The sequence below is a fragment of the Salminus brasiliensis genome, chromosome 1 (assembly GCF_030463535.1).
Source record: "Salminus brasiliensis chromosome 1, fSalBra1.hap2, whole genome shotgun sequence".
NCBI lineage: Eukaryota > Metazoa > Chordata > Actinopteri > Characiformes > Bryconidae > Salminus > Salminus brasiliensis.
The window spans coordinates 84,034,555-84,087,854 of record NC_132878.1 but is presented as its reverse complement, the minus strand read 5'-3'; the positions used below and the strand labels follow the sequence as shown (position 1 = coordinate 84,087,854).

Genomic DNA, 53,300 nt, shown 5'->3' with positions numbered 1-53,300 from the left:
TTTTTCACTAAAGTATTAAGATATAATTACATATACTATAGAACAGTGATTTCCCACTTGTGAATGGTAGTGTATGTGTGCATGTATCAGTGTGTATATGTGATTGGAAGTTTTTGTATGTCATTGTGTGTATGTGTGCTGGATTATAGTGTGTGTGTGTGTGTGTGTGTGTGTGTGTGTGTCTGGGGGGGGTGGTTGGAGGGGGGGTATAGGTATATTACCCTGTCAGCTTCACTCATAGGTGGCGCAGGGCTGAGGCAGTATAATGATATGAGTGTTGTCAGCACAGGCAGCCTGAGCCACTAGGACAGGGGGGAAAGGAGAAAATTGTTACAGAGATTGAAGCTCCGATCAGACAGCTTTGACAGGAATAAAGTCTAGTTGAGCTGAGGATGGCTGCTACTGGCCTAGTGTCTTGATAGAGAGGTAGTAAGAGTCCCGGTGAGAAGCATGGACGCACATGTGTGTGTTTATGTGCTAATGTGTGCTGTTGTTGTTATTGTTATTATTATTATTTTTATTATTAATACTATTATTTAAAGGCCCATATCAGTTTTCATCCAGTTAAAATGTGGAAACTAAAATGCAAAAATAGATTATGACATGGACTTCAGGGTAATAAATATAACACAATAAAAAAATTTACCAAAAACAGTGTCATACAGGTCATACAATGGATGCTAGCTTTGTATTTTGTGATCGTATCAAGAGCAAAAAAATGCATGCAATTTATTTGAAACCCACATTCCATTACCACTTAAAGCAGTGTTATGCAAGAATTTTTATTATTTGCTGTAATTCACTTTTGCATCACTGCTGTAAATACAGATCACGCTTTGCACAGATATGACTCGGTTTACGCAGCGCTATGCAGTTCTCATCCGAGGTCTCGTGCAGCTGCACCAATGTTACATAGGCTGCACAAACATTCTTGCATAACGCTGCTTTAAGTGGTGAGGAATGTGGGTTTCAAATAAATTGCATGCATTCTGGGACAGTTCTGGGACTGGAGTGGCAATACCAGAGAGACCATTCTCTGCACTGCAAGTCAGTGGAGCATCAGTATAATTTTGAAGCTGCCATTTTAAGGTTAAATTCATACATATTGTATGTGATTATTTATCTCTTTAATATTTTCAAAAAGTGTCCACAATTGATTAGATTGAATAGTTATCATACAAATTCGACCTCCTTTCTGAGGAGCACAGCGGCCGGTCACCACATGATGATGTCATCAGTGGTCTCCAGGAAGTGCACGTCTATTTGATATGCATCAGTGGTTCCTCTCTTTAAGTGGATAATTCAAATAGGAAATAAACAGATGGAGGGACCACCTAAATGAATACGGCTGTATTTAAAGCCTCAGTTCAGCCTGTGCCTTTAGCCTTTAGGGCAAGAGGGAGAATGAGAGCAAGAGAGAGAGAGAGAGAGAGAGAAAGAGAGAGAGAGAGAGAGAGAGAGAGAGAGAGAGAGAGAGAGAGAGAGAGAGAGAGAAAGAGAGAGATTACAACCATACATACACAATCTGTCCAAATGGTAATTCATTCAACCACTTTAAGTTGCACCCATTGCTGACACAGATGTGCAAATGCACACACACACAAAAACACAGGAAACATTAACTTAAGAGGGGTATAAATCCCCCCAGCAGAGCTGTAGAGCAGCGGAACTGTGTTCTCGGGAATGACGGTGCTCCATCCAATACTTTTGGGATAAGTGGGAGAGATGGCAATGGTGGGTGGTGAATATCCTGCATCCTGACCTTACAAACACTTAACACTGAATGCAATCCAATTCTCACTGCAATGCTTCAAAATCCAGCTGAAAGCCTCTTGTTGAATACCTTTGATTTGGGAAGAAATAATGAATGATTGTGTGTCCCAGTACATCTGTCCATGTAGTGTACAATGGGAGGAGGTTACTGAAACTGCATATTGCTTTTGGATGCTCTATACGTAAGCCCTAATGTGTAGGTCTACATCTCTAGTGAACATCTGCTAATGTGCAAATCGCATCAGCCACCCTCTAGTCTTTCTTCTATGGTCTGTTTCTGACAACAGGGACGCTCTTGGTTAGAGGCCACTCTCAACCAAGAAGTGACACTGATATGTGTACGAAACCCCAGCAGAACCACTTTGCTTCATGCACTCATACCACCATCATGTAGGCCTTTGCTACCATACCACTACCATAGCAGCACTACCACTGCTGGGCTGGTCAACAGCAGCCCTGTGGTCCGAAACTGACAAATGATGAATGGCATAAAAGGAGGCTGGTAAACTACGTAGCAACAGATGGACTACACCCTTAAAAATGAAGGTGCTACAAAAGGTTCTTCGAGCGATGCCGTAGAAGAACTACTTTTGGTTCCATAAAGAAGCATTTTCATAAAAGAGGTATGTGTGTAAAGCACCTTTACATCTTTAAATCCAGCAGACAGTATAGAACATGTCCACATGTATAACACGTGTAGTTCACAAAAATACTGTTTCGTTTCTTTTCACTTTCCTCCTTAGTAGGTTATCTTGTGGTCTCTGCAACATGCACTAACTGTTCTTTATTTCTGTATTTCTGGCATTCTGATTATCTGCTCTGCTGAGGTTGCTTTATGTTATTGAGTTAACCACCTGGGCCCATAGCCAGTGCTACAGTGGGGTCTGTTTCATGCCTGTAGCAGAGGAACAGACTCAGACTCCAGAGCTCAGCCGGAACAAGACCCCCTCTCACATGCTTCCGATTTTTCCAGAGATATTCCATCGCTTGCATATTTAAATCCAGCGCCACAAAATCATCATAAACAAAGAGAATTTCCAGTTTTTCACATGACAAAACTCTCTCCCGTCCCTCTTGACTCTTGATGCAAGCTAGTATTCTACTTCTTACATTTTTGAGTACCTCACAGATAATTTATTAAGAATTCAGAGTATTTGTGAGTATCCGTTGTGAGTCTGGTGTTATTAGCCCATCATATTCTTAGTAAGTAGACACAAAATGATGTTCACTAACAGATTCTAATAGAATCTTCATAAAGGATCCTTAGTGGTGTAGAACCAGAGAGGAACCTCTTGTGGAGGTTGTTTTGACTTTAAAGGGGCATTCCGGCCGAAGTTCAGTTTGACAGAATTAACAGTTTTCCATGCTTTCAATAGTCAGTGCTCTCTCACTGCAATACCCAGAATGCATTATGCAAATATGTCATGCAATCCAGAGAATCCATACTCAACCAATCCTGACTGCTAGTCCAGCTCATACACAGCCTTAGTGTAAACCAGGGTTGCACAGCTCAAACATACCTACCTTGACTGGTAATTACCTTATGGGTTGAATCAGGAGTGTTTGAGTGGGGCAACCAACAAACTATGCTAAAGACCTCCAGGACTTGTGCATCTTCCCCATCTGTCTAGTCATTTCAAAGAAATTCGACCTTATAGTAGTAACTAGCTACCTGGCCTAACCACGCACACAGCTTGTCTAGTCCATGTATTACCAGTAGAATAGGACTCTCTGGAGCAGACAAACATGAACTAATAACAGGTGTGGGCTAGAGGGGTATGAAGCCCCCCCAGCACTGAGCTGCAGATAAGTCGATCTGTGTTCTAGGGAATAATGGTGCTACATCCAATACTTTTGGGATGAATTGGGGAGTTAGGGATGAGGTAGGGTGGTGATTAATTAGCATTCTGAAGCAGTAGCAGTGGTTACTCAATGGTTAGAGCACTGGGCTATTGATAGCAGGGTTGTAGGTTCAATACCCACCCAAGAGTTAGGCCTCTTATTTTGCATCCCAGTGATATAATCAGAAGAGGGTTTACACAGTCTTTTAACTGCTGCAGATCTGATTGATGACCATTAAAAATGTTCTTCTGTATTTATTATGTCTGTAGTTTGTGACCTCAAAGCATATATTGGCAGAGCTGACTAACCTATGGTTCCACAGCTAGCCACCAGTGTTTTGCTCCCTTAGCCTGACCGAGCTGACCTAAACACTGCTTGAACTGAGTTCCAGAATAAAACCATATTTCTATACCAAATTCTCTACCTGAATACACAAAAGAATTCACACTAACCCCTGTCACTTCCCAGTAGAGCTCCCACTCCATATAGTCCATGAAGACCTTCAGTGGAATCACTCCAAAGAAGCCTTTAGTGTTTGATTTCAAAGGGTGTGGAGTTTGTCTCGTTAAAAGCAAATTATCCAAAGAAACAATCGATGTAGGCTATGAAACATCACATTAACCTGACCAGTGCTCAGTCCACACATACACAGGCTCATCTCCACTAGCCCTAATAAGAAGGGTGGGAAGACGTGTGAACCTGGGTTTAGACAGTTATATGTCAAACACAGTGAAGAACACAGGGCACGCAGATGTGTAATTTGCACATGTCTGTGTATGTGTGTGTGTGTCGTTCAGACGTTGACTTTGATAGACCCAAATGAATGGGGTGTTGTTAGTTCTGGGTCATTACCCTGTTAAACTGGGGTGTCACTGGCAGATAAAGGGGGCGGGGAGGGTGGAGTGGTGGTCCCTCATCCTCACTGTGGTCCAGATCCTCAGAGGCCAGCTGTATGACCTTCTCCTCTCCAAACACAAGATCAACAGACATAGCTGAGATGCAGGGTCTTTCTTTGTTTGTTATTACAAATTTCAATTATTCATTAACTTCTGTGAAGCTTATATGAAAGTAATAAGTTAATATGTAAGTAATATAAGAATAAGGAATTGAAGTATGGGCCCACAAACAGACCCTTAGGGATTAAAGCAGCTTTATGCAAGAATTGGCATTTCCTGCTGCTGGGCTCCCCGTACAGTCAGGAAGTGGAATTCATGCTTTAAACCACCCCATAGGACACACTTTACACATGTATTTCTGGACAAGATATACAGAACCATAACTGAAAGTAAAAGAAGCATGTGCACTGAAGTGGTAGATTAATATTACCAGATTTTACACAAATCTGACTTTTGCAATTGCTGTCCTGTCTGCTTCACCAGAGTTCCATAGTGCAGTTAGCAGCATGCAATAGGGGCGCTATTCTCACTATTACATGTCAGTGAAGCATCACAATGATTTTGAAGCTGTACAGGTACAAGTGCTACCTAATGTTGCTCTTAAGCCTTAAGGTAATACCCCAGCGTTGAATTCAATTGTAAGTGAGTTTTGAATCAGCGAGTTTTTTGTTCTTTTCTAAGTATCAGGAAACAAGTTGAAATGATTGTCCATGGTAATTTAGGGCATATTAAAGATGTGGCAGATAGAAATGCGGTTCTGAGCTATTCCTTTAAAGTGGGCACACTTATTACTGGACATCAGTGCAGGGCTACACTGTTTTGTGGCTGTGTTGTGACTAATGAATCTCATCCTGTCTGAAAGCACTGCTGGGGCTGGAAAACGAAGGGCTCCGACATGAGAGGGGCCGCTTGTCTGTGGAGGCCAAATTCCCTTCCTGCTCCTCCTCCTCCTCCCGTCTCTCTCTCTCTGTTCTATCTCTCTGTCTCTTTCTCTTTGCCTCTCTCGTTTATTGCCAGTGTTGCTCTCGGTTCGTCCCCCTCTCTTTGCAGCCCCTTCAGCATGCTGGTCTTCAAAGGAACACAGAATAAATCAGTCGCGCTCAACATTAACACAGCCAAATTATTCATGAGCCCTGCATGTGCGTGAGTGTGTGTGAGCGAGAATGTACGAGTGTCTACGTGCAGGGACATAAAACCCAACTCCACACCATTGTAAGCTAAAGCACAGCAGAAAAACCCACCGCACGCTCTGCTCTCTTCCTGTGCCGTTCCCGACTCCGAGCCATTTTAATATTCATTGCTTTCCTCCGGCCCTCCTTCTGCGCCAAGACTCACAATACAATTACAGATGTGTTAAACTTGTCGTACATCTGGTCTGGGGAAAAGTGATTCCGTCCCATTTTTTTGCAATCAGCGAAACAAAGGCTGTCGGCTGCAGTCGGAAATGCGATTAGCCGCTGCTGGCCGGCTTTGGGGGCAGTAACAGGAGCCCCGTTAACGTTGTCATAGTGATGCTTGGGGAAAGGTATTGGCTGTCTGTGGCCAGCAAGGCCCGAGTTTATTCCCTCTTAATGGGCTTCGGGCTGAGCTCCCACCGGAGAGTTTGGTTGACAATCTGACAAAGTTATCTGAAGATAAATACGTTCTAGGGGGAGGGCGGGAGCGGGTGAGCGAGCACGCAAGAGAGAGAGAGAAAGGTAGAGAGATAGGCAGGTACCAATACGGACACATGGTACTATCACATCATCACTCACACACACACACACACACACACACATTCTTTACCTGATCCCTTTATTAACTTTGCCTGGGCGTTGGCAGGCCTGCTCCTTTCCTCAGGTTGGAGAGCACATGTGTCTCCCTAATATTAGCTAAGCTTTTGATTTGGATTGCGGACGTATATTTCTTGCTCTGTTGGCTGTAAGATACACCCCAGACACCAAGTGTGGTTCTGTAGTATGACCACTCATGACAGACTTAATGGACACCAATGAGTAGTTGCATCAGCGCCCAAGCGCCCCTTTAACTATTACATTTACGGCACTTAACTGACATATACTGACTCATACTTAATACACACCTTTAATACAGATATGTACGGTAAATGTAGAGTTTAGGACTCTTATTGGTGTGGTGTGGTGTTCTTCTCACTTAGCCAGGTAATCAAACTGTAGTGTGCCATGCGATGCGTTGTGCAGATGCACTGTGATCCGATCATTCAAACCACCCTCGGGGGGTGATACATATTCCACATATCCTGGTGCATGTTCCACATATCCCGGTGCATCCCCATCAGCTTCAAAAGTAGACTTAAGTTGGCCTAAATGTTACACAGGGAAGAGCACAACATAACCTGATGCTTTTTGTTTTTGCATTGTGATTCAGTGGTCAAAGGACTGGGTTAGTGATCACAGGGTTGTAGGTTTGATAGCCAGCTCTGCAAAGCTGCTACTGTTGTACCCTTAAGCAAGGCACCCAATCTTCTCTGCTCCAAGGGTGTCATTGGCATGGCTGAACCTAGTTTTCAAAGCTGGGATATTCAAAGACATAATCCTGCATTTAAGCATGAACTTTGCTTCCAGCACTAACAGTTAATGAACAATCTAGCTGAACAAACTTTAGCCTTGCTGGCTGGCTAACACTGTGAGTTATTTATATGCTTTCAAATGGTGATATATTACAGCCATCAAGAGGGTGAATAAAATAATATAGGTATGAATTCTGTGACTTATACACACAACTCACTGGTTTATTTTGTTTCCCAAAAAGACTCATAAAGGTAAGCAACTGGGTGTAAGGCTATAAGCTAACTGGCAACAAACTCTTCATCTTACTACCAGTACATCAGACTGGGAGAACACAATGAGAGGACAGTAACACTCTCCTGTAAGAATAGTGAATAATTACAGTGTTTCTGTTTCAGTGTTAAAATCATGCAGTAATATGTGTTTTGGTAGACAGTTGTAGTGAAATGCTGCCGTAAAAGCCACCAAAAGCAGGGCTTTTTCCTGTAAAAGGAAAATCAGCATTCTGTGTAAAAATAACAGGAGTGTAGCATTCTGAGGTAAAATAACAGGGGTTTAAATAGGCTTGTTACATCACATATGAGCATAGTTTGCCCCAACGAAAGTCACATACATAGCATTTGTACATTGTACCTATCCCATAAAAATATGAATATTCAAATTACATTACAAAAACTCTCCTTGTAAGAAAATAATCCATCTTGAACAGACACCAACCCTTTTCAATTTCCAAATAATCCCCTCCATTCCCTAAACGCTAACGCTGCTGCTGAATATCTGTATGTTTCATATGTGCTTGGTAACGGAGACGCTCCTATGCTGTGATGCTGTCAGCTCACGTTACGGCTGCGGCCGGTCCCTCTGTGCTCCGCCGCCGAGCAAATGAGGCCTTTAAATGTCAGGCTAGCAGCAGCTGATCAGCTTAATTAGGAGCTGAGAGAGAGGACAGAGAGAGAGAGAGAGAGATGAGTGAGGGGCCCTCGTCACGATGAAAACAACTGAGAAGAAGTGACAAAGATTGGGTGCGGGTGCACACGGACTGGCATGTGTACGCTCACACACAAACAAGTATTCCCACAGCAATGGCATATTTTTAGGGACTTCTGTAGTACTATGTCTTGAGTCTGTACTTTTTTTAATTAAATATTTTTTACAAATATTAAAAAATCCTTAGATATTCATGTTTTAGCATTATAGACACACTTGGACCATGGATAGAGTTAAATGCATGGCCACACTACACACAGTTCTAAGCTTTGCTGTATCCTATTCATTTAAAAGAACAGAAAAACACATTGCATACAGGGTGTCATTTTGTACCAGTTTTATCTAAAAAGTTCAGTAATTCATAAAATTCCAGAAAAGCAATGGTTCTCTGTAGGCTAAGTATTAGGCAGCCACATTCTTACAGTATGATAAGAAAAACACTCCTTTGTGCATAAATAATGCAAACAAAATGCAGAATGCACACTGCCATATGCATGGAAACTGAAGTATTGACACAGTTGGTCCTCTTATTTACATTTACATTTAAGGAATTTAGCAGACGCTCTTATCCAGAGCGACTTACAAAAGTGCTTTGCTATTTACCCAAAAAAAACCTCAGCTAGTCTGAACAGACTAAAAATTCAAATATACCTCTAAGCTTAGACACTACTAAACACAAGTCAATAAGGTGACCACTCTGCTATTCCCTCAAGTACTCTCGGAAGAGGTGGGTCTTCAGTCTGAGTTTGAAGACAGTGAGCAACTCTGCTGTTCGGACACCCAGAGGAAGTTCAACTTTGTAGGCCAGTGTCAAGGTTCTGAATCTGATGCGGGCAGCTACAGGAAGCCATTTTAATCAATATTGATACCAATTTTTTTATTTTTACAGGCTGTTTTTGTTGTACCTATACCTTTAAAACCAGGATATGCACATGATATCTGTTCAGACTGGCTCCTCTGCATTGTGCCTCATTCAAAAAACAGTCCAGATGAAACACTACTTATCACTTCAGGGTCAAAGGGTGTGGCTAAACTGCTGTAGGCTGAATAGGTGGATGTGTATGTAAATGTGTGTAAGTGTATTTGGTGACATCATGAACACAGGGTATCTAAAATGGACTGTTTTGCAGCTTAATTTCCACATATGTACTGTATGGACTGGGATTTGAAGCGTTACCAGTGTTGACAGCATTTTTTTTACATCATGGGCTCTTTGAGCAGTAATCTGAACACTCACACATGTATGTGAAGGTGCCGCCGATCCCCAATTTGGTCCTCTGGTGAAACAGTGGTGGGAGTCTCAGAAGCGAAGCGAATCAGGGCGCATGCGTGTGTTTTGTGTGCAAGGTGCACAAATCGATTTCTCTCACAGAGACACAGACAGTGCGTTAATGGTGCCCCGTTCTGACTGGAACATATAGTGGCGTGATTATTCATTACAGGCCTATTTCATGGTGCTCATCATCACTCCGCGGGCTTGTCTTTTAGACTGGAATCGCCCGAGGAAAACAGTGCACAGAGAAAACAGCGCGTGAGCCGCAAGTCTCCTCTGCGGTTGAGCCAAATCACTGCGACTTCCCCTGGTGGGCTGCCCATGGAAACAAATGAAAAATATGCTAAAGGGGGAAACTTAGCATTCGGACTTGAGGAACAATAATCTAATGTCTTAATGTAAATCTGCCTTCTTGAAGAAGCAGCCAATCACATGATTAATCTGTAGAGCATTCATTAACATGCGGGGGTAGATAGCAGGCCGGGTTCTGCTTGGTGTATTTCTTGGACACCCTGGACTTGGTGATCAAAAACACAGCAGCGGGGCCTGTTCTGAACATGTGGGGGTCCTAAGCGACATCCATCTTGGGTCTTATTACTTCTTATGCAAGAATGAGAATACTCAATTCATGTTGGTAAGCTTAAAGGGAACCCTGACTACTATTAGGATGTGTAAGCTTTAATACTATACTGTTACAATATGTTGCTAAAATAAACACAATAAAAGAACATATTTATATACTGATCCGCAATAACATTAGCACCACTGATGGATTTAGTGAAAAATTGATCATCTTTATCTACCGTGGCATCTGTTATCTGTTGAAGGTCATAAACGCAGGAAAAATGGACAAGCGTAAGGATCTGAGACACTTTGACAGTGGCCAAATTGTAGGGTGTCCCCAGTATGCAGTGGTCAGCACCTACCAAAATGTGGTCCAAGAAAGAACAACTGGTGAACCAGCAACAGTGTCATGGGTACCTATGCTCATGGATGCGACCCGGAAGTCCCGCCTCACAACTTAAAGGATTTGCTGCTAACTTCTTGGTGCCAGATACCACAGTTCTCCTTCAGAGGTCTTGTGGCGTCCATGCCTCGAATGGGCAGATCTTTTGTGGCGGCACAAAGGGGACCTACACAATAGTAGACCGGTGGTACTATTGTTATGGCTGATTAGTGTGTATCACTGTCCTGCAAAAAGCATATACCTCAAATTTTTCACTTTCTGACTTTTAAATTAGATACTTTTATATACTATTACGTTTACAGTGTTTACCTTTAACTATTGACTAAGCCAAACACAACAAACAGACTATACCATACATAATTATACATATACTGTTTTATTTATATACTGTATATATGTAATTATATATATATATATATATATATATATATATATATATATATATATATATATATATATATATATAAACAAACTTGTTTTTGTAAGCTTGTTAAAGTGGCTGTTTTGTGTGGGAGGAGGGTGTGTGGGGGGGAGTTGCCAATAATATCTACATAAGGGATTTTCTATACAGAACAGTAGTACTCAACAAAGACAAAAAAGGACCCTGTGTGGCCTTAAGCGACCTATACCCAGAAACGGCCTTGCACAGCAATGTTAAGAGCAGCTTTAGTGCACATCTCACTCTCCTATATCGTGTTATTCTGTCCCTTCGTGGTTGCTTTTTTGTGGCCCAATATAAGGTTCACATATTTAGATGCACTGATATGAAGTTGGTCAGGGATGCGTGTCCTTCTTCTCTCTCTCTTTCTTTCTTTTTGTGCCTGTGTGTGTGTGTGTGTGTGTGTGTGTGTGTGTGTGTGTGTGCGTGTGTGTATTCATCATGGCCAGAGCCTCAGCTGTCCCACAGCTAAAATTGCCAATAAAGCTGAACTCATATAGATCATCTCAGCAGGGAAAGTATGGACTTGTCACCTAGACCATCTCTCCTTCTCTCCAGTCACAGACACACACACACACATACTCATGAAAGTGCTCTTTTTAACAGAGTAGAACTGGGCAGAAAGGACTATCGCGAATTCAGTCAAGTGGCAAAGGCGGCCGATCCTTTCTGAGGCAGAGATAAAGACAGATAAAAGAGGACTGCACTATTTGCATTACTGAAGCATGTTGGTGCATAATTCAGAGATTTAGAAAATATATTCAAGAGGAAGGCCGCGATGGCAATTACATCTGTATTAATCACAGTGTGAAAGATTGCAGGCGAGGTCATTAACCTGATCTATTCTCTAAAGATCCTCCCTGGGTAGCATGTTGCTGGTCCTCATCGCTTGGAGTCCATTACAGATTGCATGCCAGTACATCATCATCATCCACTCGGCTAATCTGAAAGAGCATAAACGGCTTGACAGAAATGTTATATTTTAATCATTTTTCCATTACTGTACTTTTGGTCAGAGGCAAATGGATGATAGGCATTTCCCTGCTCCTTTTGTGACTTGTTTCTCTCATTAATTCTTGATTTAAACGGAGGTTGTGGGGCCACACAACAGCTTGGCATTGCATTTTTGTTTTTTTGTACAAAAAAAAAGCAGAGGAAAGAAAAGAAAAGGAAAAGGGCCCATCCATAAAGAGCAGCTGATGATGAGAGGAGATTGGAAGAGCCACAGTGCACCCTGCTGGTTGAATGGGCTGTGAGGGTAGACTGCTGGCAATGAAGAATCTCATAAAGCTTTTTACATCTGGTGAGTGAGAAGGTTGTTTGTGAGTGTGTGTGTTGGAACAAAACCTCTTGTATAAACATTGTTTACTTTTTATGTGGGTTAATGTAATAAAATGTACTGAGTACTTAAATTAATTTCTATTGGTCTGATTGGTTTGAAATGTTTACATTTGTAAAGGTAGCTGACTTTTTCCCCCCAAAATTACAATGAAAATGATTGCAGTCACACATAAATCTTTAATCTCCAGAGTGGCAACTTGAGGAAAAAAGGAGAAGGAAAAAAGCACTTTGACACTATGTAAAAAAACACAACTGCCAGATTTATATGTCAAAAAGTGAAAAACAGCAAATATGAATATACACAGTTGGTGTGACAGCGACAACATGTATGATTACAAATTCTGTTACCAGCTTCTGTTACACTCTGAGAACAGTAACATTTGATATTACCCCATTTTGCTTAATTGACAGCACACTTTCAAGCTACATGGGCTTCTCAAGTGTGTGCAAAAGTCTGATGATGAATCGATCAGATCAACCTGAGAGGCGTCTGTACACAAGCTTCAGTGGAAGAAAAAAAATATTTGCAAAGCATTTTGGTTGATTTCCAGGTTTAAATAAAGTATGCAATTCTAGATTTCTCAGTACACATAGCATTGCTGTTACGTGAAAACCTTGCATCTCCAAAATGTCAGCTTTAGAAGAGAAGGAAAAACTTTTCTTAACTTTCAATGAAAGTTAATTAATTAAGTCAAGTCATTTTGGAGCAATATCTATTGGTCCATTATATTATATATATATTTGTGACACACTGTATGTATGACTCCTTGTCCTGGCAATGTCTAAAAACAAGCATGTGTGTACTGGACCTCACTGTACAAGCTGAATGAACCTAGTGGGCATTGCAAAAGTATGACTGTAATAGTTTCCTCCAAGAATTTGTCTAAGTCACGGACAACCTGCATAGCCAATGGGCAAATCCAGCGAAAAGTGTCTGACTTTTCATAACGTATAATGATCACCATCTTCCTCATAGTTATTTCTCTTATGAGGAGACAGCGCCGCTCTGGGCCAAAAATTCACAGTGTAATTAAGAGTCTTAAGTGAGCGCTGCTGGGTGAGAGTTGCTCTCCAGTATTGCTGAGCTGGTCCTGTGGCCTCTAGCATGACCCTCAGCTTTTAGCTGGCAAGGATAAAGGAAGTGTCCTTTCGCTGTGCTTCAAATCTCTCTCTCTCTCCTTTTCTCTAGCTCTCGCTCTCTCTATAGCTGTCTCTCCAGGGTTTTGGCCCTCCAACTGGGTGGTCATGCTAATATTGTGTCACAAAAGAGAAGCAAAAGACAAGAAATGTCACAGAATTGCCATCGTTTTCCATGTCACTTGCCATTTTAGCCCCCACCCCCCCACCCCCCATCCCCGAACACCACTGGCTCATTTACATGTGTTTGTATATGTGTGTGTGTGAGTGGTGAGGAAGAAGCTACAGCAGTTTGCCAAACAGTGCTCTCATTTGCTTAGATGGGGCAGGTTCGTTGCCCCATGTTGCCTCATGAGCTGTTAGCCTGGAGCTGCTCCAGACTGCAGCCTGATGTGCCACACCTTTCCCCAGAGATAAAACCACTCTGATACTGAACAGAATCCAACTCAAGTAATTAGCTGATAATAAATACCAACAACAATAAAAAAACACCTGTGTTCAATATCTAAACACAATGTAATACTTATATTAAATATTCCAGATAGGACTGTGATGTAAATAAATGAAAGCTTTTTTATTACTTGTCATTTTACAGTCATTTTACAGTTACAACACCAAGCCAAATCCATAATAAGATAAAGAAATTCAGTACCTAAAACAGAAAGTAGGCGTTGATGACCTACTTTCTGTACCTGGTTTAAAGCAGCATTATGCAAGAATGGGCATTTCTTGCTTCTGGGCTCGGAAAGTGTCATTTGTGCTTTAATCCAATCCTGAAGGACATGCTTTACACATGCATTTCTGGACGAGCTACAGGAAACAGACAACTTACAACAAGAGAAGCATGTGGACTTAAGTAATATTATAGAATTTGCCCAAATTGGATATGCAAAATTACACAATTCTCATGAGTGTAGTCCTGCCGGCTTCATCAACGCTATAAGTGCAATTAGCAGTGTGCCAAGCCTAGAGTAGCAACGACAGCAGTGCCACTCTTCATATTTTGGGTCAGTGGAGCTTCAACTTTATTTTGAAGCTGTTATTTTAAGGTAAAAATGTTACATAATGCTGCTTTATCCCCTTATTTCTAATTAGTAATTACATGCTAAGCAATGCAAACTAGCCAAGTTGGTTCCAAGGAGTTTAAGTGGCTAAGGTGGCACTGAGAAATTAAGCGAAGGTAGGCCTAATGTGAGTTATCAAAGGGAAATGATATTATTTGTAACATGATTCTCTAAATTCATATACAGGCAGCTTTTAAAGACTCAACTTTTTGAAATGTGTGAAGAGTCATTTCCTATTTTTTGATGAAGAGGAAAATAAAGACATGGTGGCTCATAAAGCAAAAAAAAAAAACACTTATACTGTACTGTATCCTCTGCATTCAACCCCCCGCCCCCCCCCCCCCCACACACACACACACACACACCAACACATTTTTACTCTGTTTACTGTGCCTTGCATTAGATTTATCGAGATTATAAAGGACACCTAAAATAACTGCTCCAGTCAGTTTTAAAAATGCTAACTGATATCCTGTAAAGTACCTTTTACAAATTCAAATGTATTATTTGTCTCCAGATCTTGCATAACCCTTCAACCCATGCCGATTAGTATTTGGAACCACTTTTTGTTACAGTAACAAGGTTAAGTCTGTTGAGATAAGTTACCAGCTTAGTTTTCAGTTTTTTACTGGCAGATTGTTCAGGTTTGTTTGATTTTCAACCAGTGGTACAGATTCTTGATTGAATTGAGATTGAGTCATTGTAGAACGTTCATCTTTTTGTTGTTCAATCTTGTGTGTGTGGCTTTGGCTTTGTTGGGGATTCTTCAAATATTTTCTCCAGAAATGTCAAATTCTGACACATTTTATAAGCATTTTGCACCATGTAATTTGTTTAAATTTGTACAAACTTGCACCACATATAGCAGCTTCCATTTTCTTACATTTGATCCAGCAGTGCTCACTGGGATATCCACACAGCACCACTCATTTTGTGGCATTTCTCTTATATTGTGTATGTTTACCCTTTTCCTCTAGTTTAGAATGTTTTTGTTTTGGTCTTTTTTTGATCGGGTGGGCTATCAGACATATTGCTGATTTCCTTGCTCTAACAGACCCACAAAACCTGGCAATTAACAGGTGAGTTGAATTAGGTGTGCAGGATTTCGGCCCTCTGGCACCGGTAATGCCAATAAATAAATACCAGTAATATTTGGACATATTCCTATTTACTTAGTAAATAAACATTAAAACCTGTTAACCCAAAATGTACAGTCAAGGGGCAGTTGCCTGAGCATGATCCTACTGGTCTCTATTGCTGTTCATATGTATTCATGTGCGTTTACTGCTTAAGTTAATTTAAAAGGTTAACAAATTGAATACACCTTTTTATCAGAAGTTTCTCTCAGTGGGCTCAGGATACCTCACTTATATTCCCCTAGCAGTGGTGTGTGCCTCCTCAAAGGGACGTCAGGAGACAGACAGAGGTGAGCTGCATTCACCAATGCACCACTGCTCCTTCTGACATGCGCCTCCCGCTGCGTCAGGCGTCAGGCCTGCTTCTCTCCCTCTGTCACCCAGCCGTCCCCCGGCCCGTCCCAGGAGGCTCTGGATCAAGCGAGACACGGCTGCACCGATCGCTCCTGACAGGCTGCACGTCTGTTCTCACGGCCGGTCGGACGCTGCCTGCCATCGCTGTAGGTTTAAATATGGGGTTGCTGCTTTCACAGGTTATGAGAGGCAGCAGGGAAGACAGCTAGGAGCAAGCCACGCAGCCCGGCTAGATAAAATCAGGGTAACGGGAAGGAAAGACAGAGAGAGAGAGAGAGAGAGAGAGAGAGAGAGAGAGAGAGAGAGAGAGAGAGATCACGAACAAGGCCATTGTGGACGCCTAAGAACCTCCGGCATTATCGGTGACCCCTCAGTATATTTTTTTGCTAATGTGACCCCATATTGTGTATCGGCATCAGCAAAAACTCCCACAGGCTATGGAGTAGGGATCTCTGTCCTGCAAGGCCGTTTATACATACAGGAAGTGGCAGCTCCAAGGCATTTCTGCTGTTTCTGCGTTCTCTCTCGCTGCAGGCATGCATTTATATTACTCCTACTGGCTTAAAAGTGTGTGACGGGGGCCTCCGCGCACAAACAAAAAAGCGGAGAAAGGCGAAGGCCGAATTAGGCTTACCTTGTTCTCCGCCACCTAATCACTTCTGATGCTTGGCGTATCTGTACTCGTCATTAATTTGTTATCGGGAACAGACGTTTCGTGCTTTTGTTCAGAGAAATAACCTTGATGTCTTCTGAAATGACAAAGGAGAAAGCCTTAACATGGAGACGCAGTAAATGTAGCAGCTCAAAAAAAAAAAAAAAAGGTGTAGAGCGGGGAGTGCGTCATGGAAACCAAAGCAGCTTTAACAGGACCGGGAAGGAAAAAGACAGCAGAAATGTGTGGCTGCATCAACCCTAAATTAGATATAACCCTAACCTTGGTGATACACACTCACATACTCATTCATGCAATTATTGCATCAGCCAATCATATGGCAGCACTGCAGTGCATAATATCATCCAGATAAGAACCAGCCACTTCAGAATGTGGAAACATATGATTTTGTGATTTTTTAGCAGGTGGATGGGCTACAACAGTGACAGGCCACATTGAGTTCACTCCTGTCTGCCAAGACCAGAAAGCTGAGGCTGCAGTGAGCACAAGGTCACTGAAACTGGACAGCTGAGAACTGGAAAAACTTAGCCTGGTCTGATAAATACTAATTTCTGTTGAGGCACGCAAATGTAGGATCAGAATGTGGTACCAACAGCTTAAATCAATGGACCCAACCTGCCTTGAGTCAACAGTACAGCAGTGGTGTAATGGTGTGGGGAATGTTTTCTTGGAACATTTTAGGTATTTTAATACCTTAAATAAAATTAATCACAGCCTATATGAGTATTGTTGCTGAGCATGTGCATCCCTCCAAGGCCACAAATCACCCATCCTTTAACAACGACTTCCAGCATGATAATGCACCATGACACAAAGCCAAAGTCGTCTCAAACTGGATTCATGAGCAACACGTTCAATGTTCTTCAGTCGCCTTCCCAGTCACAGAAGCTGAATCCAACCGAACACCTTTGGGATGTGGTGGAATGGGAGATTAGCCATGTGAACGAGCTCCTAAAAAAATGCAGGCCTTGCGTGATGCAATTATGTCAACATCGACCAGAATCTTAAAGGAACGTCTCCACCTTCTTCTGGAATCCATGACACGAAGAATTGAGACTGTTTTGAGAGCATAATAAGTCCCAGTCCAGCATTAGTTTTAGTCTTGCTAATAAACTGCTTGGTGAGTGTATATATAGATATACCTACATCCGTCACTCACCATCTCTCTTCCTCTTTGTCTCTCTTTCTGTATGTTTCATCCAGTCTGTTCAGCTCTCTCTCTCTCCCTCCCTCTCTCTCTCCCTCCCTCCCCCCCCCCCTTGCTGTCTCTGAGAAGAGCAGACAGTTCAACTTTGATCTCTACATATGAGTGACAAATTGTGATTTGACTGCCGTGAGGACGAAATGAAGAGACACATGGCACTCCTGTCCTTCAGTCTCTTCTGAGGATGTCACCCACACCTGGCCCACATAGAGTTAATAAGCCCATTTGACTGACAGCTGACATTTCATTATGAGCAAGTCATCTGGCGATTCTTTAAATCCAGACAGACACGGCGAACAGAGGCAGAGAGGCAAAGTCACTGAAAGACAGACAGAAGGAGTGAAGCAGGGGGATCTCAGGAAGCTCCAGACCTCCACTTTGTCAGCTTGATTTAGTTTTTCGACTATTTCAGTGAAATCTGAGGAATAAAAATGAATGTATAACTGTAAAATTCAGTGATAGGGTTGATTGTTGTCATGATTTTAGGTGAATATTTCATCTTCCTTCTATTACAGAGGATTAAACATGAATGCAAACATGAAGGCTAACTACTACTAATCCAACTCATCAAATCAGGCAATCCCTGATATTAAACAACGAGGCTGAAGATTGCTTCTTATTCGTTGGTTTCCTCATGGAGTTTTCCAACATAAAGTTCTAACAAGAAGCTGGCAATAATAAAAGGCCAACTTCACCGTCATCAGAAAATGACGCCATCTATTATTCCTGCCAAAAGCTCAAGCCTGCTCAAGACCCTTTTCTTCTGGTTTTATCTGGTTTTGGATGGTCTAAGTTGGTCCTAGGTGATTGAAAGGCTGGCCATCTAGGCAAAAACACGTGCTGGTAAACCAGCTGGTCAAGCTGGCTGATCAGCCTAGCTCTTGAGCAGTATGGCAAATGTTTTCATTTGAGTTTGATGGACTTGCTGGTTTATCAGCATGACCAACTTGGCCAAGCTGTTTATACTGGTTGACTAGTTTGGCAAAGCTGATTGACCAGTTTGGTCATGCTGGTCAACCAGCATGGTCATGCTTGTTATGTTGGTCATACTGGTTGACAAGCTTGGTCAGGTTGGTCATGCTGGTACACCAGCTAAACCCTTGAACTCAAACGTGAACATACCCTATGCTAGTCAAAACCTAAGCTGAAAGCCATCGTGGCCCGGAGGTTACGAGTTTGAATCCCGAGCCATGCCGCTTTGCAGTCAGTGGCTGGAGTCCGAGACAGGTGGGTAGATGCCGCTCTCTTCCTTCATCATTCTGAAGTGATGTTGGTTGGAACAGGCATCTGTTAGCTGGCTCCGGTGCTAGGCTAGACTAGTCTTGCTGACCATGATTTTGTTTAGTTATGCTGTGTTCTATTTGAACAGGGATGTCAGAATTTCCATGTTCTAAGTAGGAAATTTCAACTGGAACGCTCCAAAAGTCGGATTTCCTACTCCTACTGAAAGTTGGTAGAGCCTCACCAACCCGAGTTTGAAATCCAAGATGGACGCACCGTACATCAACAGCACTAAAAGCAGTGGTATTATACAGTTATCATTTCTACTGTTATCACTTCTATCTATTTGTGTCTCATTAAATCAGTCATATTCACAATAATGTCCAACTTCCATCTATAGACATGTTTCCATGGTGTAAAAATATTGCACAATGTTTTTGTTATCAACTGTTATCGTTAACAGTGCTAACCTGGGACATATTGGTTAGATTCCCCATTAAACACCAGTAAAGGATATTAAAACCAGTCTACCACACAAGTCGTCTCGGGTGTGATGACATTCCCAACTCCAACATCTGCCTTTCGAGATGGAAATGGTTCGCACCATTAGTTACAGACGAACTACAGTGTAGTCCTGCGTAGACTAGCCTAAAACACTTAAATAGTGTTCATCACTGAACTCAAAACAGTCATCCCATTTTGGTAATTTAGGAAATGTTAAGTACACAGATGTGGTAAATCAAGATTTATTACTGTCAAACATTTTTCCTTTGTTTTAGCTTCTCATTTTCTCATTACTGCAGAGACATTAAAACTGGCCCAAGAATTTCTGTGGCTGTGTCAATTTTACATGCTGCTACTGCCATACTCTACATCTGTCTTCATTCACATCCTTTGTGGTCATTTCTGTGCCAATTACTGTTAAAGGCCATTGCACAGTGGTTACACCATATACAAGCAACTCACATTATTTTATTATATTTGTAGTTGTGTTTTCTAGACCCTATATTTAATGTCTGCACAAGAACATGGCCTAGATTTCCCAGTTAGCACTGCTAGGAATAGATCGCCCAGTACCTGTTTTATCTGAAGAATACATGGCAATGTCTGATTAAATGGATGTAGAGATGGCTTTTTAGAGATGGATGTATACCATCCGGTTAACTCCTGAAGTGGTTTAAACAATCTTTAAATGCGACTTGGGTGCATGTAAACCTGCATTACATCGCAGCTTTACAGGAGAGGATAAAATGCTTCCTAACTTTCAGTGAAAGTCAAAAAAAGTGCCTTTGGTGAGCTTCAGGGTGTTGTCTGATAGTGACCATTTGTATGTTGGTAAGCTCTATCCAGATATAATCATGACACAACCAGAAAACAGGGTCTCTGCATCTACAGCCTCTTTCATCTACTTCAGTACTACTTAAAATAGCTAGTACATCACTATACTGCTATTGAAATGGTGTCACATGGGACACATTATTGACACATATGTTCTATTTGCATATGTTTGTGTAGGTTTTGTGCAGGCTTGCTCTCATGCATCGTATTGTCAAAGCTAATTCGTAATTCCTGTCCTGTATGTAGTTGCCAGTAAGGTGCTACTCACTTACTGAACATGTATTTATTTATTTATTGTTTTAATTGACACTCCAGGATATTCCATTAGATTTTTACCTTATTGAACCCAGAGGGCCCATTAAGTAACGAGGACACTGATGGACACAGGGCATATAAAGAGACAGATAAGTAATACAGTAAACTTTGGGAATTAATACACAATTAATAAAACAATACAATACAATTGAGTGTTTCTTTAAAGTGAATCAGGGTAATAGCAATTTGTATACTACCTTTAAACAATTTATATAATAGACATCTGAGCAGTGTTTAAAATGATCAAGATGTAAAGTCAATCAATATTTAAAATTGGAAAGTTTTTATACCAAATACAGTATATATGCAGCTCTTGACCAGCACAGAGCAAGTCCTGCAAACCAGTAAAAAATCTGCTACCAGCAAGTCATGCATGATTGTAGGAAAACTTTAATGCCTGCATGATTGATATCTACTTAATTTGTGAATAGGTGTCAGAGAAGGTATTCACTGACACCTATTATTATTATGATTATTATTATTATTATTATGATTATGATTATTATTATTATTATTATTATTATTATTATTAACTATAAACACTATTCATTTTATTAATATGTTTTATACCTTATTGCTATTATAGTATTATTACTATTATTATTGTTGTTATTATTATTATAATCATTTTTGTTATTATTATTATGATTAATAATAACAACAATAATAACACAATTCATATTATTAATATGATTATAACTTATTATTATTATTTATATAATTTTTTGTTGTTATTTACATGTTTCTTTATTAATAATAATAATAATAATAATAAAGAAACATGTAAATAAAAACAACCATTTATATAAATAATAATAATAAGTTATAATCATATTAATAATATGAATTGTGTTATTATTATTATTATTATTATTATTGTTATTATTATTATTATTATTATTATTATTAATAACTATAAACACTTTTCATTTTATTAATATGTTTATACCTTATTGCTATTACAGTATTATCACTATTATTATTGTTGTTATTATTACTATCATCATTTTTGTTATTATTATTATTATTATTAACAATAACAATAACAATAACAATATTTTACTCCACTATTTAATATTCTTTCTTTTGTTTCATGCAATCAGTGGCTCATTTGCGTCATACGTTAAGGTGGGCGTTGTCAGCGTCACCCCTTTGTCGGCGCTGATGTGGGCGTGGTTAAGACCTCTCCACCAATCACCGGCTGCGCTCATGCGGCTTTTCTGTTTCAACATGGCGTTGAGAGAGCTGTCCTCGCTGGAGAAATGTCTGGGTTTGAAAAAGCCAAACAAATACAGTACTCAGGGAGAGCGGAAGGTGAATTTGGACATTCGTCCAGCTTATGTGTGTCGTATCAGTGTGGGGGTCTTACGGTTTAGGGGTAAATGCTTGTAGGTTCGTGGTAAAGTCAGAGTTAAGCAGCACATGCTTCCAGCCAGCAGCTACATGCTGTTAGCTTTAGCTACAGGCTGTCTGACTCACTGATTACTGAAAGACAGCCTGAATAATGTGTTACTAACATCACTGTTTGTTCTCCATCTACAGCCAGAGGTGCTTTCTGTGAGTTGGGAGTTTACTGGGATAAAATTAGTATCATTAGGAGATGTGGTGTGCGATGAATGAATGAATGAATGACTAACGTTAGCTAGCTTATATTACCAGCTTGTGGCACTGGGTTGATGAGAGACCTGCCTTAAATAGGCACAGATTTTATTTATGTAACAAATAACACATTTTGATGAGATTTTTGTGTCTTAATGAAACTGGGACTGTGTTTTCTCCTTCACTGTACAATAGTCTTAACGTAATATTACATCAGCTGGGTCCTAGTGCTATATGAATGGCCAGACAGACAGATGATATGTACATAGCTTTATTAGTCCTACAGGGAAAGTCACACATTACAGCAGCAAAAGACATAGAAACTGCAATAAAATAGCAGATAAAAATCAAAAGTGTACTTATACACAGATATAAAAATATAGTAAAATAATTCAACAATAAAAAAAGTTTTTATGGCCTTGCATTGTTCAAATACAATTTACAATAACAATTTCTTGCTCATCCAGCATTTATTGTTGAAATGTATTTATAGAGACTTCCCTTGGCTACAGTTACAGTCCCTGTTCTTCTGGGAAGTCTTTGCACTAGATGTTGGAGCCCTGTTTGCATGAGAATTTGCTTGCTTTCAGGCTCAAGAGCATTAGTAAGGTGAAGTACTGATGTTAGATGATTAGTGCTGGATCTTAAATGCAGATCTAGCTCATCCTTTAGGTATTAATGAATTGAGCTCCATCGCTCCTGAGAATGCGTTAAAGCAGTTAAAGTCATCATTGCAGTGGTAACAAATCTGTGAGTGTTTTGTTAAAAGGGCTGGGCAATATGGTAAAAATACTATTATGATATTTGAAGACATTTTCATGATGCATGTAGTCACAGACAAAGTAGATCAGTAGCGACGGATTCTTAAAAACTGCTATTCAGACACTCTCCTGTGCTGAGTACAGTGATTGTTATTTTGCTGCACTTCTTCTAATTAAACCAGTCGAATTACACTGATTGTAATGAAATCATTGAAGTTGATCAGTGTTTCTTAAGCACTTACAGTATTGTGTATCACGATCACATAATTATCACAATGTGATAAAAATATTGTGATATTGCTCAGCTGTAGGTGTTAAGCTTTAGTATTGCAATGTGGAAATTGAGCTCCTGGTCACTTGCTTGAGGAACTGAATATCTGCTTATAGTGAAAAGTACAGACACAGTACAGTATGTTTGAAATTACAATGAAAATTGAGAAGAAATTGAAATTAATATTATTTGCTATATCAAGATGTGAATAGTGTACTTCTAACTTGAATAGTGCTAACAATAATTGCAATGCGTTCTATTAATAGTAGTGATTACTATGGGTATATTAATGATTCTAATAGTTATTACAGTTATATTAATGGTAGTAGTATTTTTTTAAACATTTCTTTGTAATCCCGTATGCAGTTGGTAGGGCATTGGTCTTGTCACATTTTTTAAATAAAAGAAATGTGTGATTAGGCTCTTTCTGTCTCTTTTAGGTCCCTGTTCTCCAGAACAACAGTGGCCCAGCTTTGGTCGGTCTGGTGACCATTGCCTCCCATCTGGTCCGAGATGCCAAGAGGACAGAGCTGTTGGGGGACACTGCTGAGCAGAGAGCGATGGTCCAGCAGTGGCTGGAGTATAGAGTAACCCGTCTGGATAACTGCTCTAAAGATGAGGTCAAAGTCATACTCAAGGTAATGACAAGGATACATCATCATTACAGTGCTCACACTGCATGCTTATGGTTTGTTACCTGCTGCTATGTAGATGTAGCTATGTGCACTCTATCAAGTGATCACATATGAGGCTCACACGCTACATAAGATCAACGGACAGTGAGAGAAATGTTCAAAACGTCTTTTACCAATTCGTTACCGTCGTCCGATCACTGATGCAGATTTCCAGGCAAACTTGGTAATGCATAATCATGCAGGACTTTTTAATTTTCTGTGCACTGCCTCTTAACATTAAATGTACTTGAATTTTTTAAATCAACCACATTTAAGCTGTTGGAGCATTAGTTGCGAGGGCTCATGTATTCCCATGCAGAACTGCACTGTGTAGCTCTGCTGTGTTCTGATACTTACTGTACTGGGCTGAGTGAGGTATTTGTTAGTGGTGTTAAGTCTTTACTGTGCTTTCTACATGAGGCATGTCACTTCTACAAATGTTACAAATGTGTGAGTCAGATGGGAAAAAACGCAGGGTGCCGTGACTCCACGCAAAGCTTCAGCAACTTTCAGTGCAAAATATGCATCATATGATCTGACCAACTGTAAATTAACGGCCGATCACATGTTGGGGCTGAAATTCGGCTGATACATAGCAGATCAATCTTTCCCTCCTGGCTCTATACATTGTGAGTGACAGCCTCGGTCAGTATTCAGTGTCTTATCTCTTAAACCCCTCTTACTCTACAAGATGCAGCTTGTTGTGTCACTAAACTATTCACTGAGTCAGCTTGTCACTGAGCTTGGATGTTGTGTTGCCAATCTCAAGCATTTGTCTGTCTTGGAAAAAAGTATAGTGCTGGAGTGAAAAACAGGAAAGGGCATCCCCAAAAGATGGAAGCTCTCAGGGGCCTGTAACCAAAGTCTTAATCAGCTTGTTCACAATCATTGTTAAAAGCCAGTTCCTGCAGATTTCTAAGCTTTATGAAATACCATCCATGATTCCTCAAACCGTGTGCCCTAACAATCAACAACATATGATGACATAATTGATGCCGACAAAGCAGAAGAAGGCAATAAGAGATAGCTATTTCTTTACTTTGTACTGTCATTAAGAAGTGGCAGTTAACAGGAGTGGTGGAGGTCGAGGAGAGGTCTGGTAGACCAAGAACCCCTGTTTGACTGCAAAAAACCCTTAGGACGCCAGCGCCACCTGTAAAATATGACCCTTGTGGAAGAGTCATTAGATAGAAAAAAAAAACATTTCCTTTGTCTTTACCACAAAATTACAGTTCATAAGTTGTCAAAATACCATCCAAACAAGCCTGATCCTCTTTGGAAAGATGTCCTGTAGATTGGTTAAGTTTAAATAGAACTGTTTGGGTTTCCAAACCTTTGCATGCCGCTGTAGGCTTGCATTTAACTGACATTTTGTGTCGCTGTACACGCTGATTAACAGCCACTGATGTAAGCCATTTAAACAGGGGAAAAAGGAACACTCTTTGTGCTGTCCCATAATTTCCTGAGCTTGTGATATTATTTGTGTGTTTACACATTTTTGAGCACCCGCTGAATAATAAATATATCATCTATTGATATCCGAAACCTTCCAGTTATGTAGGCCTTAAGCTTCAAAACATTGCCCGTAGCAACACAACAGTTAGGTTCTTTGTCTTTTCTAAAACTACTTTGTCCGATTTCTCAAATATTAAGAGAAGTCTTGTTAGTCTTGTTGCGTGGAGAATCAAGGATGCACACAGTTGTGAGGGAATCTCCGCTTCTTTGTTTGGGTATGTATGGTAAATGCTCCCTACAGATCAGATTCATTCTGTATAATTTCTCGCTGAAAGTCTGTCAGTTGATAACAACTCATACTTAATAGGACACATCACGTACTTCTGTTAAAATGGCATTGATTAATTGCATCATACAGTATGCAACGTTTATAATAAAAAAAAATCATGCTTAATTACTGTGCATGCTACATTTGTGCATATTTACTGTAATTGATCTGTTATGTGTATAGATTTAGCAGAATATTTTTACTCTTGTGTAAAGGTAAAAAAATCTTTGATTTGGATCTTTGCTCTTCAGGAAATCTTTTTTAAATAGGTTTTTATAATCATGCTCAAAAGCTCAACTGGTGTTTTCTATCAAAGCCATTAGCTTTCAGTAATCTGTTTCAGGAAAAAAATATATACTTGTATAGTATGTTTTGTCATAATGTTGGAATTATTAGAATCAATGCTAGAATTATATTATATATTAGATTATACTTGTATAATAAAAATGTCCAGTCTTGCGGCCCCAAGTCAAGGCACTGCCACCATTATCTGAGGATCGGTAGTTTGAATCCTGGATCACACTGACTGCCATCAGCAGCCGGAGCCAGAGAGAGCACAATTATGAATTTAGTTAAAAGGAAGTAAATGACTGTTGGGATTACTGTTGTGATTACTCAATTAAAATGTGTTAGTCATTTGTTAATAATGATGACCTTTTGTCCTTGAGGATTCGGCTTAACGATTGAGAGATCATTATGAAGCCATGTTCAGAACGTTCTCCACAAGGGGGTGCTATTAGCACTAAGTCACTTTTGACGCTAGAGCTCAAAAGTGTGTTCTTTCAAGATGTAAACCTATTTTATAAGTTATATTAGCTGCTTTACTGAACACAGACAAGTTCATATTCTAACACAAGTGAAGGCTACCAAATTTTATTCAGTATCGTTGTGTCATTTCAGTGTTTGGTGCCAGTTTGTGGCAGTTCATAGCCTCAGCTAAATCAGCTACACTAGTTAGCTGGTTGTTCACTTGCTGTTAGTTTCATCCCTTCATCTACACTGACCAGCTGAGGCTAGGTGGCCAAGGATGGGCTCAGCTTCCTCACACTGTATCGTTTAGATGTTAAGACTACAGCATGACACATTAACTTGTATTTAGCTGTCTGCTTTAGTGTTAAAGTTGATTGTCTCTTAATATCTCTTGCCTTTCAAAAAAACACAAAAAAAAACAGGCAGGTCGGCTACATTTACATTACATTTACGGCATTTAGCAGACGCTCTTATCCAGAGCGACTTACAAAGTGCTTTGCTATTTACCCAAGAAAAACTTTAGCTAGTTAGAATAGACTAATAATTCAAAGGATACCTCTAAGCTTAGACATTACTAAACACAAGACAATAAGGTGACCATAGTACTCTCGGAAGAGGTGGGTCTTCAGTCTGCGTTTGAAGACGGCGAGCGACTCGGCCGTTCGGACACCCAGGGGAAGCTCGTTCCACCACTTTGGTGCCAGGACAGAAAAAAGCCTGGACGCTTGTCTTCTGTGGATTTTGAGGGATGGCGGGTCGAGCCGAGCCGTACTTGAAGCTCGAAGGGCTCTAGGTGCGGATCGGCTTTTGACCATTGCCATTAAGTATGAAGGAGCTGGTGCGTTTTTGGCTTTGTAGGCCAGCGTCAGGGTTTTGAATCTGATGCGGGCAGCGACAGGAAGCCAGTGAAGAGAACGCAGCAGTGGAGAGACATGGCTGAATTTAGGGACATTGAAGACGACCCGTGCCGCTGCATTCTGGATGAGTTAGGGGTGCAGCCTATAGCAGCATGGATGTGAAATGTGTTGCTTTTTTGTTTTTAAAATAGTAGAAGTGAACAAATTGACTTATTATATTGTTGCTTTTTGTTATTGTGATATTGGCGGTGCTTAAAAATACAAATTAACTGCATGGTTCATTGAAAAGAGCTTAATGCGGTTGAATTGAACGGAGTACAGCAATTTTGAATAAAAATCAAGAGTATTTGTATGACAATTTATTAAATTTTTTCCACAATAAATATTGCATATTGTGAAATGATTTTTATATTTAGTTATTATTTTGATTGTGTTTTCAATAGTGCAATGCTTATTACTGTTTTAATTTACTACTCATTTTATTTATTTATTTTTTATTTCATTTTAATTTTGATCTCTTTACAGTTTTTATTTGCTGCTTAATACATACACAAGCATAGTAAATGCACTGGTCAGGGAAAACTAAATAAATAAATTGGTTTATTGTTTCATCCCTACTGTTTTCTATTGATCCCTGTGCTGAGAGCTCTGTGTTGTTTACATATTTTAGCAGTGGGATCCAACTTTAAAATAATCAAATTTATATTAGACAGTGAATAATTAGTGGTTTGTAAATAATAGTTCTTAAAATTAAATTTAAGACTCAAGCTTAATGTGTTTAATACACTTGTTTTTACACGTGTGTGTTTAATGAGTAAAGGGTTGTAAAAAAAAGCAACCTCAGTTTCTCACTTAATAGTTTAAATAATCACAAGATTACTTTATATATAATTAATTTAATGAATAATTTCTAATAATTTGTGATTGATTACTTTTTAGACCTCTATTAATGACAATTAGTTCAGAATCTGTTTTCCTCATATAATCTTCCTGAGGATGTTACGGCTATATAGAGGTAAACATCTCTAAACAGACTCTTGATTGTAGTGTCACTCATCAGGGTTTAATTGACATGCTGAGAGTAAGGGAAGGGGCAGTTTGTCCTGAGAATCAGTTCAGAATGGATGAAGCCCTTAAAAAGCCTGCGTGCGGGACAGCGTGCGGCGATGTTTATGACACAGACACTTGGCAGGACGGACTCCTCTCGGCACAAAGTGTCACCGCCGGCAGCCGGACTCCCTCGCCTCACTGACATCTGGCTGGTCCAGAATGGAGCTGTGGTGATCGGCGCTTAATAGTGTCAGTTTAAACAGTAACGAAGGGCCAGTGCTGTGCCCTGGGCTGCTCACTGTCTGAGCAGTTCAGCAGGACTCAGAGACAGCAGATCACAACACGGAGAACAGAGCAGGCAGGGGGGGGGGCTACAGCCAAGAGCCAGGATGTAGGAATAGCAAAAATGATGTTGCCAGAGAAAACGGCGGATAGTTTTATCAAAGATGAAGACTCTGCTAGCCTTCAGTGGAGTTTTATTTGCTGTACTTCACAGCAGGCATCTCTGATCTTTACAGTCTTACAGTGATTTAATAACGATTCTTTAGGGTGTTATTTTGACGCGTCTCAAGTTTCACCATGACTCTGTTTGATTCAGGGTTTTTTTTTTTTTTTTTTTTTTTTTTTTTAATGATTCAGATTTTTAAAACACATTGAATACATAATTTTCACTTAATTTTCAGATATTTACATCAATACAGTAGAAGAATACCCAAACAGCTTAACCCAAACAAATGTTAGCTATAACTAGAATACTATTTACCTACTAGGCCTACTAGTCCCTGTCACAAACTGCTACGTCACATCAGTTTATAATGGCCATAAATAAGCTGATACATTACTAAGCATTTAGAATTGATTATAATTATATAAATTGATTATATTAAGTTACATGCTCATTCCTAAAATTGACTTGTGTATTATTATGAAGATGATCATAAATGATTGAAAGTCATTACTTGTAATTACTTTGATCACTTTTGTTACAGTAATAAACTAAGCTGGTAAAGTTCAGAACACCACCATATCTAATCTGAAGTTCATTCAGATCTAACCTCTGCATGAAGTAATATTAAGCCTTTTTGAAGTGAACTCATTCAGTGGGTTCATGTTCTGCCATTCAGTATTTGACTTCAGGGAAACACCCGTGAGTAAAGTACCTAGTAAAGAGTACAGAATTAAATTAGCCTGGTGTTACATAATCAGTCAGATTGCTAAAATGTTTTCATTCTTTAAACTCTGTAAGTAAGCCCGCATTCAATACTGCCATCCTTTATATCAGTTCTGTAGGCCCTAAAACAGAACCCTGTGGGGCTCCACAAAATCTGGTGAGCTAAACGGCGATATAATAAAAGGGTTTAAGGGGTTCAGAAAGAAATTCTTCTTAGGTGTACTTTTTTCTTTTCTTTTTTTCTTAACATCATACATAATGATAATAAATCATTATTCTTTAATATATAATAATATTTTCATTCAAGAAAAAAATCTTAAGAACAAAAATATGTTCTCAAATGTTTTATTAACTACATTCACTTTACCCTCGTCTTAGACTGTAAGATTTAAGGATGTACGCCTCTTGGATTGTTCCTTAAGTACTGTTAGTAGTTTATAAAAGGAAAGTAATAGCTTCTAATGTCTTACAACAGGTCTTATATTTTCCAATTATTGTTTTTTATTTATTTATTTATTTATTTTTTAATCTGGTGGCTGTTTAACTGCATAATGAAAAACTTAAAAATGTGTGTTGTTTAAGCTGTAAAATGCAGCATGAAAGGCTATATTACAAATGACCTTATAAGACCACAACTAGTGTCTTAAGACTTTCCATTTGTTAGACAGTTGCATTTAAGAACGTTCTTGGGGATTTCTTTGCTTTAATCTCATGCTTTTATTTTATACTTGGACAGATTTTGGTTAAATATGATTATTAAAAATGATAACTCCTTAAAACCAGTATGGGTGATCATTTTTCATATTTGTTGGATGATTATGTATAACGATACCGAATTGGTACATGGTGATGTCTCTGCTTGGCAAATGTTCTGCCCAGAACATATATTTAACATATATCCCTACTGTGTATTGAATAGCTGTCAAAGAAAGCATTTAGATACAGACAGCAGTTCAATTTTTCATTGAAATAATTTATTTAGACCTAAATTTCAAATACTGCATAGTGTCAGTGTCGATGCGAGAGAGATACCCATTGGGTTCACACAAAGACATTTCAACAGAATGATTTTTCACGAGCTTTAGCGGACGGCGCTGGGAGCCTAAAGGTTTGCACTGATGTTCCACTCTCCGTGTTCCATTTTAATGTTTAAGCACATCGGTGAGAAGCTGATGGTAGAGGGGGAGGCGCGGAGGGCTGGCTGGCTGTATAGCTGGAGGGGAGCAGGGCAAGCAGGCGAGCGTTGGACAGGAGAGCGTGTGTATGTGTGTGTGTGTGTTTGGGCCAGCACTGTTCGGTAAGGAGCTGAGCGCAGCGGCTGCCTCTTCATGCCTAAATTCCCACTGAACACTCACTGACTCCATTAGCCCTGAAGATGCTAAGCTGTACTGCAGACAAGTGCTAAAGATGGTCCTGTCCCATGAGACCTGCACGCACATATACATACATAACACACACACACACACACACACACACACCACCCTCGCATTGTATCATCTGTCCGCATCCAAATTCTGTGGAAAGTTTTTATTCTGTGAAAGTTTCTTTTGTTCACAAATGAATGCTAGGAGGTTCAAGTTTTAATAGATGTTCTCCCAATATGGGTTTTTTTGTGGGTTTCTTTTTTATCATTATGTAATATTAAGTAGGCTTCACTCCGGTCAGTCTTACTTGATTTAGGGCTGTTCATATTTACATATGTGGATTGACAATTGCTGTCGTAATCCTAATCAGTGTAGCTCTGTTATGAACAGTCACTTCCATAACCGAAGGTTATAATAATTTATTGTTTTTGTTTGTTTGCACCACTTTAAAAGGCATTACAGTAACATTTGAATTAACATGATGCAAATAATCTACCTACAGAACTATGCAAGGGTACTTATTACTTATTTTACTTTTGGGATGATGGGAATTGGGTGGGGTGGTGATCATCAACATCCTGACCTCACTAACACACTCCAAAATCACTATCAGGGCTCCAAAATCTAGCAGAAAGCTTTACAGTAGAGAGAGCGTTACTCCAACAAAAGCAGTAAACTTTTTATTTTTATTTAATTTTTTTTTATCCTTGATTTCAAAACAATCACTAAATGAGCAGATGTCCCGATACTTTTGTCCTTATAGTGGATTTTGGTTAAGCAGAAAATGTACGGTCATGTAAATGTAAGGCTACATGTCTCATAAACAAGTGGGAGAATGCATTAAGGAAAAGTGTGCACATGCACAATAGTCAAATCGCAGGATGTACAAGGTCACGTAAGGCAAATAAAATCATTCACGTCAACTTTGTTGCTTGATGCAAAAGAAAAATTCTCTCATCTGCCTCTAGTAGACCTGTCATGGAAAATGCACTGTTCTCATATTCCATGGCAGATCTACTAGAGGCAGATAATATCTGCCCAGTATCATTCATTCTACTCCAGTCTTGGGTACACAGAGTGCGTTATGAGTACTATGACATGCTGGATTGTTGACTTCTGTCCAAATCTGGTGACAGTTCCTGTATTTTTAAATATCACAGTATATATCAAAGAAAACTGCAATGTCAGGTTCTTCCAATGTTGTGAACCCTAAACTTAAGTAATTTCTACTGTTGTTGCCTTGCAGGAACTTAACCATTACCTGGAGGATAAGGTGTATCTGGCTGGGAACAGGTTTACTCTGGCAGACGCTCTGATGTACTACGGCATCCATTACATCATTGTAAGTACCTTCCTTTGATAAGGGGCTAAGAAGAAAGTTTTTGGAGCTGTGAGGGCTACCAGAAAGGAAAAAGCGAGAATAAATGTTAGAGTGGTCAGAGAAAGAAATTGCTGGAGTTGATTGGTAGCACAATCACTAATTCACGGACAAAATTCTCTACACTTTTCTCTACTAGAGGCAGATAAAATCTGCCCAGTATCATTCATTCTACTCCAGTCTTGGGTACACAGAGTGCGTTATGAGTCACTTTTCTCTACTAGTCTAACATTGTACTGTTCCCTGGTTTTATAGGAATGCAATTTTTTTTTTTGGGGGGGGTTATCCGAAGAAAATTTACCATATATTTATCTCTTCCCTTCCTTCAGATGGAGCTCGCGGTTCAGGAGAAAGAGAAGTATTTGAACGTGACCCGGTGGTTTGACCACATCCAGCACTATCCAGGAGTGCGTCACCACCTGCCCCCTGTGGTAGTTCTCAGGAACAGAGTGTACCCCAGCGGCCAGCACTGACCCCCCCGCCCACCTCTAATACCAGGCACCGTGGTAATTGTGGCTGGGCCTGGGGGTCTCCATTCTTACCCCTTATCCTTCACTGCACTGCCCCTCTGCAAGTTAGGTTTTCTGGAGCGAAACACCAGGGGCATTTCAGATGTTTGGTGCAAGAGGAAACGGACTGGTGTCAAATCTGCCTGCCTGATTTGTGCATTTGTTTTCTGTATGTGTATGTATTGATATGTGTGTGGGGTTTTTTTTTGGACCCCCCCCCCCCCCCCGTGTATGAGATCATGGTAAGTTAGTATTTATAATAGCTAGACTACAACAGTACATTTACATTATACATTAAAAGGCAAATATGTGCTGCACAAGGAGCGAAGCGGAAAGGCAGAACTGTGTAGGTACTGTTTATTACTAAATTAGCTTTAGCAACGATCAATGAATGCCTTTTATACAAACACAAGAAGATGAAGAAGGACGGGAGCTGTGATCATCCAGACCGGGTGGATGTGCAGTGATTGAGACAGGCTCAGACCCATTTAGACCTTCGAATCCATTTCCTTCTATCCGACTCTCGTTTGTTTTCCGCTCCTTTCTCTCACTCTCGTTCCCTCTCAGCAGCAGTACCAGTAGTTGTGTGGGCAGCGTGGAGCGGTTAGCCCGGCTTGGCATGTTTGTGCTGTTGGGCAGAGGGCAGGCTACCAGCTGCAGCGAGCAAGGCAGCCTCCACAACTAGCCAGCTGCCGGCAGCGACAACCACGCACTACACGTCATTTCACCCACAGTCCTGTGCTGCTGCCCTGGGCTGGAAAATCCTATTGTGACACAACACTCCAGCAGTTTTTTCAGCTCTATCCGACCATTGGCGGAAGCGCTTGCTATGTCGTGAATGTAAAGGTTTCACAATTACAGTCTCCTGAGTCCTTCCAGACTAGGTGCTTCCTTTGAGCTCATTGTTGCATAGGAAATTGTATGCTTGGATATTAATGAAAAAGAGGAATTCAGGGGCACGCGGTTCTCATACAAAGGGAGATTTATTGTTTATGAGCTTGCGTGTATTTGAAAAATGTCGTCTTGATCAGATTTGAGCCAGTTTCTGCAACGCACACCATGTGGCCAAGCTGGTTTGGAGCCATCCTGTCCACAGTCTTTGCGGTGGAAAATCCTCTGGTAATGAAAGTTTGGGGAAAGCAGCCCCATTGCGCGTTCACCTATCTGCTGTGCATATGCTGACAAACATCCCTCTGTTCTTTTTATTGTATTTCCTCTCTCGTAAGCCTCCTTTATGAAACGGCTGCTGCTCCCAAGCCGAAGTTTGTTATTTAATGTCAACAGAAACTTGTCTTGTGCCAATAAACGGAAGAAAAAAGGGAAATCGCAGAACTTTCCGTGTCCTCCATGAGTTCTCCCTGCTGTCATGTTGCTGATGCGTCCCCTTCAGTGGAATTCGATGAATTTTACTTTCGCAGTTCGCTGTATACGCAGAGAACCAGCGGAACAAAGCAACATGTGTTTGAGAGAAGCGCAAACTGGAGAAAGAACACAAATCAAGCAGTCATCGGGACAGGCCTTGTGACCAGATAACGGATATCCCTACAGTGGAGCCTCTGTTCCCCTGCTTATTTCTGTCCCCAACACATTTAATTGTTGGGATAATCTAAGAGAAGCTTTGCATTGATTTGAGATGTAGGGAAAATGGACCAATGACATTTGACTGACCTCACTAAGGATAAATTGTAAATCGTCCTTGCCTGGAAAAGTGCTTTGCAAGGCTCTAATGGTGACAGAAGAGACCTTAAATGTGGTGAAGGACTTAACCAGAAGTATGCATTTAAACTTTTAAGCAGTTTGCCCAGAACTGTATCCTTAAGGTTCATCCAGAATTAAAACTCTAATTACGTTAGCAGGGTAGGCTCTGGATCATTTTAAAAAAGTTAAAGTTCACAGCAGGTGTCTTGGGGAAAGCCCAATTAGCCTGGCCTTTCCTCCTGTGCTGGAAGGTGAGCACAGGAGGTGAGCAGGAACGGGCTGCTTGTCGCAGCTACGGCTCCCTTCTCTTCTTCCATGTGGTCGGAATACTGTTAATTTGCCTTACCCCCTGTAAGGGTTGGGGTCAAGGTGCAATTGGTCCAGGGCATCAACAAGAATCTGGGGGGACCTCAGCTCTCAGCAGGGGTCCAATCACCATCCAACCACCTATTGCTGCAGACCGCAGCGAATTCTGGGAGGGAGTGGGCCTCAGGCGCCGGAGCATCTGCGCGATGACACTTTGGGTTTCTCTTACTTTTGAGGCAGCAGGGGACTCTGCAGAGAGCCGGGGTACCCCCGCAAGGTAGCAGCATACCTCTCTAAGCCTGTTCGGGGAAGTTAAGAGTATCTAAACATTGTTCGCCTCAATGTAACTGCCCAGCTTTGTAGACTGCGCAGGAGGAGTGGTTGGATAGGCGGCGACTCTGCAAGGACAGGCGCCGTTTGGAGCTGTGTTTACGTGCCGTCACCCGCGGTGTTTCAGAAGTTTTTCACCAACTGTTTATGTCTTGTTAACGAGATAAAGAGACGTGCACGCCGGACGCGACGCAAAGCTGGCAAAACAGAGCGGCCCCTTGATTGATTCGACGAAACAATCGGGAGCCGTGTGGGGGCCCATTAGCACGGCGTAAACGGTTGTGACAGCTCCTGCGCCGACTGCCTCCAACAGGCAGTGACACTTGTACCATGCGCCCATAAAGATGGCATCTGATTGTCGGCTGCAATTAGATGACTATGGAGGCAGATAAGGAAGAGGCCTGTGAGGGAGAGGATGCACGGGCTTGGGCTTGTGCTTGTGCATCTTCTTACTTGATGTACGTTGCCCTCCATAATGTTCGGGACAAAGACACATTTTTCCTTGTTATGCCCCTCTGCTCCACAGTCAAAATTTTTTGATCAAACCAATCAGTACATATTCCAGACTTTTATCTACGGCTGTTTGCATACATTAGAGTTTCACTCTGTACAAATTCCAACCTTTTTTTTTTGTATGCCGTCTTCTTCATTTCAGCGTATCATAATATTTGGAAGATAGAATTGATGGGTACATTTAAAGCAGTCATTTTTGGTACTTTGGGACAGCATATCTATTGTGTGCTGCTTGAAGTCTGCGATTTAGACATCACCAGGTGCTAAGTATCTTCTCTGGTGATGCTTTGGCAAGACTGTAATGCAGCCGTCTTCAGCTCTCGCTTGCTTCAGGGTTTTGTTCTTTTAACTTTTCCTTCCGCATTTCATCTGCTTTTGAAAAACACCTGTGTTACCTTATCAGTATGTTTGGGAGCATTGTCCTGCTGTAGGGCCGCTCAGTGAGTTTGGAGGCTTTTGCTGGAATTTGAGCAGAGATGTTCCTATACATCCTCAGAATTCATTGTGCTACTACTGTCATGAATCATGAGCAGTTCCTTTTTGTCTCCACATTTTAGCTCTTGCCATAGCTCTAATACGAGTTAATTTAGTCCACAAGCCCTTTTTCCAGATCCAGAAGTCTTCTGCAGATAGTCTCTGACGAGTACACACTCGCCTCCTGAAGATGGATCTGTCGGACAGACAATTGATTCAAAGTTTTTCTGATTAGTGACGATTAGTGAAGATTCTTCTGCCGTCAGCAGTGGAGGTCCTCCTTGGCCTACAGTCCCTTTTCAAAATAGATCTCACCAGTGTGTTCTTTCTCCCTAATGATATTCCACATAGCTAATATTTGGTAATCCCAAAGTTTTCTTTTTGTTTTTTTAGCCTCATTACAGCTTCTTTGGCTTTCATTGGTATAGCTCTTGCCCCTGTATTAAACAGTGGCAACTACAGACTGCAAAGGTTTTTAAAAGCTTACAGGTAAGCTTGGGTATCTCATTCCTGCACTAATTAAGCAATAAAACACATCTAATAATCACACACACACAAATGCATGCAGATACTCCACTGAATGAGTACTTCAATCACGGCTGTAAACTGTGGAGCTGAGGTGCATATTTCCAAACATTATGGAGGGCACTGTAAAGGTGCTTTATCAGTTGAAAGCTCACACACCATTAGAAGCACCTTTATTTTTAAGAGTGTACAGTTACCTGCTTATGATGGACAAGCGTCTGCACCCCCAAGAGTGATATCCAAGCAGTAGAGTGCTGTCAGTCACACAGTGAGGTAAAGACTTTGTAAGCATTGAGGGAAAGTATTATGTTCTTTTTTCCCCTCCCACCTTTGTATAAATATTGACTTGCAACAAGACAACCGAAGGATCCCAGGTGTGTGTATGTGTGCTCAGAGGAGTTCACGAGACACTTTTCGTTCATTTCATCAATCAAAGAGAGCGTCTGATTCGAGAAAAGGTGCTAAAGAGCATGTGTGTGACCCGAGGCACCGGGATGGCACTTTAACTCAGGCACGGATGACAGACTGTGCCAGAATTAGACTCCGTGCACTGTGGAACCCTTGCCTCAGCTGCACGAAGCTCTTCTTTTTCGCTCTGGAGAACGTGGATGTGCAGGCCCCTGTGCACCATGTGTGTTCAGCCACTCACTCAAGGTTGTAGATATGGCTGGAGGGCACCAGGGGGTTGAGGAAGAGAAGGAGGAGGGTGGAAAGGAGGGGATGTATACTGAAAGACATGAAGAAGTCGTCCTGCCTCAGACTGGCTGGAAATCAAGATTATATATGTCAGTGTTGATGGTGTTGGCCTCACTCAGGTCAGTAATGATTGTGTTTATGAGGTCTTATGACTATTTGGTCATGCTCAAGTTCAACAAATAGATAACTTTGATCACGCCAGTGTCTGGGAAAGAGTGTGAGTTAACCCTCAGAGCTGACAGAAATCAGTGGTGATGCAAAACAAAAGCCTGGAGTAATTCAGGATTATTTCTTATTTGTAGGATGTTGGAAAACAAGAAATTCATCTGAAAAATCCAGAATTTGCGAAGTAATAAAATATTGAATTATGTTATTATAGTTGAAGAGTATATCAACCGGTGTAGCAGGAGATCAGGACACATTATTAGCAGTTTGGGAATTTTGAAAATGAGTGATGGAAAGGTATAAAGAATCAAGCATCAAGCCATGACTCTATCATCAGTTGGCACGGGTGACTGGTGAAGCGGATGGCCCGATGCTTAGCTGGCCCAAGACATGCTCAAATTATGCAGCCCCAAGAGCACCAAAATATCATAAAAAAAATGTCTTTGAAAAATAACATTGAATAACATAAAGAAATGGTATTACACAGGTAAAAGCATTTTTTATAATAATTCATTTTCATAGTTGCCACACCAATACTGGGTTAAACAATCCTGCTGTTGGCTGCTGCCACTGTTGGGCAAATGCGGGTGGTGGATAAAGGCCCTGGCGCTTCAGCGTATTACACAATATCTCTCTTTTGGCAAATTGCTCAGGTCAAAGGGTCAAAAGGTCAGCTCCCAGGTCAAAAGGTCAGCTCCCACCTGGTTAGCTCATTAACTGTAAATGCAGTGTCTTGTCTGCTGATGTTACTGAACACGTACACACCTCTCTGTATTTAAAAGTGAAAATGAATTAGAATATTTGTGAGTTTGCTCCCCCTGTAAGGTTAAAAACAATAGCCCGAATGACACTGGTATGATGTAGCTAATTGCAAATAATGCTAATGATAGTGGGTATGTTACACACACACAGTGTAGCCTATAGAATGATGAAGCATCTGGTGCTGAGGTGCTGGTATGGGGGGCCCCAAATGAGGCTTGGGCTGGCCCTGGTCCTACAGATGGTCCAAACATGACACACAGCTTTTTAAATGGTATTTTTTGACTTTCTGAAATTCCGAATACAAAGCTGGTCTGCAAAAATGGCTCTGTACTTTGCTCTCCCAGAACTGTCTGGTGGGATTGTGCTACCAGATGTAGGGTGGTAAAGATTTCAGCCCTCATTAGGTGGGCCACTACTCGTCCGGCCCGGCATCTCTATACTACAACCAACACAGCTAAATTAAGATTGCAAAGTTAAGAGCAAAGACAGAGTCTAATCTCTCTGTTTGCTTACTCAAAGCCACTTCTAATCATCTAACAATTATTTGAATAACTGTAGTGGATGAAACCATATTCCAGATTTTTTTTCATGATTGTGCATAACGCTTGAAACCCAGCTAATGACTGTATTCTCAAGCTCCAGAATGGCAACTTTACAGGAGAAGGAGAAAAAAGTGTAAAAAGATTTTATTCCAAGTCATTTTGGACCATGAATTAGCCATGCTAAACTGCCCTTAGTTTTGAGTGTGTGAGTGAATGGGTGTATGGTACTCTATGATGGACTAACTCCCTGTCCAGGGGGTATACCTGCCTTGAGCCCAATGGCTCCAGGTAAACATTAAAAAATAAAGGTGCTACAAATGGTTTTGTGAGTAATGTCATAGAAGACCCACAGGTTTCTTGAGGGAACCAAAAGTAGTTCCTCTATGGCATTATTTAAAAACAGCCCCATTTGACCCTGACCCAAGACCCTGAATGACAGAGCCAAAAGAAGCAGATAAGAAGACAGATGGATGCATGAATGGATTTTCTGAGCATTTCCGTTGGTCAGATTAAGAAATTATTATAAGGACAACTGCTAGATTCAAATGATGTCAAAAAGTCAGAAACAGCAAGATCAAAGAAGATTTTTGAGTGACAACGAAGATATACGACATGGACAAAAGTATGGAGACACCTGCTCATTCATTGCTTCTTTTAAAATGAAGGGTATCCTGCTTTTGTTGAAGTAACTGTCTACTGTCCAGGGAAGACTCCATTTCCACTCTATTGTGGAGCATTGCTGTGAGAATTTGACTGCAGTCAGCGACAAGAGTGTTATGAGGTCATTGGATGATCCACCTTATCCCCAACTCCCCAACTCATCTAAAAAATATTAGATGGAGCACTAACAATCATTCCAGAGAACACAGTTCCACTGCTCCTCAGGTAAATGCTGGGGGGCTTTATACCCCTCTAGTCTACACTTAGAATTAGGCATGGTGCCAAAAGGGCCACATTTATCTGCTCCAGAGAGTCTTATTCTATTGGCAGTATTCCTCTACAGGGACTGGACAGGCCTTATGTGTGCATTGGCACATCTGTGTCAGCAATGGGTGCAACTTACAGTAGCTGAATGCATTCCTTAGAATGGTCGTCATATGGACATATAGTGTATGTAACTTCACAAACTGCTGTTCTGCTGTCCTGCTCCAGTTACATCTCCATACAGAGTAGCTGAAGATGCCTCGTCACTGCAGTGTCGTTACAGAGTGTGCTTTAGAAGCGAGAAGGTATCAGTCTCATCTACCCGCCTCCCCCAGCTGCCCTCTCTCCCCTACAGGTCTTGCCAGGGAACTTTAGTAAGGCCTCCTGTCTTAATGTCTTCTGATAGGATGTCTCGGGGCAGCTGTGGGAAGTGATACTAAAAGTAATTGCAACTGAAACGGCATGACAAAGAAGATCCTTTTTAAAAGCTCTCTCAGGGCTCCAGAGGCGAGAAGCAAAGAGATGGGACTCCACCCTGCAGTCGCGTTGCAGGGTTTGTGTGCTGTGAGACAGGGGCAACGGAGGGTCAACACCCTTAGCTACCCCCTGTAATGACCACCATCAAAGAAAAAAAAAACCAACAACAACAAAAACAAGACCTCATTAGCATAGCTGCTTGTCTCATCTGCATATGCATAACACACAGGCTTGTGTAGGATTTTTTAATTTGTGTCGCATTACAGAACAGGCTTTAATTTGGACTAATTTATTTAAACCTGGAGTGAAATTACGGTTCGCTCTCTGTTGTTGCCCCCAAAACACTCATTTCATATCATGTTTCTCTAATGAAAGAAGCTGAAAACATGTCTCTTTAGCAGAGCAACATGAAGATGAGTTGATGTAATTAATCGTGATAAACCATTACCTAACTGGACTCCCATGTTCTGCTAAAAAAAAAAAAAAAAGTTTCTCATTATAATAAGGGTTTACAGCATAGCGCTAATGCTTGTACGTGTATTGCTGACAAGTATGGTCCTATGTTTGCATGTAATTTAAGTAACTTCATTGCTAAGAGCAGTAAAATTGCTGTATTTGGTTTTTATAAGACGTAGGTGGTATTTTGTCTTTGCCTTTAAGCGAAAAAGAAAAGCTCCATTTACATTTCAAGTAGGCATGTATGTCTGTTGCATGTTCTTCTTTAAATGTACATGTTTTAAGTAATTATCTTATGGAAAATGAAGCCTTGATTTCCAGGAGATACATTGCACCACCAAACTGGCCCAGGGGTTATGTCAAATACAGATTTGTTATTTCATTCTAATGCTAATGAATCATGTAACCACCAAGATAGGAGACAAAACACAATGGAAAAGTTGGTGCATAGCAAACTGATTGCGTCCTTGGGCTGAGCTCTAACCCATATTCTGCTTCAGTCTGATTCAATTATATATTGAGTTGGTCCCCGCAAAAACATATCTCACCAATCGAGGCATGGACTCCACAAGACCTCTGAAGGTGTCCTGTGGCACCAAGACTTTAGCAGCAGATCCTCCTCAGATCCTCCTGTAAACTCCTGTAAATTGGTGGGGTCTCCATGGATTACATCAATGAGCCTTAGAAGCCTATAACCCTGTCGCTAGTTCACCGGTTGTCATTTCTTGGACTTTGGGAAGGTACTATTCACTGCATACTGGGAACACCCCACAAGACTTGCCTGATGTTTTGGAGATGCTCCGACCCAATCGTCTAGCCATCAAAATTTGACCCCTGTCGGAGTGGCTTAGATTCTTACTCTGGACCATTTTTCTTGCTTTTAACACATCACCTTCAAGATCTGCCTAATATATCCACCCACTGTAGATGAAGATAATTAGTGTTTTTCCATCCACCTGTCAGGTGTTTGGGCTGATCAGTGTATAATTTATAGACTGCTCTTTCTCATCAGGTTATCCCAATCATGAGTCAGAAGGAGGTAAAACACCAAAAATATACAATTCACAGTGTCAACATACACTAGATTAAGGAAGCTAATGATAATGATATGCTGAAAACTACCTATAAGAATTAAATATTGGCTCTTTTCCATTTTGTCATTGCCCCATCCCCTGTCACATGATGGCACCATCACTGGGAGGGCAAACCTTAGCATGCGCTTCCTCCATGTCACATGAAACCAGACTAAACCAACCATCCACTTTTTTAAAACTGCCACTAACGCAACATCATTGGACATCTAAACACACTTGGACATCAGCTAACAAACACCCACATTGTTAAAAGTGACAATGGTAAGAGAGGCCAATTTCCACCACATACAGTTGTGACATCACTGGTAATAAACAACACAATCACCCAATGATAGATCCAATGCTTAGACAGTTGCGCCACCCAGGGCCTTGAAAAATGGCCTTTATTGCTGTAAAGTAGTTTCAGCACAGCAATCATTACCAATTTTAGCTATTGTGAAACCTAAAGAAAACTAAAGGTCAAGTCAAGTCAAGTCAAGTCAGATTTATTTTTATAGCGCTTTTTACAACTGTTGTCATCACAAAGCAGCTTTACATAAATAGTGATTAATAAAAGACAGAGACAAAGAAGAAAGAAGAAATAACGTAAGACATGATGAATCAAAGACCCCCAGTGAGCAAGCCAACGGCGACCTTTAACTAAAAGGTTGGCATAATCTGTTATAATAACTGCTAACTGAATTCTGTGTGGGATTACTTTGTCAGGATGTTGAAGCAGTTGTGATCAGTTTGATGAGGTCTATTGGACTGAACTGGTTAGAAACTTTTTTATTATGCAAAACTTTTTTCATGCAAAACTCTCAAATAGATAAACACGGACACACAGTGTCATTAATGAGAAGCACCTCAAGCTATTCCAAGTACTAACAGCGCTCTCTTGTGGTGAAATGATGCTAAACGTGAGTGTTACAGGCCAGATGAGGTGCTTCATATCTCAAATGTGTAGACAGTAGGATAAAGAGATGATCCATCACTGCACTGAGGCCAGTACTAACACGAGTTCACATTGCATTAACATTATATGTAGTTGCAGTAGCTAGCACTAATAGCTGATTTAGCATATACAGATATTGCGTCAGCTATTCTCAGTCGTGGTTATGCATCTGCACATGATATAAGCTTCTAATCTACATTTGCTAAATTTGTATATTGCTGTGGGTAAAAACATAAACCCTCTAAATGCAAGTGAGGAAACAGATAAGAGGCATAAGCAGTGAGCGAAGCAAAGTAATATTCAAATTTACATTGGTGTTTAGCTGAGGCTTACAGGTAACGGTGGGATCCTTCTTTTCTGTAAAAATAAAGCAGATAAAGTTGATCATTCTTAACATATTAATCTATTATTCGTGCAAATACATACCAGATGTAAAGACCAGTGGTGGATCTCAGTTTGTGCTGTATAATAAATATGAGGGCATGCAGATTGGACTATTCTAGCAATTTGACATATGCAGCATTACATTTTTTCAGTTTGTAAAAGTTCTGTTCAACCCTACCATCGCTCAACCCAAAGTTACGCCCTTGCCCCTGGGAGACATGGAAAGTATTTATGTGGAGAAGCAAAGATAGACCTGGATAAAGAGCAGATAAATGAACATGGCAGCTTACTGACACAGCACCTCAGCATATCTTTCATCGCCAAATCAAATCACATCTAGCTCACTAATGTGCATGCATGCTGTGAAATCGGTTCCAGCTCCATCCAGAAACACCTTGAAAACCATAGCTTGCTGGAGGGTGTGTTATTTGGCTTCTATTGTGGAAGTGGAACTCACTGCTCCATTCAGTTAGCCTGAAAGCCCTGTGGAGAAGGCCTATGGGCCTTGTGCGGAAAGGAAACAGAGGAGGCCTGCACTGGGCTGCGAGCTGTGCTCTTCCTCACCCTCCAGTCATTCAGCTCGAGGACATCTTATCCAAGTGAGAAGATCGTCTTGCCAAGCCGGAGTGTTTGCTTATTAGGGACTCCTAAAAGAAAGCAAATCTTTCAGGCTATATTTAAGTGCACATGACATACTGCTGATTGCTGGCTTCTTTGAAAAACACACACGCTCGAGGCGGGCGTGAAATCGACATTTGCACCCAAGAGCGGCGCATCAGGACGCGGGACAAAGACGCGTTATTGTGCCAGAGAGCAGGAGGGCCGTAAGGCAGTGGCTCCGGTCTCGTGTTCCCCCCACATCTCTTGTTAACTCCCCCGACCATCTCCACCGTCGTTATAGAGGGTCACTCTCTCTAACGCCCGCCGTAGCAAAACCCAGAGCCTTTGAACCGGGCCTGCAGCCCTCATAGCCAGAGGCGCCGGGCTGGTGTGGTCTCTCAAAGACTCGGTTAATGAACACACTACTGTTGAAGAAGGTTATATCAGTGTTTTACGCCATCAAGTCTATCACCATCACAATGGGCCTACTGTGCCTCTCTAATCTGCCCAGAATTACAGGCGTTTGTGAGCACTCGTAGCTTTCCTTAACTGAAACGTCTCGTTTTGTTTACTTTTAACGGTCGGATCTTCAGTTTTACAATGACTGGCTTGAACCTCACTGTCACGTTGGGCCCCTTTTTGCAGGAAATGGTTCAGTATGTCTTCCTCATATGTGAGCACGGCCATGTGACAGCCTCTCCGGACGCATGGTGGTTGTGCCACTGGTGTTAATGCGCTGTGTTATTTGCAGTAATGTAATTTCATGCCATGTTGCTGGGTGAATAAACTCATTATAGGGGTCTGGAAAGGATGGATGGAAAAGCAGGTGTACAAAAACACACAGTTGGACGTAACGCAAAATGCTGAATCGTCCAGTGTGTGTCAAACTCTTTACATAAAAGCGTTCTTTGGAAAGTTTCCTTGCACTGTGGTTACCTTAAGAACACTTCAATGAATAGTTCTTTAAAGAACTATATCTGAGAATGAAATAGAGATTGAGTGAATGTAAAAGTTTGGAAAAACTCCACTTACTGTGAAGTTTCTACGTCATTTCTTCTTAAAGCTGTACGTCACAGACATGAACCTAAGAATCTGTCCAAATCTGTGAAGAATCCATAATTTTCATAACAAGCCTTTTTTTCATCCCACTTAAAATTGCCAGCTGCACTTTAAACTGTGACCATTTCATGGCGAATGGATCAATAGAAATGATTATAAATGACCTAAAGTTCATGATGAATGGATCAATAGAAATGATTATAAATGACCTAGGTGCTTTAGAATGGATTTATTGAGTATTTGAAGTTGTTCTTTACTATATAAATAGTAAGTATGTGACTTTGGTTAAGGCAAGACACAGACCTGTCACAATAATGATGTTATTAACTTATCGCACAATATATGGACACATATGGACTCGACATAACCCGCAGTGTTTACTTATGTGTATTTTACCCACTTGCGATGTTCTGTTCCCTCGAGTCAATAATAGTGCCCCTATTCACACAGCGTGTGGCCTTGCACATAGCTGCAGAAATGCTATGCAAAAGCCCTACCTTTTTATACCTTTTAATGACAATGGTAATACACCAAGCACGGTCACACATCTGAAGTGACGTCCCTCTGGTGTTTCAGTGGAGAGCAAAGTTTGTCTCCTTTTTTCCACTTGACACAAAAACCATGATCCATTCTAAACCCCAGGTTCTGTGTTCCGTTACACTGCGAGCGTCAGGTGAAGACGTGTTACTCGAAGCTAATAGCTGTAGAAAGTCTGCAGAATTCCAGCCAGAAAGTCAGCAAGAGTACGTCCAAATGGACCTGGTTTTTCAAAGCTCCATAGCTCCAAAGCTCTACTTTCCTGCCTGATGTGTTTAGCTCCAGTTTCGTGGCCCAGTTTGTTTATGAGAGAGCGGACATTGGAAAGAAGGGATGGCAAAAGCCGCTTGACTAGTATTAGCTTTAAGCCTTCCACGGATCCACAGCTCCACCGCTTTCGCTTCATCACATTCCAAGTTTGAGCTCCTCTTCTGCGGACATTGTCTCAGGAAAGGCCATGCAACGCTTATTGCCATAACTAGCAGTCTGGAGCTGATGTACTGCTGTCCAGTTATTCTCTTAAAGTTGCTGTCGCATTTTACCAGCTTTGACTATAAAACTAGTGTGCTTGATGTATGTTATTTATGGGGATGGTAAAATTGCACTATTCTACAGCTCTGTTTTGGTTCTGCCGAATTTCTTCTAAAGGGGGAGGCAAAAGTGAGATTCACGGTATGCCACTGCCGAACTATTATAATTCAACTATGTCAAGATAAAAACTGACATTCTAGGATCCCTTAAATAAAACATCTTATTTTACTGACATACATAAATATAGGTATATTACCATTTCTGAGGTATGAGGTCTAGATCCTACAGCCTGCTGTTATAATATAAGCAGATGTAAATGAAATGTAATCAACAGTTGAAATGTGATCAAATATCATCATATCTTTTCCTCCCCTTCAGAAAAACCGATAGCATTTTGAGTCAAGTAGACTAGTAAATGACCTACAGGGACAAGAGTGGAGAGACAGGAGGTGTAGGTGGGGGTGATAAGGACAGGAGGAGAGAGTGGTGTTTGAGGCCCCTCTGTCTCAGCATTTGGCTTTAAATGGTATAACTGGACATAGTAGCATGACGTACTGCACTTGCTGTGGGTTTCCTATGGCTTTTTATGCCACTCATACAGCACACCGGATATACTCTGCTTTTTCATGTCCTTTTTTCACATGTTTTTTTTAATACATGTGATTTTTATAACACACTATTTTTGATGATTGCATTTCTGAAAATGAGGTCACAGAAAAGCTTATTTATTTATTAGTCCCCCCCCCCCACACACACACCACATATCTCTCCCAGGTGACTGCTCAACATGGGCAATAATTGTAAACTTGCCTCTGGCATTTTTTTTTCCTTTTTCTGAAAGTAAGTGTGTGTGTGTGTGAGAGAGAGAGTGTGTGTGTGTGTGAGAGAGAGAGTGTGTGTGTGTACAAGAAAGAATGGAAGAGAGCTCGTTCATCACAAGAGTATACACAGCTGCCTGTCTTTCCTACCGTTTTTGTGTGTTATGCCGCTTGTTGTGTTCCTAACTGCAGATTCCATGTGGTTGTTGTTCCACAGTCCATGGAGTACATGGATTTGAACCAGATGTGGGTGTGGCCTAAACTACTTGAAGCATTATGTTCAATGGACCCCATTCACTGACATCTTCCTAAGAATGTCCTTAAATCTGTTCTTGAAAAATGTGTTTTTAAGCCGCATGATTGTTCACAGCTCTGCTCTTCTGATGATGGATCCCACTGCCCTATAAAATGGAACAAATGCCAAATAGGAAAACATTGGTGAATGTTAGATTCTTCGTGAAAACTGTGGGCTCGAGTCAGCGGGTTTTAAGAAGATATTTCTTTTTAAGAACAGCTGGTGAATGAAGACCATTGTTTGTAAAAGTATTTATTTATTCGAGACCCTATCTGAGATCTGCTGCCTTGTGTCTGCATAGGCTACTTAGAGCGTCTCACTTTCAGCTGAAGTTAGTGGGACGTTTTCAGAAGTAAATGTTAACCTGGATCTTTTTCAGTCTGTAAGTAGAAGGATAAGACTATATCTTTGGGGTTTTCTTGTGGTATTATTTTGGTAATCAGTAAAGCAGTGTTTGGGTCAGGATACTAGAGCACACTACTGACAACTGACTAACCTGAAAGGGTTACAGATGGATAAGGTTTCCTTCTGATGGACACTTTTCTACTGTGCATTGTTGTCTGGACTTCCACCGTTCCCATTTTCTCATTTTTTTTTTCTCACAGAAGAAGTTGCAAATTGGAAGTGCTTTGATATTTTTGAGTTACTTAGAGAAGCCCATGGTTGCTGAGTGTGTGTTTAAAACGTCAGAATAATATCTCTGGAATTTAGCTGCAATATCTCAGATTCCTCTTCAGACGAGTATTCCTAAGGAATATTCCTAATGACAAGTGTTGACTCAGCTAACCTGCCCTAGTGAGTCAGTGTATTACTGTTGGTTTTGGAACTGCAAGGGTAGAGAGGGGTGTTTTTAGGACAAAACAAATGACATAAATAAACAAGTAATTAAATATATGGCATAATATGTTAGTGACACTAGCAATAGGAAATACACCTTGAAATTTGTCATTTTTGCCCATCAAGGCTGGCAAGGCAGGGTAGAATCTACTGGTTAATAGTTTTCAGGCTTTTGGATTCAAACACCAAACACCAAAGCTGGCATTGAACACGGGACAAAGTCAGCTAACTTTATAGATAATAATAACTTTATAAAGTCACTGTAACTTTGTGTGGTTTGAGTACTTAATCTGAACTGTAGTCATTGCACAGAAGAAGCTGAGGGTGGTTATCAGTTCACATTTCCCGATTTTTTAGATAACATTAATTGTGAGAAAACAGGATCCAACAGGATCTTTATTTAAAGGTGCCATAGAATGCATTTACTAAGTATTTTGATGGAGAAACTGCCCAATCAGCAGGGTTTAGCTGTTAGCCTATACCGTCGACACTTTCACTAAGCGTGATTTCAGCACCTGCCGGCTCTTTCCACAGCTGGGCTTCTCCAAACAGTACCTTTATGAGCCAATGTTAGATTTTGCCAAGCACCAGCTAGCTAGCTTCCCTGACTATGGCTTCATGGTTCACCAAATTTAAGTTACCCAAGGTACATTACAACCAGCAGAGTGTGGTGGTAATGTGCTCCTTTCTGGGAAAAGATTATCTCAGAAAATTAACGACAAGCATCAGAAACACCATATTCTCCCAAAGTGGCTGTGGGATTTGACCACTTCTCTAGCTTAGACTATGTATAGTCTGTATGTAATTTTTGGGAGTGTGAATAAAATAGTCAAGACTGTTATGTAACAGTTAGTTATTTGGGGAATTGGCCGTTTTTTTGCTCTGCTTTATTGCTCTGCTTTATTGCTTGTTTTGGTTATCGTAGATTTTTATTTGGAGAAAACAGTGTTTGAGGATTCACGGTTTATTATTTCCATCTACTGAACGCTAATTATTCAACTATGCCAACTATGTCCTATTTTAGGTCACCTTTAAGCTGGGTGAGCTTTCCCCAGTACTCAACCAATCCCCAAACTCTAAACCAAGTAATTAAATAAGTAAATACACACAATATAATAAAATAATTAAAAGTATAAATTACAATATATATTAAATTATTTATAGTCACATGTAATTTAACTATTATTTATTACCATATTACAACACTGATTTATTTATTTATTGTCTGAACAGGGGGTGTTCCAATTTTATTTATTTATTTATTTATTTATTTATCAGAAGTATAAAATATATAATATTTTGTTTCATTTTTTCCCTTCACCAGGAAGGACAGGAAGCAACAATGAATTAATAACATTTTATAATCATCCCTGTTCGCGACATGGGGGCCACATCTCCTCAGCCTTTCCGGAGCTGTGAGCTAATTTGACAGCTCACGGTGTGCTGTGGATTCCTCCTCACGGAGACAGGTACCCTAGGGCGAGTCAGCTGGATCGTGGCTGCTTACAGATTTGGCTGGAGCTTCCTGCTGGGTGTCATCTGTCTCCGTGCTCCAGCGCTGGCTAATTTTTTTTTTTTTTTGTCCTCCTGACATCATGGGGCTGAGCAGTTTGTGCCTGGCAGGGCTTGTCTGTCCAGGTCTGCCGTCAAATGCAGCCAGCGAGCTCCTAATCCAGCACGGCACCGCTCCCAACACACACACACACACCCCTGCGGGCGCCTCCCGCTATCCCGCGCAGGAACAAAAAACACGGCCCCCACAAAAAACTTCCCACAAACGACAAAGGAGAGCACACCACTCCTTTAGACAGTTTTTGGAGAGGAACTGTGTGTGTGTGTGTGTGTGTGTGTGTGTGTGTGTGTGTGTGTCGGGGGGGGGGTTTGGTTTAGGATGTGCCAGGGGACTTGTTGGCCATGCACACACACACACTAACTGACACACACACACGTGGTAGAGGCCTGTCACTCTGATGAGCCTCTACAGGTCTGTGCGTCTCTCCGCCTGTTGCCGGCAGTTTGACTTACACACCGGCGCTCATAGGCCACAGGACCAAACCCGTGGGACAAGCGACGGCAGACCACAACAACAGGCCACACACACACACACAGAAACATACACACACGCACTCCCTGGCCCTCAAATCCAGGGGCCCGCCATGAACGCTAATCGTGAGCGACAGGAAGATTTCACCCAAGGAGCTTTTGCAGTTTAGCATTGCGAGACGCGCTTGACAAGGTCGGCGGGCGCAGGCGGACGGGCTTCTTCCAGAAAAGCACATGATGATGAGTGCATATGTTGATTTTCAGACAGGAGACCCCCTGGAGAACAAACGGAGACAAACTCCAGCGCAGTGTGACGAGGTGCAGCACTGGCCAGGGAGGTCTAACACACTGACTCCCTCTCTCTCTTTCTTTTCTCTTTCTCTCTTTGTGTGTGTGTGTGTGTGTGTGTGTATGTGTGTCCTCTCTCACACTGAGGGGGGTAAAGTGGTGCTGGGATTAGTGACCTGCTCTTTGCCGAAGGACAGAGCGACCCAGGAGGAAGGAAAGGGATGGTCAGAAAAAGATAATGGAGAGAGAGAAAGAGAGAGGCCAGGAGTAAGAGAGAGGTGGTGACCAAGAATGAAAAAGAGGGAGTGAGAGAGTAACTGAGACAAATAGTTTGGGGTATCGTCCAAAGGTAAGAGAGAGAGAGAGAGAGAGAGAGGTTGAGAAAGAAGGAAAGTGAGAAGGTGGGTGAGAGAGGAATGAAAATAGTGGGAGAGGCAGACAGAAAGCGAGAAAGAAACAAGGGAGAGAGTGCTGGAGAGAAAGACTGAAGGAAAGAAAGGGAGAGGGATGGAGACAGAGACAGTGAGAGAGAGGAGCGAGGAAGACAGAAAGCAGGAGAATGAAGAAAAGAGGGCGAGAAAGAGGAAGGGAGAGGGAGTGCGAGAGAGAGAAAGAGAGAGAGAGAGATCAGGGGTCGAGGCAGGTTTCTTTGCTCCGGGTGGAGAGCTATTTCCAAGGCCGCTGGTCATGAGTAATCCTCCACCTGTTCCACGCCACCATCAGCGGCATTCAGCACTGAGAGATAAACCCACCGAGTCCCTACGGCTGACTCGCAGACCGCTGGAGCAAGACCCAGACAGAGACAGAGAGAGAGAGAGAGAAAGAGAGAGAGAGAGAGAGAGAGAGAGAGAGAAAAGACAAGTAAACAAGAGAGAAAGAGAGCCATCCGATGCAAAATAATTATACCCACTGGGTAATGTGAGTACTGTGGTCAGAGATGGTGGGGAAGGAGACGTAAGAGTGTGTGCGCGCATGAGTGTGTGTGTGTGTGTGTTTGTATGTGTGTGTAAGTAACTGTGCTCCCAGGTGTAGCGGCCTGTTCAAGGCTACAGCAGCCTCCGTAAGGGCATGAGGCCCTCTGCTCAAGATATTCAGGATCATTTAATTGAGTGCCCAAAATAATCCACATTATAAAACATGCAATTTTGTACAGGAGTTCAGAGTATATATTGATATTAGGCTTGATATTATTAATGCATTAAAATATGGTATACAAATACAAACATAAACACATAAAAGCTCTCTCAAATTCTATATACGACTACAAGCAAATAAAAAAAACATCTTTAGCATATGGTTATTATGAGATGTTATGTTGTAATCAGAAAATAAAATTTTTGCTAATTTGCTGTTAGTTAATGTGTTATAAAAATGCCATTATTATGATTAGGAGAAAGTAACTTGGTATTATGAGATATTATGTCATAAAAGCAGCATATCATGTCATGATAATATTAATACATAAAGGCCTGGTAATTGTGCCTTTGAAGTGACAAAAGCATAAACTGAATGTTAATTTACAAAATACTCTTGATCTAAGCAGAGAAGTGAGACGAGTTCTTACAATATATTTCTATATAGTATTTAAAGACTACAGAGGAGTATTGCTGTTAAGAAAATGAATGAGAAACACTTTCAGTTTGTTATTTTCATATGATGGGATGTCACTTTTTTGTTTCAAATATTTGTTGAAATATTACATATATCATACATCTTGTTTTATTACATATCATTATTACATCCTGTAATTAGGAGAAGGTATATTGTTATTATGAGATAAAATGTGAACAAATGACATATGATGTAATTATGACATAGAACATTTTAACATTGAGAGACAATATCTTGTTATTATGAGATATGTTGTAAACAACAATATGGCATAGAATATATTAAAATTAAGATACATTACAGTATCTTGTTATTGTGATATAATATTTTATAATTATATATAATAATTATGACTTACTGCAACATACTGCAATAAGTATTCAGTATCTTGCTATTATGAGATAATTTCATAATTATGACAGAACATCTTGGAATTAGGAGACAGTATCTAGTTCATCACGTCATTGTGAGATTTTATGTTGTAAAAACAACCTATGCTAAACATGCTAAGGCAGTGGTGGCTCAGCAGTTAAAGCACTGGGTTATGATAACAGGGTTGTGGCTTTGATACCTGGGTTCACTAAAGCTGCCACTGTTGTGCACCTTGGGCAAGACCCTTAACCCTCTCTGCTCCCCACCACTCCCCACCATGCATGCTGTCCAAAACAACTGGTGAATGTCTTTGTCTAGTTATGCAGCGGCTTTCTGTGCCACCTGCCACCCAAGATGCTCAGTTAGGGATCTTAGAGGTCTGGTCAGTTCTTGTGTGTGTATAAATGCTGAGATTGTAGAATCATTGTGTTTGAATATTTATAAAAGTACCATATATGCTGCTCTGTGCTTTCCCTGAAACTTACGAAAGGCATACAGCACCATTGAGTCAACATAGATGGCCTATCCTGTGTGGTAGCCTGCCTAATTGACACAGACACTTTTAACTTTTAACCAGATATATTTTTTTTAATGATAATGGGCTAATTAATTTACAAATACAACATAACATATTGTGTTGGTAACATGCTGGAGATTGTTTTTATTCTTCTCAGCAGTAAATACATATAATAAACATTAGAGCTAAGGATGCAAGTTGATTGATATCATACTGGAATTGGTATATACATGCTTTAAAAAATGTTATTACATGTACAGGTGTTGTCTTGTGCATTGTACATTGCATACGAGGGTCAGTGTCAGTATCAGCAGACGTGTGCATAAAAAACAAATCAGACACCACCATCAACCTAGAGTCCTCATAGCTACGCTGCAGTGTCTGACATCGCACTGTATTTGTAGCTTGTCCTGTTACAACTGTTTAAAATCCACGAATATACTAAAACACTGTAAATCCTAAAAGCAGAAATTGTGTGTGTGTGTTTCTGCATATATGCATGTATCTCATTTGAAATGCTGTTGCAGGCTAGCAGTAGTTTAGACAAGCTCTGTTACAGTGATGTCCCTCTCATACTAAGTCTACTGGATTTTGAAGCATTGCTGTGAGGATTTGTTTGCATTCAGTGACAAGAGTATTAATGAGGTCAGGATGTTGCATGATCACCACTCCACCTCATCCCAAAAGTACTGGATAGAGTACCTTCATCAATCCAGAGAACACAGTTCAGCGCTGGGGGGCTTTATACTCCTCTAGCCCACACCTGGCATTAGGCATGTTTATCTGCTCTAGAGAGACATGTCCTATTGGCAGTACTTCTCTAAAAGACCAGACAAGCTGTGTGTGCATTTGCACATGTG

At 40.9% G+C, this 53,300-nt stretch overlaps 1 protein-coding gene across 1 annotated transcript; it reads left to right on the top strand.

Annotated features, from left to right (window-relative positions):
* Positions 1-21,715: 21,715 nt before the first annotated feature.
* On the top strand, positions 21,716-33,085 carry eef1e1 (eukaryotic translation elongation factor 1 epsilon 1). The gene is made up of 4 exons (XM_072658622.1): positions 21,716-21,799; positions 23,557-23,754; positions 32,012-32,107; positions 32,473-33,085. Exons 1-4 carry the CDS (start codon positions 21,716-21,718, stop codon positions 32,614-32,616), a joined length of 522 nt encoding a protein of 173 aa, XP_072514723.1. The 3' UTR covers positions 32,617-33,085.
* The last annotated feature ends 20,215 nt before the right edge of the window (positions 33,086-53,300 follow it).

Excerpts from the sequence above, each read along its gene's own strand:
- eef1e1 (XM_072658622.1), top strand. The coding sequence starts at position 21,716 with ATGGCGTTGAGAGAGCTGTCCTCGCTGGAGAAATGTCTGGGTTTGAAA. Across the intron at positions 21,800-23,556 it reads GTACTCAGGGAGAGCGGAAG|GTCCCTGTTCTCCAGAACAA; the intron begins GTGAATTTGGAC and ends TGTCTCTTTTAG. Across the intron at positions 32,108-32,472 it reads ACGGCATCCATTACATCATT|ATGGAGCTCGCGGTTCAGGA; the intron begins GTAAGTACCTTC and ends CCCTTCCTTCAG.